Genomic DNA, 72,089 nt, shown 5'->3' on the forward strand with positions numbered 1-72,089 from the left:
GAAGTTGTTGGAAGAAATCATTAGGCCAGAGAACCTGTTGTTAAATTACTTGAATCCCACCACTGCTCCAAACACTTCCAAATCTGTTATTCTGAGGCAACTCTAACGTCCTGCCAGCCTATAGATTTTTTCCATGACCTCCTTCAACAAGCACTCTTCCTGATCTAGTGGAATTACCCAGAGATATGCCATCAGATCAGATTATGAGTGTTTGGGGTAGAGGTTTAGTGCCTTCAGGTTGTTTATAGTCTATTTTTTCCCCCACTGTAGTGACTGGAGCCCTGGTTTCCAGTTATTAAGAAAATTACTTGGTTTTGGAAAGAGCTATTTCACATTGCAGTTCACAGTGGGTTTCATATTCGGTGGCGTGATGGGCAGCTTCTCATCGTTCAGATTTTCAGCAGGCAACATGAGGAGAGGAAAGAAAAGGAAAGGGGTTCTCCCAATCGTCTTCATTTTCTTTTTATACTGAGTACGGGTATTCCTCAAGTTACGACCACAACTGAGCCCAAACAGTTGTTAAGCAAATTTTGCCCTGTTTTATTTATTTATTTATTTATTTATTTATTTATTTATTTATTTATTTATTTTTCATATTTGTATACCGCCCTACTCCCGAAGGACTCAGGGCGGTGAACAGCCATAATAAATACAAATACATATAGAAGTTAAAAACTATTAAGAAACAGATTAAGTAATTTAGGCTCAAAGATTAAAAACATCCAAATTTATCTAAAGAGGTTTAAAACCCAATTTAAAAGCCAGTTTAAAAGCCAATTAAAAAGGGAGAGTTAGGCCAGACCAGCTTGTTGGAATAGAAATGTTTTCAGGGCACGGCGGAATATGCGTAAGTCTTGGATGTTTCGTAATGACCTTTCTTCCCACAGTTCTTAAGTGAATCACTGCAGTTGTTAAGTAAGAGCCTTGATAGTACAGGGGTTTAGTGCACCCTGTTATTAACACAGCTGCTTGCAATTACTGCTGGTTCGAATCTCTCCAAGGCTCAAGGTTGACTCAGCCTTCCATCCTTTCTAAGGTAGGTGAAATGAGGACCCAGTTTGTGGGGGCAATAAGCTGACTTTGTATAAAATATACAAAAGAATGAAGGCTATTGCTTAAAGCATTGTAAGCCGCCCTGAGTCTCCGGAGAAGGGCGGCATATAAATCAAATTAAAAAAAAAAAAAGTACTAAATTGTTATCGTAAGTGAACGTGGCTTCCCCATTGACTTTGTCAGAAGGTGGCAAAAGGGTATCACATGATCCGGGGATACTTCAACCATCATAAATAAGAACCAGTTGTCAAGCATCTGAATTTTGATCACGTGGCCATGGTGAAAAATGGTCATAAGTCAGTTTTTTCAATGTTGTCATGATTTTGAAGCATCACTAAACAAATGGTTTTACGCCAAGATCTGCCTGTAGAGGATAGGGGTGTTTATGAATGGGTCAATGTTACAACTTATACCCATCTGTTGGTTTGCTAGAGGAAGTATTAACTGACTTAGAAGTCTCAGTATTCTGGATTCAGCAGAAGATAGAACAGATAGAAGATACATTTACAAGATACTTCAAACTCTTGTGAAGGGGGCTGTCAACTTGCAAAGCATCCCTGGCCTGCTCTGGAGTTGCCATAGGCAAGGGGAATGGGAAACCAGTGAAGCAGCCAAAAAACAAAAGCACATTCCAGACATATCTCTCTCAAGGCTGTCACCCAGGGTTACCCACAGCGGCCAGAGGGGAGTGATCTCTACAACCCGCAAAATTGCTCCGTTGGTGAATGTGACTGATGACACACTCTAGGGCAGTGATGGCTAACCTTTTTGCCATCGCGTGCCAGGATGTGGGGGGAGCGGGGGAGGTTCGTGTGTGTGTGTGCCCACACCCATAATTCTATGCACCCTACCCCGCGCATGCGACCCCCTTCCTCCCCCGCTCCTAGCACACAATGGCTCAGTAGGCCCGTTTTTCTTTCTCACCTGGCTCCAGATCCTCTCTATGCATCTGGGGAGGGTGAAAACAGCCTTCCCCACCCCTCTGAGGCCGAAACGGCCCATTTCCCAACTTCTGGTTGGACAGGAAGTGACTTTTTTGCTGTCCCCAGCCTCCAGAGACTCCGACACATATGCACCGGAGCTGAGCTGGCGTGCCAGGCGACATGGCTCTGCGTGCCGCCTGTGGCACACGTGCCATAGGTTCGCCATCATGGCTCTAGGGGGAGGGGGGAAACAGGGTCAAGATTGGGCTGTAAATTACGTGGGGTCAGAGTTGGCTTCACTTGGAACATGCTGACATGAAGCCCCTAATAAATAACTGGATTTCTTTTGAAGCTTGGCTCGAGGCTCATGATTTAATTAGGGCATCCGCTGGAACCCTGACAGGGGCAACAACAGTGCCACATGGAAATGCCTTTATCAAGACTTCCCTTTTTGAAGACAAAAAAATCCTTTGATTTCCTCAGAATTGTCCTTTTTTTCAGGTACTTGTCTAGCTTAGATGATGTGCACCTATGAAGGACAGCCCCACCAAGCCTTTTCTGGAGCTCCAGAAAAAGGTCCATTGTTCCCAAGAAGCCACTGTTCAGCATTTCAGCTTTAGAAACATCCCATTCAATTGGAGACAGCCTGACAAAACTCTGTAGCCATTTGCTATTTAAGTTCAAGGGTGGGGTCGTATTCCATTTTAAAGAAAACTGGTCTGGAAATGTTGCTATTTATTACTTGTTTTCTAGTCAAGTTTGTCACTTGGGGTACAAGTGGACAATGGCCTTTCCTTCGCCTTTCTTTTTCAATCTCTACTTTCTCTTTTTTTCTGGGTTTTTTTTTCCTTGCCTTACCCACTGTGAACTTGCAAATCCTTTGATGCAAGAGCACATATTTTAGACATTCTTTGAAGCTTGACGCACAGCACTGCTGCCAGTGAAATATTGAACAAACAGAGCCTTCATTCAATATTGCTTAATGGGGTATAGTGTCCTGGAAGGTTAACTCTGCATTATTTCTGAAAGCTCAAATGGACTCACTGTATTTCTGGATATTTCAATACCTTTAGGCTCCTAGGCCTATATATAACTTTCAATATATGTGTTCTGCCCCAGCTACGGACCCCAAAGAACGCAGCACGCACAAAGTCCGTTCAAACTTTAATTTACTGAATAAACCAGTCTTTTACAACAACGGCTGTTAATTAATTGCATTAACAGCCACCAGGAATTCAAAGAATAATAACTGAAAGCTTACTATGGTTGGCAGAATGCCCAGAAGCAATTTGCAGGAAGCTGAAAAGATAAGCAAGACAAGACACGAAGGTATGTGAACTAAGTTGTTCCCTGCAAATTGCTTCAGTTGGCGTTCCTCCTTAAATAGGCTAAGGGAGTGGCCAATTAGCCCCAAGCCTTACTCTCAAGGAGACCTCCTCCTGAGGAGCCACTCCTGCCTTTTGGTAGCTCTGCGCATCCGTGCATCGAGAAGAGGCTCCTCCTCTTCATCCTCTTCACTTAAGGGAGCTTCTGGAGGTTCTGAAGGCCCTGGCTGAATCCCTGACTCTGGCACCACATCTTCTCCAGCCTTCTCATTGTCTGACTCGAGTGCCAGCTGCACAGGCTGCTGGTGCAGCACCATACCAGCCTCCTCGCTGTCTGAATCAGCTACTAGCTGCACAGGCCGCATACGGGCCACAACAGTATGTATCTATCAGATATATACATAAAATAAGTAATAAATAAATAAATAAAATAAAGCCACAAGTGTTAGACTCTTAAAATGGGTCCTAGTTATATCTTCTTTGGGTTCAGGTTCAAAGAACCAAGAACATGAAAATACTTCTGACCAATTCCAAGTTTCTTTGTTGTTGTTCGCCTATAGACAGAATCTTGCCAGACTAAAGCAATAATTATAGTTATAAACTGTGAATTTTTGGGGAGGGTTTGACCTTACCCTCTTCCTGCTCACTGGATATTCCAAGCTCCACTATCTCTTTGCCAGTGGTGAAATCCAAATTTTTTTACTACCGGTTCTGTGGGCATGGCTTGGTGGGCGTGGTGTGGCTTGGTGGGCGTGGCAGGGGAAGGATATTGCAAAATCTCCATTCCCACCCCACTCTGGGGCCAGCCAGAGGTGGTATTTGAGTAGTTCTCTGAACTACTCAGAATTTCCGCTACTGGTTTTCCAGAACCTGTCAGAACCTGCTGAATTTCACCCATGCTCTTTGCCCTTTGAGAAAGAGCCCCTCCCTTCTGCAACTCCAGACTAAAAACTAAGAAGATTCTAGAACTAAAGGAGAAATTTCTTGGCAGTGAGAACAATTAACCAGTGGAGTGGTTTGCCTTCATGAAGTGCCAACACATGCCCACAGAAAGGGTAACCAATTCCCTACATAGGCGCTGATTCCAAATCGATGTTTTTTTCCAATTCATGATATGCGAGAGCTGTGCTTTGTGCTTCCTGTTGATGCAGAACAAATTAACTCTCCAAAGATAGCAATGTTCGGATCACCTACCTTCAGGAAACCCATGCCAAACATTTCCAATTTTTAGATGCAGGTGCAGCATGAAGGTAACATAATAGAAGTGGGAAGACCCAAATGTTAGCCTCCTCTTAGGACTAGCAACCAGCTGAGTCATAATTCCACCTCAGCTCTAATTAGTGTCTCTGACATGCCAATTGACTAACATTCACAGATGCACACAGGTGTCCCATCATGTTTTGCTAAGCTTTGCTTTGTTAAAAGGTAAAGGTAAAAAGGTAAAGGTTCCCCTCACACATATGTACTAGTCGTTCCCGACTCTAGGGGGCAGTGCTCATCTCCGTTTCAAAGCCGAAGAGCCAGCACTGTCCGAAGACGTCTCCGTGGTCATGTGGCCGGCATGACTAAATGCCAAAGGCACACGGAACGCTGTTACCTTCCCACCAAAGGTGGTCCCTGTTTTTCTATTTGCATTTTTACCTGCTTTCGAACTGCTAGGTTGGCAGAAGCTGGGGCAAATAACAGGAGCTCACTCCGTTACGCGGTGCTAGGGATTTGAACCGCCAAACTGCCAACCTTTCTGATTGACAGGCTCAGGGTCTTAGCCACTGAGCCACTGCGTCCCCATAATAGAAGTGGGAAGACCCAAATTTTAGTCTCCTCTTAGAACTGGCAACCAGCTGGGCAGTTATTCCACCTCAGCTCTAATCAGTGTCATGCTCTCTGACATGCCAATTGACTAAAATTCATAGACGCACACACATATGTCCCATCATGTTTTGGTAAGCTTTGCTTTGTTAAGAGGTAAGCATAGAGCAAAACCGCTTTCCACAGAAGGAGCAGGGAACCACCGATAGGTCAAGCATGGAGGATCTTCTGCTGTTTGGAACAGCAAAGCAGTTGAATCAAAAAAGATGATCGATTCTTTTTTAAAAGAATGGCTGTTTCTGCTTTCCTGCCATCCCTCTCTAGTTGCTTTTTTGGCACGGAATTTCTTACCTACTTGTATTTTATTTATTTTCTCTATTGTGTTTGAATTGTTTTTATGTCTATGGAGATTCTAAGTCATCCTGGTCATGGTTGTCTCAAAAGGCAACTGGACTTTCTTTTTCCTTGAAGACGTTTTGCTTCTCATCCAAGAAGCTTCTTCAGTTCTGGCTGAATGGTGGAAGAAGGAAGGATGTATATTTTCTGCAGTCATCTGGTCATTAGCACTCTTCCTGAGAGTTGCTGAGGCCACTTGGAGGTTTATCTCTGTCCTCAGGGTCACCCGAATAGTGCAAATGGATGTGGAACTTTCATGGAACTGCACAGATAAATACAATTTACAATTTATCTCTCTATATGGTACCGATATAATATCTATAATATAGATATTACATTATTCTATGCAGTTTCTCACTGTGTATAATACAAGTAATACATACATACATACATAATACATACATACATACATACATACACACACACACACACACACATATATATATTTCAAATAATATATATTATATATAATACCCTGTTTCCCTGAAAATAAGACATCCCCTGATAATAAGCCCAATCGGGCTTTCGAGCACATGTGCTGAAATAAGCCCCCCCTGAAAATAAGCCCTCCCCAAAAATATTTAAACACATGCACAGCTGGTCCCCGCCATTTCCACTGGTTAGGATTAGGGAAACAGAGCTGGAAATCAGGTAAGATGGCAAGAGGAGCCCCATCTTTCTCCACGTGCCCCAAAATAATAAGACCTTCCCGAAAATAAGGCCAAGTGCTTATTTCAGGGTTCAAAAAAATATAAGACAGGGTCTTATTTTTGGGGAAACATGGTATGCATTATTTATTTGTAATATAGATTATATGCTTTTTTATATGTATGACATACTTTTATTTTTATTATTTGGGAAATGGTCTCAGTTTTAAACAAAAACAATAACAGAGGAGTTGTCTACCAGTTATAATTTATAAGTAATTAAAATGCTTTCTACCACTTAAGCTTCTAGCAATCCTATAATCAGACATAAAACTTTTTCAAATTCTTGTAGCCCATCTCCAGTTTTACTAATTAAAGGAATACTGCAATTTTCTTTGTTTCTCTGTCTTATAAAAGACTTTTGTGTTTTAATTAACTGTCAAGGCCAAGCTAATAAGCACTGGCATGCATATTTTAAAACGTGGACAAGCCATTGTTTATTTTTTTGGGTCTAATTTAGCTTCATAAAAATCTTTGGTGATGGGTATAGTCTCATCTAATTAATCCTCCAAAAATAAAGAAAAGCAAAGAAAACTTTCAATTTTCCAGTTCAGAGTCAAAAGGAACTTCTGTTTTGCCATTCACCATTTTTCTGTGTCTACCCTCTGTCCTCACCAAGATGCCAACAATTTTTTGAGAAACACATTGTTAGATGTATTCTGTAGCCAAAATATGTTAAATTATTAACCATTGTTTGCAAAATACGCCTGGGTTCAGAAAACCCCGTAACAGAAACATTCACATTATTGTTTTATGTTCTTCGGCCGAAGAGGTTGCAGAAAAAAATGCTTTCAGAAGCCTCTGACGATCCCAGCTGAGCCACGCGATCATCAGAGGCTTTCTTTTTTACTTTTAAAAGATTTTTTTCTGCTGAAGAGGTTGTAGAAAAAATGCTTTTAAAAGTAAAAAAAAAAATCCTCTGATGATCGTGCGGCTCAGCTGGGCATGGGGGAGGGGGGGCGCAGGGATTTTTGCTACCGGTTCTCTGAACCACCTGCCACCATCGCTACCGGATCGGGCAATCCAGTCCGAACCGGGAGCATTTCACCCCTGGCACAAAGTCATCAGCATCAGCTGTCAGATGCAAGAAGTCAGGAGCTAGGATAGAGTTCAAAAGTGTTACAGGTAGTCCTCAATTTATAACAGTTTATTTACTGACTGTTTTGAAGATACAACAACACTGGGGAAAAATATGACTTGTGACTATTTTTCACACTTACGTTTTAGCATCCTGATGGTCACATGAAATTTGGGCGCTTGGCAACTGGCATGTATTTATTTTGGTTGCAGTATCCTGGGGTCATGTGATCACCCAAACAAAGTCAATGGGGAAGTCAGATTCATTTAACAACTGTGTGACTAACAACTGCAGTGGTTCACTGAACAGCTGCGGCAAGAAGTTGTCCTACAATGGGGCAAAATTCACTTAACAACGGTCTCACTTAGCCATAGAAATTTGGGGCTCAGTTGTGGTCTTAAGTCAAGTTCTACTTGTACAAGTTTATTTCATGCAACCTATACACAAGAATAAGGGACGTGGTGGTTCAGTGGCTAAGGCGCTGAGCTTGTCGATCAAAAGGTCGGCAGTTCAACGGTTCGAATCCCTAGTGTCCCGTAATGGGGTGAGTTCCCGTTACTTGTCCCAGCTTCTGCCAACCTAGCAGTTCGAAAGCACGTAAAAAATCCAAGTAGAAAACTAGGGACCACCTTTGGTGGGAAGGTAACAGCACTCTGTGCGCCTTTGGCTTTTAGTCATGCCTGCCACATGACCATGGAGACGTCTTCGGACAGCGCTGGCTCTTCGGCTTTGAAACGGAGATGAGCACCACCCCCTAGAGTCGGGAACGACTAACACATATGTGTGAGGGAAATCTTTACCTTTACCTATATACAAGAATCTGATCTATTAACAGTCAAGGCAAATTGGTGCCAGATAAAAGTCAATGGACTTCAATGGGGGGTCAGGGGGTGGACTTAGATCTTTATGGGGGCATAAAGACTCCAAACTGATTATGCATTTGACCCTGCCCTTGAGCTTAGCTTGGCCATCTCCTACATCAACCCTGCTGTTGTGGCCCCGCTCTCCGAGCCTATCTCCTCGGAGGAAGAAGGCTCCGAACATGAAGAAGAGGAGTCGGCCAGGCCTCCCTCTCCAGGCCCCTCCCCTCTGGCACTGCCTCAAGTGCCGGCCGAGGAAGAGGAGATTAGCCAGGAGCCAGGTGTCTCCGATGAGAGTGAGGGAGGTGATCTGTCGTTCCTGGATCCACGCCAATGAAGGCGTGATAAACGGTTGCAGCAGTTAAGGAGGCGTGCCAGGGATTATAACTGAGTCACTGGACCACACCCCAGAGACTATATAAGAGAGTGTGGTGGCCATTTAAGACTCTGTGACGGACAAAAACTAACTCTGGCTAGTCACTTGAACAACGCTTAAAGCTGCCGAAAGGTTTCTTGTTGGAACTGGACTATTTATAAAATGTGTGTATTTCTGTTTATCTGGTGAAGGGATATTAAGTAAAAAACACTTGGCAGTTGGTGCTCGTATTGCTGCCAAGTTTTTGATAACAAACTGTGCGTGCCAAGTGCTTCCTTTAACCCTTGGCTGGCTGTGTGTGTGTGTGTGTGTGTGTGTGTGGAGACGGGGACAGAACACCTGCATTCATAATTCCGCAACTCCTTTGACCCCTTGTAGAAGATGCAGCTAATCAGTGACTGTTTCCAAAACGATTTGCCAGCGAAAGTAGTGTCAAATGTGGAGCGCCTTGGAGGAAACTTATGTCTCCTATTCCTCCTTGACCTATTTCTGTCTCTACACAGTGTTTTGGCTGCTGTTATCAGAGAAGAACTCTTCTGGCAGCCCTGCATAAGAAATCTCATGCTCTTTGGCAGCATAAGTGCCTTTTGTCCTTGTGCTGGGTTACGCTGTACAACACAACAACAGTATGAAGTAGAGCCTGTTGGTCTTCCAGCCAATTAGGAAAAGGTGCATTTTCAGAAACAACTAGTGACCACTGGCCTGATGATCCTGATGTACCGTTGGAGAAGAAAAGCCAAATTGATCTTCCCTGCTTGAGGTCAGCCTTTCAACCCTTTGAGACAAACGAGGTCTAGAAACAGGATTGTAGGAATGTACTTCAGTGCAGTTAGGGAACTCTCACAGAAACTGGGTAGTTTGTAAAACCTCTCTCTCGTACAACCGATATCTAATTGGGATTCTAGGTGGAGTTGTTTTGAGCTTCTTTCTCATGCTTTTGACTTTCCCAGCTCTGAGATACTGTATGTTTTTTATAATTGCTTCACAGTGTGTTCCCACACCTTCTCCCTCCTTCTTCCCTTCTCCCTCTCCCCTTCTCTCTCTCTCCCTTCTCCCTTTTCCTCTCCTTCTCCCCTTCTCCCTCTCCCTCCCTCTCCCTTTCCCTCTCTCCCCTTCTCTCCCTCTTCCCTTCTCCTTTGCCCTCATGCCCTCTTGCCCTCTCTCTTTCTCTCTCTCCTTTTCCCCTTCTCCCCTCTCCCTCTCCCTTTCCCTCTCCCTCTCCCTTTCTCTCTCTCTCCCTCCCCCTTCTCTCCCTCTCCTTCTCCCTGTCTCCCCTTCTCCCTTGCCCTCTCCCTTTCTCCCCCTCTCCCTCTCCCCTTCTCCCTCTCCCTCCCTCTCCCTCTCCCTCTCCTTCTTCCCTTCTTCATCTTCCTCTCCCTTTCCTTCTCCTTCTCCCATTCTCCTTCTCCTCTCTCTCCCTCTCCCTCTCCCATTCTCCCTCTCCCTCTCCCCTTCTCCCTCCTACATACACCCACATCATTGAACCTGGGCCATTTCTCCACTGGGTGTCCTGATTACCGTAACCAGCCATGTCAGGAACAACTCCAGGTGCTGAGTTTCAGTCTGCCCGCCAACCTTACACTACATTCAACCAGGCGAGTGCTTCTTTCAGCCTTTAGAAGGAAAGACTCAAGAATGGCAGCCGGATTCTGTCTTCCCATCTCTCCTCCTGCCCAGAGACTATAAATGGGGAGAGGCCACCCCACAGTCGCCAATGCTCCTGTTCCCCTTTTTGGATTCTGGCACGGAAAGTCAGCTGGGCTGGAGAGCTGATCTGGAGGCTGGGCAAGAAGTGAGTCCTAGGGGGCCTCTTTGATGGTCCCTGATCTAAATGGGCTGCAGGTCTTGTCCAACCTGAGAAAGTCCAGCTCTCCCTGGCATTACCTCCTTGTGAATTTGTGGACTGAGAATTATCTCAGTGATTGATTGTTGAGTGAAGTGATATTTGTAAGATTTTATATACCTGGTCTTGCCTGGCCCTATCTATTTGTTTGTGTGTGTGTTTGTTTGTTTGTTTGTAAAATTTATTAGCTGCCCATCTTGCCACATGGTAACTCTGAGTGATATATAACATTAAGTATTGACTTTCCCTTAAGTTAAACAGCCCTGGATGCTACCATTTCCACTCATAGGGAAACTGGCCAGATCCCCCCATTCTGTCCCTTTAAAACAGGGATGTTTTAAAGATCTGGCTCGCGGGGGAGTCCTCGAAATAGCAAAGGACCGCTCCGCCATGCCTCTGCCAGCCAAAACATGGCCCTCCTGAGCTCTGTTTTTGCTGGCAGAGAGTTGCAGGAGGCCGTCGCGGCTGAAAACGGAGCTCGGAAGCCCGTTTTCTCTTGCAGAGAGCTTGGGCCATCACAGGCACCCCTGAGACAAGTGATTTCAAGCTGGCCACATCCACCCTGGCGACGCCCACCCCGGCCCCCGAGGTCAAACACAACCCTGATGCGGCCCTCAATGAAATCAAGTTTGACACCCCTGCTTTAAAAGGAATCTTTTCCATTGCTCATATGAAAAGGTAACCTCATCAACAGATGAATTGGAAATGACCAGACATTCTTTCTATCCTTCCTTCCTTCCTTCCTTCCTTCCTTCCTTCCTTCCTTCCTTCCTTCCTTCCTTCCTTCTTCCCTTCCCTTCCCTTCCCTTCCCTTCTTTTTCTTATTTTCTTTTCTTTTTTCTTTCCTCCCTCAATGCCAAGCTGAAACCACAGTAAATCCGAAAGTCTCATTTTCATTCCATTGACTTGCCAAAGCACCAACTGCCTACCAGTTCCCCTGGCATCTGTAGCAGTGATCATTCATGCTTTGAAAAAGAAAACAGCACCATGATGTTCCAGAAAGAAAGAAAAAAAACCCTCCTTGCATGGTGGATGAGAGGGAAGCTACTTGTTGCTGCAGATGGCTTTAATGCCCTCTGAAAATAGCTCTTATAGGCAACAGAAGAAAGAAAGATGATTACTCTGGAAAGAAATAATCATCAAAAGGCTTATTGTGCCAGCTTCACACTTGGCAAGTGTCAAGTGTGAGAGCTTCAACTTGGAAAGCAATACAGTTAAATGTTTGATTGAACCAGCCAAAAACATCAACCCTTCTGTTGATTTCCCTAAGCAGAGCTTTGGAATCTTTGTTTTAAAAACTTTAATTATTAGATTAATTTAAAATTTGCTTTAAAAAAAAGATTTTAAAGATCAGCAATTTAAAAAAAAAGTAGAATGTTAAACTACAGTTAGCACTTGACTACAACCACAACTGAGCCCAACATTCCTGTTGGTAAGTGAAACATGTGTTAAGTGAATTTTTTCCCCGTTTTACGACCTTTCTTGCCACAGTTGCTCAGTGAATCACTGTACTTGTTAAATTAGTAACACGGTTGTTAAGTGAACCTGGCTTCCCCATTGACTTTGCTTGTCAGAAGGTCACAAAAGGGAATGACGTGACCCCCAACTGCAATGGGGTCACTAGTATGAACCAGTTGCCAAGCGTCTGAATATTAATCACGTCAGCATGGGAATGCTGCAAAGGTCGTAACTGTGGAAAACGGTCATCAGTCACTTTTTTCAGTGCCGTTGTAATTTTCAACAGTCACTAAACTGAACTGTTGTAAGTCGAGGGCTACCTGTGTGTTGATTCTCGAAGATCAGCAGATACAAAACTCAAATTGCATACTATAGGGAGAATCTCTAATTTCAGTCAAAGGTTGAAATGACTCAGCCTTCCATCCTTTCGGTAAAATGAGGACCAGTAAAATGTTGGGGGCAATATGCTGACTCTGTAAACCGCTTAGAGCAGGGTGTGTCAATCTCAATTTAATTGAGGGCCGCATCAGGGTTGTGTTTGACCTCGGAGGCCAGGGGGGGGGGGGTGCGTGGCCAACTTGATGTCACTTGTGTCGGGGGTGCCTGTGGTGGCCGGAGTGTTCTGCCAGAGAAAATGGGCTCCCAAGCTCTGTTTTTGCTGGTGGAGGTACTACGGGCTGGTCCTTTGCAACTATCTGTAGGTATCTACCAATGTTAACTTTACTTTACTTTACTTTTATTTGATTTATATACCGCCCTACTCCCGAAGGACTCAGGGCGGTGAACAGCCAACAATAAAATACATATATACAACATTTAAAAAGCAGAAATAAAATCAAATTAAATAGTTTGGCCCAGACAGATTAAAACCCCAATCAATTTAAAACAAATTTAAACTTTGAGTATTAAATATATTAAAATTATTAAAATTGTTTAAAAAGAGGGAGAAAGTTAGGCCAGGCCTGCCTGGTGAAATAAAAAGGTCTTTAGAGCGCGGCGGAAGGTGCGCAGATCCGGGATCCTCCATATCTCCGGGGGGAGCTCGTTCCAGATAGTAGGTGCCCCCACAGAGAAGGCTCTCCCCCTGGGGGCCGCCAGAGTAAATGATGCTTATTATTGCCTTGGTTTGAGCAAAAATGACTCTAGATCAGGGGTGTCTGTTTTTGCTGGTGGAGGCACCGCGGGCTGGTCCTTTGCAACTATCTGTAGGCATCTACCAACGTTAAGAGTAGATGATGCTCATTATTGCCATGGTTTGAGCAAAAATGATCAGGGGTGTCAAACTCGATTTCATTGAGGGCCACATCAGGGTTGTGTTTGACCTTGGGGGCCCGGGGTGGGTGTGGCCAGGGCAGGTGTGGCCAGCTCGACGTCACTCATGTGGAGGGGTGCCTGTGGTGGCCCGAGCGCTCTGCCAATGTATATGGGCTCCCAAGCTCTGTTTTTGGCTGCCACAGCCTCCTGCAACCCTCTGCCAGAGCTTTGTTTTTGCTGGCAGAGGTACCGTGGGCCGGTCCTTCACTGTTTCCAGGGCGGCTCTGCGGACCAGATATAAGCACCCCGTAGGCCGGATCCAACCCCCAGGCCTTGAGTTTGACACCCCTGCTCTAGATTGTTCCTGCCAACTTCCGGAAACTTGAAAAATAATCTCAAGATGTTCGAATGTTGAAACTTGCTCTGTTTTGTTAATTCCTATTTTAATTCATGTTTATGGCTAGGTCTTCCGGAGAAAACCTTAACTTTACTCCTGGAGTAATTACTTCTAAGCCCTTCTTCCTGCATAATTCTGCTTGCAAGCACCTCCTAAAGGCCACCTATTAAGCAATAACTTGCTGCATACAGCAGTGTTGCCAAATATCTGTCCCTCAACTTACAGCAACCATTAAATTAAATATAGAGAGAGATGTTAAACAGGAGGGGAGCTAACATGGATTTCTCTTTCACCTCTTGGCAGATTGGAACCTCTGCAAGAAGATAACCAGCTTTATTATAGTTAACTTGAGCGACCGTGTTTTCATGCTGCCTCCTCATTAGCAAAAGTAGCCATCAGCTGATAAATCTAAGCGTCAGGGCCCGTCAGAGTTTATTTCTTGGATTGGAATCGATGTCAATTTTACATGCAATATATATAAAAGCAATATATAAGGGTACCGCTGTCCAATTTTTTTTAAATTAACAATTGCTAGATGGCCCACTAGTGTCTTGTAGATCTGCTTTATCTAAATCCAGCTTGCTCATCTTCTTATCTTACTCTACTCCCAGCAGAGGTGTATTCAGCCGGTTCGGACTGGTTCGCTCGAACCAGTAGCAGAAATTGCAGGTGGGCCCACCCCCGCCCCAGCTCTATGCCATCCTATTTAAGCACGTTTTTGAGGCCAGGCGCACACGTGCGCGAAGCAAATGCACGTGGGCAGGGCGAACAGGTAGTAACATAATGTGAAACTCACTGCTGACTTCCAGCCAAAACATCATGGAGCTTGTTGGGTTCATTGAATAGGCTGGCTGGTCGCTGGGGGTGATGTACAGTGTCCCAGGGGTGAAATTCAGCCGGTTCTAACAGGTTCTGGAGAACCGGTAGCAGAAATTTTGAGTAGTTTGGAGAACCGGTAAATACCACTTCTGGCTGGCCCCAGAGTGGGGTGGGAATGGAGATTTTGCAATATCCTTCCCCCAGGAGTGGGGAGGGAATGGAGATTTTGCAGCGTCCTTCCCCTGGAGTAGGGTGGGAATGGAGATTTTGCAATATCCTTCCCTGGCCACGCCCATCAAGCCACGCCCACAGAACCGATAGGGAAAAATTTTTGGATTTCATCCCTGGGATGTCCACTATTGCCTATTTTGGGGTTAAGAGCAGTTATAAATTCATTGTCCCAAAGGTGCTATTTCCAAAAAATAGCACCTGGATTTCCTTGGTTTTTTTTTTCTTTGAAAACATTTCTTTTCTCATCCAAAAGCTTCTTCAGTTCTTCAGAATGAAGATGGATGAAAAGTGAAACGTTTTCAAAGGGAAAAAAACCCCAAGAAAGTCCAATTGCCTTTTAGAAAAAGCAGCTTTGAGACAACCATGTCCTGGATGATTGAGAATCTCCGTAGACACTTATAGACTCGTTCTGCTCACCTGCCATTTGGAATGTGTTCTTGACGTGGGTAAAAAGGAAAGCAAGGGCAGAAGTCACAGCTCTAAGATCTTAGCATTCATGGAAGGAAAACGAAGGGAAGGAAGAATAGAATAGAATAGAATAACAGAGTTGGAAGGGACCTTGGAGGTCTTCTAGTCCAACCCCCTGCCCAGGCAGGAAACCCTACACCACTTCAGACAATCCAATCCAATATCTTCTTAAAAACTTCTAGTGTTGGAGCATTCACAACTTCTGCAGGCAAGTTGTTCCACTGATTAATTGTTCTAACGGTCAAAAAATTTCTCTGTAGTTCTAAGTTGCTTCTCTCCTTGATTAGTTTTCACCCATTGCTTCTTGTCCTTCCCTCAGGTGCTTTGGAGAATGGCTTGACTCCCTCTTTTTGTGGCAGCCCCTGAGATATTGGAACACAAGAAAATACAATAAAGCACAATTTTATTTTAGAAACCTAGCCACTTTTATTTTTTTATAAACCATGGTTCATGCAAAGTATGACTTGGCTACAGTGGTGAAATTCAATTTTTTTTTACTACCGATTCTGTGGGCGTGGCTTGGCTGGCATGGTGTGGCTTGGTGGGCGTGGTTTGGTAGATGTGGCAGGGGAAGGATACTGCAAAATCTCCATTCCCGCCCCACTTGGGGGCCAGCCAGAGGTGGTATTTCCCGGTTCTCCGAACTACTCAAAATTTCCGCTACCGGTTCTCCAGAACCTGTCAGAACCTGCTGAATTTTACCCCTGCTTGGCTAGTGTGACTTGGTTAAAATCATAGTTACAATAAACTTGAAGTCAAGACTGTCCCTGATTCTTAAATAATGCAAAATGGTGGACAACAACCTTTTAAAAAAATTGCTTTCCACAATAGAATAAACTCAAATGAAACTAACTCATTGTAGTTTCATTATGGATTCATGACTTCAGCCACAGGGACAAAGTCATGCATGCATGCAAGATAACCTGGTAGCAGATGTCAGAGCATTTCACCCCTGATGTAGTCACAGGTAGGACGTGATTATTGTGAATTTGAATAATGTGATGTTCGATTTAGCCCGATTTGCAAATTGATACCAGGTCATGTTTAATGCGACTTGAAATTCACTTAATGTGAGTAGCTAATGATGTGCAATTGAGGCTAGTCCATGCGCAGTTGCAGTTGGGATTTTAGACCCTGCTAATCTTTGTGTTAGGGACATAGTGGCTCTGTGGCTAAGGCGCTGAGCTTGTCGAAGAGAAGGTCGGCAGTTCAGCGGTTCAAATCCCTGGTCCCACATAACGGGGTGAGCTCCCATTACTTGTCCCAGCTTCTGCCAACCTAGCAGTTCGAAAGCACATAAAAACTGCAAGTAGAAAAATAGGGACCACCTTTGCTGGGAAGGTAACAGCATTCTGTGCGCCTTTGGTGTTTATTCATGCCGGTCACATGACCACATAGACGTCTTCGGACAGCACTGGCTCTTCGGCTTTGAAACGGAGATGAGCACCGCCCCCTAGAGTCAATAATGAGTAGCGCGCATGTGTGAGGGAACCTTTACCTTAATCTTTGCGTGTGCAAAATGAAAAAAATAAAGATTCTGCCAAAGGAAAGAATAGTATAAGTTCTTTAAAAAGAAGAGGCTTGTTATTGGAGCAAAAGTTTAATGTAATTGAATAACATGAGTGTTTAGCATAATATCACTAGAATAGGACAGGATTGAATGTACAGTAGTTGGGGTTTTTTTGTTTTGCTTTAATTTTCCTTTCTATAACTACTCTGGCTTTTTGTTAAGCATACATCTACATTATAAGTGAATTCTTTTTATCCTTGACTGTAATGTTTCATTACTATGCAGATAAAAATGAATATCTCTACTGTTTTTTGTCTGACAAGATATAACCAATGACTCTGTTTTCCATAGAAATATCATTTCCAGTAGTGCAAATCTGAATAATGCAATCACTTCGTGGGAGTCATTAACTGCCCTTGAAGAAATAAATATAACACAGCTCTTGGTTTTCATCACAGGCCATGATAGCTACTGAAGTCCACCCCAACATCAGAATGATGAAATATTGCTCACTTCTGATGCAGGGTAGTCAATTCGATTAAATCGTATTCCTCACCAGCATCAGTCCTTCGGGAGAGATCAGATTAAGAAAGTCATGAATATTAATATGCTAATACTACTTTTATTATAGATTTATGTAACAGAACCTTGCAAGTCTGGATGAGCCTCCCCACTCCTTGTCTTTATCCTAAACAGAACTAGGTAGAGTCAAGTCTGGGACACTTTCTCAAGTAGCTTTGGCTTTTGGACTCAGATTTCTCTTATCTGTCCACTGTCTTAGCTGTGGCTCTTCTTATACATTTTACACAGTGGTGGGTTCCTACCAGTTCGCCCGGATCAGGCGAACCGGTAGCAGCGATGGCAGGAGGCTCCGCCCACCCGCCTGGACGCTTCTGCGCATGCGCAGAAGCAGTGAGTGCGAGCGTGCAAGCGCCCACAAGCGAACCGGTAGCAATCGGTTTTGAAACCCATCTCTGATTTTACATCTTCTTATATATCTTCTTCATATGCTAAAATATACAAAGAACGGTTGCAGGAATTGGTTATGTCTAGTTTAAGGAAAACATGGAGTAGGGGTGACGTAATAGCAGTCTTCCAATATCTAAGGGGCTACCGCAAAGAAGAGGAGCTCAATCTATTCTCCAAACCACCTGGAGGCACCTGGAGGCAGGATAATGGATGGAAATTAAACAAGAAGAGAACTAACGAAGGACTAAGGAGAAATTTCTTAATGGTGAGAACAATCAGTGGATTTGAGGGGCTGCCACGAAGAAGAGGGGAGTCAACCAGAGGTGGGTTTCAAAAAATTTTTACTACTGGTTCTGCGGGTGTGGCTTGGTGGGCGTGGCATGGCTTGGTGGGCGTGGCTTGGTGGGCGTGGCAGGGGAAGGATAATGAAAAATCTCCATTCCCACCCCACTCCAGGGAAAGGATACTGTAAAAGGAGCCTGGATAGCTCTGCGGACAAGGCACTGTAATTTAACACCAGCTGTCTGCAATTAAAGTAAGTTCGAATCTCTCCAAGGCTCAAGGTTGACTCAGCCTTCCATCCTTTCTAAGGTAGGTGAAATGAGGACCCAGTTTGTGGGGGCAATAAGCTGACTTTGTAAAAAATATACAAAAGTATGAAGGCTATTGCTTAACGCGCTGTATGCTGCCCTGAGTCTCCGGAGAAGGGAGGCATATAAATCAAATTTTTTTAAAAAAAATCTCCATTCCCTCCCCTCTCCAGGGGAAGGTTACTGCAAAATCCCCATTTCCTCCCGATCAGCTGGGATTTGGGAGGCACAGAATAGATGATGGCAGGGCCAGTCAGAATTTTTGCTACTGGTTCTCCAAACTACTTAAAATTTCCACTACTGGTTCTCCAGAACTGGTCAGAACCTGCTGAAACCCATCTCTGGAGTCAACCTATTTTCCAAAGCACCCGAAGGCAGAACAAGAAGCAATGGATGGAAACTAATCAAGGAGAGAACCAACCTAGAACTAAGGAGAAATTTCCTGACAGTCAAAACAATAAATCAGTGGAACAGCTTGCCTCCAGAAGTTATGGGTGCTCCAACAGTAGAAGATTTTTAAGAAGTGACTGGACAACCATTTGTTTGAAATATTATAAGGTATAGGGTTTCCTGCCTGAGCAGGGGGTTGGACTAGAAATCCTCCGAGTCAGTTGTTCTGTTATTCTTCCTGATCCTTAAGGTTACTAAGGAGCCATTACATCCAGTTACAGGTATCCTTGACTTATAACCATTGTTTGATGGTTCAAAGTTGCAACAGGCTTGGAAACAGTGACATGACTCACCCTCGCATTTGTGACCGTTGTACATCTACGCAGTCGGGTGATCATACTTTGTGTACTTCCGACAATTGCAGCATCTTGCAGTCACGTGACTGTCATTTGTGATAGTCTGACAAGCAAAGTCATTTGGGGAAGTCACATTTGCTTTACAAGCAGGGGTGAAATGCTCCTGGTTCAGACCGGATCAGTCGATCCGGTAGCAATGGCAATGGGTGGTTCGGAGAACTGGTAGCAAAAATCCCTGCCCCCCCCCACTCATGCCCCCCCCAATTGCCCAGTCGCCTGCTTGGCCGCTTGCTGCTTCTTTCCGGTTCGCTTGCTTTTCCCGCCACTTGGCGCTTCCGGCCTACCCACCCCACCCCCGGCCTATATAAGTTCCCCTTTCTACGTGGCCCAGCTACTTCACCCAGAAGTTCGCCAATGCCTGCCCGCTCGGACCTCACCTCACCTCGCTCAGACCTTGCCTCGCCTCACTTGGACCTCGCCTTACCTCACCTCACTCGAACTTTGCCTCACCTCGCCTCGCTCAGACCTTGCCTCACCTCACCTCGCTCAGACCTCACCTCGCCTCGCTCGGACACCTTACCGACTGCTGCTCACTTAAAAAGGTAAGCATTGCTGGTTGCAGCTTAGCGTGCTGCCCCCCCCCTCAATCCCTGGGCTTGCATAGTTCACGCACCCGCTGGGGATTGTTTGCAGGCCTTGTGCTGCCCCCCTGGTCCCCAAGTCCCTGTGCTTGCCTGCCTGGCCTGGCTAAGCTGCCTAGCTAACCACCCACCTTCACCCTAGCCTCCATCTTGCTTACTTTTGCTCTTCAGACTGAATCACAAGCCGCTGGTCGCAACGCTTATCTTGTTTCGCTTGCTGCAATCCCTGCAATCAATTGCATCAGTTAGCAACTGAATCTGCCTGCCTGCAATCTATCTCATTAGCAAACAACTGAATCTGCCTGCCTTGTGCCTTCAATTGGGTAAGTAACTGGGGGTTATTGTTTTTTTTGGAGCTTTAAAAAAATAGTTAATTGGAGGTCTTTTTAGGAGGTGTTTTTTTTTTTAGACATAGCCATTTAAAGTTTAGGAAGTTTTAAATTTAGCTGCTTTTATCTAAAAGTATAAATAAAATAAAATAAAATAAAATATTTGTGCAGCTTTCTGAGATTTGGTGTGTTTCTGTAGTGTTTCACTCTAACTATACAAACACACACAATCTCACAAATCTGTATGTGGCATTTTGTGTGTGTAAAGTGTGAAGTTGTTTTTTGAGCTTTTTGTGGCTGTGTGAGGTTGCTGCTTGTTGCAGGGGCCATTTTGGGACAAGCGCAGCTGCTTTTACATTGTGTGTTGTGTTGTGTTGTGTTATGTGTGTGTTATGTGTGTGTAAAGTGTGAAAGTTGGGTTTTGAGCTTTTTGTGGCTGTGTGAGGTTTCTGCTTGTTGCAGGGGCCATTTTGGGACAAGCGCAGCTGCTTTTGCATTGTGTGTGATGTCAGATATATATTGATGGTCGTGCTCATTTGGTTCTATGAGGAAGTTATTTGGTCAATACAGCTTCAGGTTCAAAAAGTTGTTTTATTATTTACAAAATATATACATGCATACAATAATGAACAAGGTGCCCTGTTGCACCTTTTACCCTAACTGTATGACTCAGATGTTGAGAGGAGAGATAAGTTCACGTGTTGTCTCACTGAGAGATAGATGAGAGAGAGAGAAAAAACAGGGAAGGTGTCCAAGTGGTTTCTGGGTAAGAGTCCAATAAGAGAGTTCACATAGTCACATGTGATGTCTGTAAAGACTTAACCCCTTCTAGTCTCTGGTACATCATATGCAGGCAATATTCTGACATGTGAGTCAGTTGTGTTGTGTTGTGTTGTGTTGTGTGTGTGTAAGTGTGAAAGTTGGTTTTTGAGCTTTTTGTGGCTGTGTGAAGTAATAGCTAGATGTAAAGATTAGATGTTGAAAGATGGTGACACTATGCATGTTTTTGTTATTGTCATTAGAAGGGTGGACTAAAATGCTGAACAACTAAATAATGAAGGCCTATCTTTTAACACAAATTTATTTATTTATTTATTTATTGGTTTGATTTATATGCCACCCTTTTCTGGAAACTCAGGGCGGCTTACAATGCATTAAGCAAGAGCCTTCATACTTTTGTATATACCTGCTTAGTAGGGCTTTCGGCCCCCCCAAGCGGTGTTCTTTTTTATACAAAGTCAGCTTATTGCCCCTACAATCCGGGTCCTCATTTTACCTACCTCAAAAGGATGGAATGTTGAGTCACCCTTGAGCCAGTGAGATTTGATCTGCTGATCTGCTGAACTAGCAGTCAGCTGAAGTAGCTGCAGTAAAAAGAGCCACCTCGGCTCTTTTTTTATATTATACAAATATGTATAATAACATTACAATTACATAAGCATGATTTAAGTAACAAATATAATTATTAATACTACCATTACTACTTGTATCCAAATGAATGATACCCAGATGCCTCACTGTTCATGTATTGATATTGATATTGATGTATATTCAAAAATTAAAAAAAATCTTTACATTAAAAAAGAGAAGAAAAGCTAGTAAACACAGCTGTCAGGAAGTGTTTTTCCCTTGCTGTTTTCTATAGCAAAGATCTTTATGAATACAAGTAGCAAGAAAATTTCATGTTCCAGTTTCTGTTGATTCCTTATTTCTATCCAGTTGGATCGGCAAGCGCTCAAACTGATTGGCTCATTAACTTTAATCCTACCATTTCTTTTGTCAGGTGCCTCCTATTTCAGTGAACTCAGAAGAATGGATTCATAGGAAGCTTCTGCAAATCAGATAAGTAGGTTAACGCCAGTCGGGCTTGAGGAACATAAATCCAGAAGTGTGGAGTTGCACAGCTGGAAATCACAGGGATCATCTAATTCAATCCCTTGAAATGGTGGTCTTTATCAGTGGTGGGATTCAGCCAGTTCGGGCGAACCGGTAGTTAAATTGCTGGCTGGCCCCTCCACGCCCCTTCCAGGAGTCCCCACGCACCCCATTTTGGCTCCCAGGTAAGTGCAGGGAGGCCTCCTAGGCCCAAAATGAAGCATTGGGATGTGTGCGGCCCTCCTGCAGCCCATTTTTGCTCCCAGGAGGCTGCAGAGAGGCCTAATAGGCCCAAAACAGGGAGCAGTGTGTTCCTCCCGCGGCCCATTTTAGCTCCCAGGGGAATGCAGGAGGCTGAGTCCTGCCTGTCACACCCCCTGGCCATGCCCACCATGACCACACCCACCATGACCACACCCACCCAGCCGGGATGGTAGAGAACCGGGTGTTAAATTATTTGAATCCTACCACTGGTCTTTATGACATGTAACCCAGTGTGTCTGGAAATTCAAAAATGTATTAGTGCAGCCCTGTTACTTCCCTGGTAGCCTGGATTACAAAACCTATAATGCTGATTGTGATTATTAATATTGTAGTCTAACCCAATTTGCTGGGGTAGGTTGTGGTAACTTAAAAATAAAAACCGTTTTTAACATGCTCCCTTGAATCTTTCATACAGCAGATTTTGTTCAATTAATTTCACTTACTCAAAGTAAAATGACTTATACTGTGCCTCAAAGTGCCCCCTCAAATAATTCTAATTTCCCATTCACTTTTATCATTATTTAATTTTAATCTTAAATTATACGGCCAAATTATGATGAATATCTACAGGAAGAATGCAATTAATTAACAGGGTTCTTTCTCCAATTTTCATGTACAAATTGGGACTGGTAAAGATTGAGAGAAAAAAAATCTGATTTAAAGTCTACAATGACTTGCACATTTACCCAGGGGTAAAACACACTGAACTTTTAATGCCTTAATAAATGTCTTATTAAGTTTCCATCTAAGATAAAAATATAGAAGAAACGAAAGTTAGAAAAATAAAAAAGAAGAGAGAAAAGGGCAAAAAGAGAGAGAAAAAAGTAATAACTTCGAATTTTCTTCAGTGCAGTAGATTGCAAAATTAATACATCATCCTTTTACTTTACATTTCACACCATGTCAAGCCACTTCTACAATTACCAAATCATTCTAATCATCAAAATCTTAAAAATGTCATTTTTTCCAGTTTCAATAAAAAAGAAATCCAGAAGCAATTTCCAAGTAGAAATAAAACGAGATATATCGTTTTCTTTAATTAGCAATAGCATTTTAGGCTTATATAAGTGCCCCATCACACTTTACAGCATTCTCTGGGTGGTTTACAATGTCAGCTTTATTTGCATATTGCTCCCAACAATCTCGGTCGACATTTTATCAATCTTGGAAAGATGGAAGGCTGAATCAACCTTGAGCCCCATCAGGATCGAATTCCAGGCTGTAGGCAGAGTTTGCCTGCAATACTGCACTTTTCCCACTGCGTCGCATGGGCTAATTAAAGCAGTCAATTTTGCCATCTCCACTAATGGTGAACAGACGTTTCCTTTCCTGAATAGAATTGCAAAATCATTTGTGACTTTTCTAGAAGGACCTGTTGAGTCAATAAGATGCTATCATATATACTGGCTTCAGGTAATGGAGTTAGTTTAGTTTATGTATGATTCAGAGGTGGGTTTCAGCAGGTTCTGACCAGTTCTGGAGAACCGGTAGAGGAAATTTTGAATAGTTTGGAGAACCGGTAGTAAAAATTCTGACTGACCCTGCCCCCCATCTATTCTCTGCCTCCCAAGTCCCAGCTGATCGGGAGGAAATGGGGATTTTGCAGTATCCTTCCCCTGGATTTTTTTTTTTTTTAATTTGATTTATATGCCGCCCTTCTCCGGAGACTCAGGGCAGCTTACAATGTGTTAAGCAATAGCCTTCATACTTTTGTATATTTATACAAAGTCAGCTTATTGCCCCCACAAACTGGGTCCTCATTTCACCTACCTTAGAAAGGATGGAAGGCTGAGTCAACCTTGAGCCTTGGAGAGATTCAAACCAGCAGTAAATTGCAGGCAGCTGTGTTAATAACAGGGTGCGTAGACCACTGTACTATCAAGGCTCTTATAGTATAGGATTGGGGAGGGAATGGAGATTTTACAGTATCCTTCCCCTGGAGTGGGGTGGGAATGGACATTTTATAGTATCCTTCCCCTGCCATGCCCACCAAGCCATGCCACGCCCACCAAGCCACACCCACAGAACTGTTAGTAAAAAAATTTGAAACCCACCCCTGGTATGATTGGCAGCATGGAAAGCCATGGGAGAGAGACGTGTCAAAATGATAAGAGTACAAATTAAGCCCCACTCCTTTTCTACATGAGTTGTATTTGCAACTTATTTTTATAAGGGTAGGCTTTGAGCTCTCTATCTTAATTCTTTGACACCCACCCTTATGGAGATCCCCGATGGGCAGTCTGTTTTCCCCAAGATTTCACAACTACAGACTGAACAAGATGTGCTTCTATAGATTTGAATCTGAATGCTTTGTGCTTTTTGCTCATGCAAAAAGCACTCATGTCTCCAGTACAAAAAAATAAATTGAATGAAGACTAAAAAGAAAATAATGGAGCTTTGGCATAATAGGTTTTCATATCTTTAGAATAGAATAGAATAACAGAGTTGGAAGGGACCTTGGAGGCAGAGGTGGGATTCAAATAATTTAACAATCTGTCCTAATGATTTCTTCCAACAACCAGTTCACCAAACTGCTCAGAAAGTTAACAACCGGTTCTCCCGAAGTGGTGCGAACTGGCTGAATCCCACCACTGCTTGGAGATCTTCTAGTCCGATCCCCTGCCCAGACAGGAAACCTTATACCACTTCAGACAAATGGTCCCCTTGTCAGAGAGAGACAGTTCACATCTCTATCTCACACAAAGTCCCTCTTGGTCCAAGGACTTTTGTGTGTGAGCCCTTAATTAATATTGGTGGTTGCAGTCAGTAGAACGATCACTTAAGTTGGCTTCTGTATATCAACTGTGTGTGTAAAAAAATACTTTGAGTTCTGTTTTATTCTCCATGTAGGTCAAAAATTTTATAAACAAACAAACCAAACTTGTGCCTCATTAAAAAACTGTTCTGAAGCAGGCTTTAATCAATGATATGAGACCTTTCCCCCACTCCCAAGTGTCAACTCGCAAAGCATCCCCGGCCTGCTCTCAAGTTGCCATAGGCAAAGGGGATGGGAAAACGGCGAAGCAGCAAGGCAGCCAAAAACAAAAGCACATTCCAGACATATCTCTCTCAAGGCTGTCTCCCAGGGTTACCCACAGTGGCCACAGGAGAGTGATCTCTACAACCCGCGAAATTGCTCCATTGGCGAATGTGACTGATGACAGACCCTGGGTGGAGGGGGGAAATAGGGTCAAGTCTGGGCCGTAAATTACATGGGGTCAGAATTGGCTTCACTTGGAACGTGCTGACATGAAGCTCCTAATAAATAACTGGATTTCTTTTGAAGCTTGGTTCGAGGCTCGTGATTTAATTAGGGCATCCGTCGGAACCCTGATACCAAGATTGTACAAATAGGCAAATATGTAACTAGAATGTGGAAGGAGAAATTTTGGTATGTATTTATGCATGCATAGTTTGGAAATAAATGAGACAGCAATCACAAACTTTGAATTCTAATATGGAAACCAGATTATTCTGTTTCTTTTATGATTCAGGCTAAGTCAAGATTCTACCTCATTTATTGTTATATCCAACTGGGCCTGGAGGAGCACAATCATTTCTTAAATTTAATTGCAGATTCCATTTTAAACAGCGTGGAAGTTGAAAGAAGAAGGTGTTTTCTTTTTTCATTGGAACTTTATTCACTAAGTAAAATACTGAAAGAATGGAGGAAAAGCCTATTGTTGTGTCCGTTGTTGCAATAAATTCATGTCTTTTCAGCATCTCTAGTAGCTCAAAAGATGGTTTGCTGGTAAATTCCCAGTAATTCACTTCATTTCAGGATGAGGTAGAGGCAAAACTATGAGATAGTGAAGGGTATTTGCAGGATGGGCCAAATGATACATCTGTGAAGATGATCACCATGCAAATATTGTGAGTGATGTACTTGCATCAGATGTGAGCCAAGGATGCAACTGCGGATTTGTATAATTACATTATCACTCCCATTTTGTCATTTGGAAGACTTTTCAGGTTTTTATGGATGCCACTGGAAATAATGGATGGAAGGATTTGTTTATTTGCTCCTAATTCTGCTTTTCTTTCTTTCTGAAGGAAAGGAGCTGAAGGATCACAGAAGGAAATTGGAAGCCCTCCATATGCTTTGGATTACAGTTTCAAAGAATATCTTATCGTTGGTTATGCTGGCTATGACTTAGAAGATAAATTCCAAAACATCCAAAAAGCCCTGAATTTCTTTCTCTTGGGATCAGTAGTAAATAAAAAGATTTAAAGTGCACATCAAAAAAGACATCCAGGGCATCAGATGTGACATTGATAGTCAGGTTCCAGAAGATAAATCCAGGGGTAATCACTACAACTTCTTAATACACATTAAGGAACTGTTATACATTACATATGTGTATGATGGAATGTAGTTTGAGTGGCACGGTGGCCTAGGGATGAAGACACTCACCTCCCACTCGGAAGGTTGAGAGTTCAATCCTAGGCAGCGGCAGATGTTTCTCTATCAGGGTGCAAAGCAGGGGTGGGTTCTACTTACCTTTACAACGGGGCCATGCGCGCGCTCTTCTGCGCATGCGCAGAAGCATTTTGATGACGTTGGGGTCGGTGGGCGGAGCCTCCCGCTGGTTTTACTACCAGTTCTATAGAACCGGTGCGAACCGGAGCAACCACCACTGGTGCAAAGAGAAAATATCTGCTGTGAACTCCACATAGGTGTCAGGAAGGGCACCCAGCCAGTAAATGCTCCATTCAGTTGCCTTGACTCCACTCTGATAAAAGGGATTGAAGGGTTGTAAAAAGAAAAAAAAATGGTGGCATATAATCAGAGTCACAGGAGGGAGGGGGTCTTTCCCAAAGAGCAGCGGGACAATTCAGCTTGGAATCTTTGGTATGCAGAAAGAGGGCAAAGATGGACCCTTCCCAAGTGTTCATAGGGTATATCTCATAGTTTTGCAGATTAGTGCTTTAGTCTGGCAAGATTCCTGTCTGTAGATGAACAACAATAAAGAAACTACAGGTAGTCTTCGACTTACAACAGTTCATTTAGTGACCATTTGAAGTTACCACGGGACTGAACGAAATGACTTCCTTGTGTTGTTGATGGTTTCTTGGGCCTGATATGTATGAGTAATGCTTCTATAGTTTCTCAGGAAAGAATCTTACAGACTGAGCTCTTCCTGGCCCTATAGCACTGGCCCCATATACTATTCTCTTTTATTTTAATGGGAAAGCAAAGCCACAGTAAATGTTATTATTGCCATCTTTTGTACCCAAGCCTATTTAATTATCGAAGGTCACAAATTCCATGAGATCATTAAAATAATTCATAGAGGCACTCAATTCATACCACATTATTTCTCTGTACCAAACATTGTTCCGACTGAAAACATGTCAAAATGTCCTTGCATTCAATACCTTCTATGCTAACTACAGCTCCGATGCTCCCAAAGAAACATGACCACTGTTAAAAAAAAATACTTTTTGACATGAGACTTATTTTATCAATGGCTAGCTGACAAAAACAGAAGCTAGAAACAGGGAAATATATGGATCAGTGATATAAGGAAGACATGTTAACTTGGTTAAACAAACATTAAGATTATTATTAATATTAATATCATTGATATTAAGAGGGACGCAGTGGCTCAGTGGCTAAGACACTGAGCGTGTTGATCACAAGAGCCTTGGTACTACAGTGGTTTAAAGCACCCTGTTATTAACACAGCTGCCTGCAATTTACTGCTGGTTCGAATCTCTCCAAGGCTCAAGGTTGACTCAGCCTTCCATCCTTTCTAAGGTAGGTTAAATGAGGACCCAGTTTGTGGGGGCAATAAGCTGACTTTGTATAAATATACAAAAGTATGAAGGCTATTGCTTAACGCACTGTAAGCCGCCCTGAGTCTCCGGAGAAGGGCGGCATATAAATCAAATTAAAAAAAAAAAAAAAAAGGTCGGCAGTTCAGTGGATCGAATCCCTAGTGCCGCGTAACAGGGTGAGCTCCCGTTACTTGTCCCAGCTTCTGCCAACCTAGCAGTTCAAAAGCACGTAAAAAATGCAAGTAGAAAAATAGTCACCACTTCGGTGGGAAGGTAACAGCGCTCCATGTGCCTTCGGCGTTTAGTCATGCCGGCCACAAAACCATGGAGACGTCTTCGGACAGCGCTGGCTCTTCTGCTTAGAAATGGAGGTGAGCATCGCCCCCTAGAGCCGGGAACGACTAGCACGCATGTGCGGGGAAACCTTTCCCTTTCCCTTTAATTGATATTAATGCAAGGGATATTGTTGTGAACCATGATTATTATTTCCTAGAATGTTTTCTACCCAGACAACACACTGTTCAATTGAAATGGGAATTTTTGTATGTAATAAAATAAAATAAAAAAACTAATAAGAATAAGAATAAGAATTACCAGGAGATGCCAGTCGAAGAAAAAGAACTGGAAAAAATCAAAACTACATGGCCATCGAAACTACATGGCTATGGATGAAACATGTAACAGTAATACCCATTGTTATCGGGGCACTTGGTACCATGTCCAAGAATTTTATAAGGTACATCAGCAAATTGCATCTTCCTGCAATAACACCAGTGGAACTGCAAAAAACTGCGCTACTTGGAACATCGTACATCTTAAGAAGGTACTTGGTTGATAGCTAGGACGCTGGCAGCTACCCGTATCAACCATTAACACCAGTCAATAGTATTTGTGACACATTTTTAAATGTCCAGTTGACTGAGTTTCATTTTTAATGAATAAAAGATAATAATAATAATAATAATAATAATAATAATAATAATAATAATCGTGACCTGGCCATCGAAACTACACGGCTATGGATGAAACATGTCACAGTGTGTTCTGCCCCAGCTACGGACCCCAAAGAACGCAGCACACACAAATTCTATACAAAGCTTATTTTACTCAAATAACTTAGTCTTTATCATTCAAAGGCTGTTAATGAACTGTCTTAACAGCCTACCAGAATTCTAAGATAAGGTAATCATAGTCTTACTAGAGTTGGCAGAAAGCCCAGAAGCAATTTTGCAGACGTGAAGGAGAGTGAACTAAAGTTGTTCTCTACAGCTTGTTGCAAGCAGCATTCCTTCTGAAATAGGCAAAGGGAGTGGCCAATTAGCCCCAAGCTTTACTCTCGAGGGGACCTCCTCCTGAGGAGCCACTCCTGCCTTTTGGAAGCTCTGTGTGCCCGTGCATTGAGAAGAGGCTCCTCCTCTTCATTCTCTTCACTTAAAGGAGCTTCTGGAAGTTCTGAAGGCCCTGGCTGAATCCCTGCCTCTGGCACCACATCTTCTCCAGCCTCCTCACTGTCCGACTCGAGCGCCAGCTGCACAGGCTGCTGACGCAGCACCACACCAGCCTCCTCGTTGCTGGAATCAGCTACAATCTGCACAGGCCGCTGACGGGCCACAACACAGTGATACCCATTGTCATCGGGGCACTTGGTACCATGTCCAAGAATTTTACAAAACACTTCAAGAAATTGCAGTTTCCTACAATAACACCAGTGGAACTGCAAAAAACTGCACTACTAGGAACTTCATATATTTTAAGAAAGTACTTGGTTGATACCTAGGACGCTGGCAGCAACTCGTATCAACCATTAGCATCAGTCAATGGTATTTGTGACACATTTTTAAATGTCCAGTTGACTGAGTTTCATTTTTAATGAATAAAAGATAATAATAATAATAATAATAATAATAATAATATGACCACTGTTCCCTCAATGGCCCAAATATCACACAGAACACATTGCAACTTCCCACATTTGAATAATTTGCTCTAAAGGGCACCATGACTTAATGACACTGTGAAACCCTGCTGTTCAGTCCACCATTGTTGAGGAAAGCTCTGAAAGTCATCTGCATTAGGATGAAACGAATAGATTTCCTTTGCAGCAATTTCCATTTTCCTCCCATTTATCCCTGACCTCCCACTTCATTTCTTATTTAAGGATCAGCTGGAGAACAAACTAAAGGAATATCTATACGACCGCAGCACATCTTTTCCTTCAGGTCTACTTACAGCTAATAGTATACTTATCTGAGGATGTCAGTCTTGAACAAAAGGAGACTGATACTTCGAAGGTATCTCGTTGGAGGAAGTGGGAGGCAAATTAAAATTATATTTAATCACCACTAGTCATTTAAATTCTCTGGAAATTGCTTGTTTCACCTGGGGAAAAGTAGGTATTTACACTGACATGTAAAGAAAATAAAAGAATTCTCCTCATGCCCTTACCTGATGCAAAAGCTCAACACTGGTAGAACCTGACTGCAGATTTTGATAAATTAAGATTCCTATGTAAGAGCAGAGCAATAGCTGCCCCTTAATTAGCATTTCTGACAAAATACACCTCATCTACTAGTTTCCTTTGTGCTTTGTTCTTGCTTCCCTGGAGGGAAAAGGTGAAGGGCAGCCTTGCCAGCTCTCTCTTCAGGTCAAAAAATATCTGTTTCTGTCAATTTAGCCTCTAGGGATTTTTTTTTTTTTTTTTACAATTCCATTATCTGGAGGTTTGGGCAAGCCTAATTGCTGAACAGGGGGAAAAGATACTGCTTGAAATTAGATGCAGCTGCTGCTAAGAGGAATAGCTCTAATGAACAGTAACACCTCCATGTGGTGGGAATCTAAGGGGGAATTGTCACTTGGTAGTCAGAGAGGCAGAAGGGCAGGCGAGGCTCAGCACAGGAGAAAAATTAAAATCTGTATGCAAAGATATAGGCAGAGATAGACATATACAATACATGCACAAACGCACACACACGTGTTGGAAGAAATGTCCATCTGGGTTTAGTTCCAAGTGGGAAAAAAGACACTGGATTCATGGATGTTGCTTGGAAAGAAGGTTTATTGATGAACAGGATCACATGGCTTGAGATCCTGGGCAAAAAGGGCAGAGATGCTGAGAGTGCCTGGGTTTTATGCCTTCTGTTGGGCTTTGAATTTGAGCTTTTGTTCTGATTGGTTGTCAGACTTCCATGGGGCCATGCAGGGGTAACTTTGTGGGTTATCTCCCAGGCTTGGTTGACTCTTGCTGGGTGATGATGTAATGAAGGAGCTTTGGGCAATTCCTACTATGGCTCTGCCTGAAGGAGGTACATCTTTGTTATGTAGAATAGACTGGCCCAGGCCTTAATGGCCCAATGACAAAGGTGGGGAGGCTGAGTTTCTGCCTCCCTTTTAGGGGAAATATTCTGCCCTTTTAATATTTCCTAATATATCTCATTTTCCTAGGAGAGGGGGCTAACTTTCTACACATGCATTCTGAATTCTCTCTCCCTCCCTCTCTCTCTCTCTCTCTCTCTCTCTCTCTCTCTCTCTCTCTCTCTCTCTCTCTCAGTGTGTATAAAATTCTCCCTCTGTGTGTTTATGGGTATTGTTGGAACAGAGGTGGGTTTCAGCAGGTTCTGATCAATTCTGGAGAACCACTAGTGGAAATTTTGAATAGTTTGGAGAACCGGTAAATACCACCTCTGACTGGCCCCACCCCCATCTATTCTCTGTCTCCCGAGTCCCAGCTGATCGGGAGGAAATAGGGATTTTACGGTATCTTTCCCCTGGAGTGGGGTGGAAATGGAGATTTTACAGTATCCTTCCCCTGCCACGCCCACCAAGCTACACCCACAGAACTGGTAGTAAAAAAATTTGAAACTCACCGTTGTGTTGGAAGAAATATCCAGGTCCAGATCTGATTGGAAAGAAAGTTGGTTTATTGATGAGCAGAACTACCAATAGCATGTGATTCTGGGACAGCTCATCAAATGGTTGAATGAGTGGATGGATCTTTATAGTTTTCTGTGACTTTGAAGTTTGAATTGTTCTGGGGGTTGTGCAAAGAAGGGGCTTGTGTCTTTTGCTAAACGGTGGCGGGTTAATCCTATTATTATATCCTAAAAGGTCATATCCTGATATTTAGAATTTGGATGGAGGAGAATGTAAATTTTAATCCCCATCCCTGGAGGTGAAGGTCTTTTGTTTTGTAGATAGGCTGGCTCAATCTTTCTTAATGGGCACAAAATATCTGCTGGAGGCTATTAACGAAGACCGAGTCTGCTTTCTGCCTTTAAGACCATGTTTCTCCATTTCTCCCTTTGGGAAATATAGTATTCTGTTTCTTTTAATATCTCCCAAAATATTTCATTCTTCTAGGAAGGGGGGGGGGGCTCCCACAGTAATTATCTATATGTATGTGTATGTGAGTGTATCTGTATATCTGTGTATCTACACACACACACACACACACACACACACACACACGTGTCATCGATGAAACGAATATGAATTTGGGCAAACTCCGGGAGACAGTGGAAGACAGGAGGGGTCTGATGTGCTACGGTCCATGGGATCAGGAAGAGTACAATTTAGTGACTCTTTAGTCTTTATTCACACTTTAGAATAACAAATTCCCCCCCCTCTCTCTCCATCCATATCTATCTTTATCTGCCTGCCTGCCTGCCTATCTATCATCTATCTATCTATCTATCTATCTATCTATCTATCTATCTATCTATCCACCACCACACACATATGCATCAGAGGTGGGTTTCAGCAGGTTCTGACCAGTTTTGGAGAACCGGTAGTGGAAATTTTGAGTAGTTCAGAGAACCAATAGTAAAAATGCTAACTGGCCCTGCCCCCATCTATTCTCTGCCTCCCAAGACCCAGCTGACCAGGAGGAAATGGGGATTTTGCAGTAATCTTCCCCTGGATTGGGGGGGGGGAATGGAGATTTTACAGTATCCTTCCCCTGCCATGCCCATCAAGCCACGCTCACCAAGCCATGACAACCCCACCAAGCCACACCCACAGAACTGGTAGTAAAAAAATTTGAAACCCACCACTGATGTACATGTACATATACATGTATATCAGTGGTGGTATTCAGTCGGTATTCTATCTGGATTGGGTGAACCGGTAGCGTTGCCTGCGGGAGGCTCCGCCCACCCACCCGGACGTAATAATGTCCTGTTTTTGACACTCTGCGCATGCGCAGAAGTGGCACGTGCCAGCAAAGTGAGCGCGGCGTGCTCACCGGTAATGAAGGTAAGTGAATACCACCCCTGATGTATACATGTATACATTACACACCAGAGGAGGGTTTCAGCAGGTTCTGACCAGCTCTGGAGAACCGGTAGTGGAAATTTTCAGTAGTTCGGTGAACCGGTAGTAAAAATTCTGACTGGCCCCGCCCCCATCTATTCTCTGCCTCCCAAGTCCCAGCTGATCGGAAGGAAATGGGGATTTTGCAATGACCTTCCCCTGGAGTTGGGAGGGAATGAAGATCTTACAGGTTCCTTCCCATGCAACACCCACCAAGCCACACATTCAGAACCGGTAGTAAAAAATTTTGAAACCCACCACTGTTACACACACACACACACACACACACACACACACACACACACACACACACAGATACACACATACACATGCACAGAACATGAATGGCCAGATAGCAGTTCTCCAGTACCGACTCAACGTATAGATGACCCCAATGGAAAAGTATTATGGTCACTTTTGCTAAATGAAAGGTCTGATAGCAAAGCGAAAGGTCTGATAGCAAAGAAAACTGTCTGCAAATAATAAAGAAGAAAAAGGAGGCGAAAATAAGAAAGCTCGAGGCGAAAACAGGAACGGATGAAATTTCAATCTGCCAACACATTGATCACAAAACCTTTCCCCACCTCTGGTGCTGAAATAATGCTTGGGGGGGGGGCGGCATTGTCGATTCAAAGCAAATAGAAAAATGTCAACAGAAGGCTGTACTGATAGAGTCAGTGTGGTGAAGAGATGATAGGCAATAAACTTGGACTTGTTTTCTTGCAAATGTTTCATGAAATCTCTGCAAGAAAACAACCAAGCTCAGAGAGCACCTCATTTCAACCCTGGCCTATAAATATTCTCCTTTATTGAAAGTGGGAGAGAGAAGAATAACATTTAAATTCCGACTTTGCAAGGAAAGTAGCTGAGTGTCTTTGGGCCATAAATGCAGCCACGCGAGTAATTATGGGAGCAACATGGCGCTCACATGTAACACCTCTTCTACGCGAGCTGCACTGGCTTCCGGTGGCCTTCCGAGTGCGCTTCAAGGTGTTGGTTCTTTCCTTTAAAGTGCTCCATGGCTTAGGACCTGAGTACTTACGAGACCACCTGCTGCAACCGATAACCTCCCACCAACCAATACGCTCTCATAGAGTAGGCCTACCCATAGTACCATCATTAAAACAATGTCGTCTAGTAGTTCCAAGGGAGAGAGCCTTCTCTGTGGGGGCACCTACTCTTTGGAACAAAATACCCCCTGGAATACGAATAATCCCAGATCTTCGCACTTTTCGACGTGCCCTGAAGACCTTTCTGTTTCAACAAGCAGGGCTAGCATAAACATCTAAATTCTATGCAAGGTCTTAGCAGATACACCAAGTTGACTCAATTTATTATTTACTGTTTATAAATATATATATATATATATTATTATATGCATATGAAATCTTAATCTGTTCACCGCCCTGAGTCCTTCGGGAGAAGGGCGGTATAGAAATTCAATAAATAAATAAATAAATGAATAAATTAAATAAATAAATAAATAAATAAATAAATAAATAAATAAATAAAATGCTTTTTAATCCAGCCAGACTGGTTTACTTTAAGAGGCTAATTAAAAAGAAAGATTTTCACCCATGCTGGCTGGGGAAATCTGGGAGTTGAAGTCCACAAGTCTGAAAGTTGCCAAGTTTGGAGACCCCAATCTTTTCCCTGACACATTCTGCGATTTCCTGTCCTCCTTCTTCTCCTCCCTCCCTTTTCTCCGTACTTCATCTATCATTCTTGCCACCTGCAATAAATCAGAACAGGTTGGCCATCTGATTCTTGCTTCTGTATCTAGGCGTATTCGTCTCCCTGCAGTTTTCCTTGTTATTGCCCGTTTCGTAGAAATCAATTTCTTGCAAAGTAATTTAAGGCAAGAACAGCGCAGGTGTGTTTTTTTGCTTGTGTCTCACCCTGTGCACTGCCCCATGATACTTTCAAAGAAAGAACACACTTGATTGTTTCTGTATCCTTGTATGGGTGAGCCAGATGGGGAGACTCACACAACCCATTGAGTGGTTAGAGTGCAGTACTGTAGGCTACTTCTGCTGATTACCGGCTGCCAGCAGTCTGGCAGATCGAATCTCACCAGGTTCAAGGTTGACTCAGCCTTCCATCCTTCCGAGGTGGGTAAAATGAGGACCCAGATTGTTGGGGGCAGGAGGCTGACTCTGTAAACTGCTTAGAGAGGGCTGTAAAGAGCTGTACTTATAAGTCTAAGTGCTATTGCTATTGCTATTATCAGCCAAAGATTCAGTGGGAAATGTAGCTTTAGAAAAGTTGGTTCTTAGGGCACCTTCTGGGGGAGGTTAAAAAAGCCAAAACTGCAGTCACAATGGTGTGATCAACTTTAATGGTTCTTGGAAGGGAGGCGGAAGGAGCCACAGACTAGGCAATGATCAGATAAGAGACAGCCTGGCGCGGTCACAGAAGGAATGTGGGCATGACAAATATCTTAAAAGGGACCCTTTCTATAGTTTCTTAGACCAGGGATGTCAAACTGAAGGCCCTTGGGCCAGATGCAGCCCAGTGGTGGGTTCCTTCCGGTTCAGCCCGATTCAGCCGAGCTGGTAGCGGTGACGATATGACGTCACCGAACCGGTTCTCTTTGTTCGGGAGCTGGGCCCTCCCACCCCCACCCCCCACGTTATTCTTACCTTTTATTTGGCCCCGCCCCCAATCTATTTGCTGCCTCCCAAGTCCCAGCTGATCGGCTAGAAGGAAAAATACTGTTTTAACTCTTGCCGCAGGGCTTCAAAGGGCCACCCTACAGCTGATCAGTGTTAAAAGGCAGTGTGGTGGGAGACCGGTGCCTCCAAAAACGAATGAGTAGACCGGTGCCTCCAAAAACAAATGGGTAGACCGGTGCCTCCAAAAACGAATGAGTAGACTGGTGCCTCCAAAAACAAATGAGTAGACCGGAGCCTCCAAAAACAAATGGGTAGACCGGAGCCTCCAAAAACAAATGAGTAGACCGGAGCCTCCAAAAACAAATGGGTAGACCGGTGCCTCCCAAAACGAATGAGTAGACCGGTGGCTCCAAAGACAAATGAGTAGACCGGTGCCTCCAAAAACGAATGAGTAGACCGGTGCCTCCAAAAACAAATGGGTAGACCGATGCCTCCAAAAACAAATGAGTAGACCGGTGCCTCCAAAAACAAATGAGTAGACCGGTGCCTCCAAAAACAAATGAGTAGACCGGAGCCTCCAAAAACAAATGGGTAGACCGGTGCCTCCCAAAACGAATGAGTAGACCGGTGGCTCCAAAGACAAATGAGTAGACCGGTGCCTCCAAAAACGAATGAGTAGACCGGTGCCTCCAAAAACAAATGGGTAGACCGGTGCCTCCAAAAACAAATGAGTAGACCGGTGCCTCCAAAAACAAATGAGTAGACCGGTGCCTCCAAAAACAAATGAGTAGACCGGTGCCTCCCAAAACGAATGAGTAGACCGGTGGCTCCAAAAACAAATGGGTAGACTGGTGCTTCCAAAAACAAATGAGTAGACCGGTGCCTCCAAAAACAAATGAGTAGACCGGTGCCTCCAAAAATAAATGAGTAGACTGGTACAGCTCTGCAAGCAGTTAAAAGCCTGGTAGACCAATACCTCTGCTAAATCCTAAAGAATTGTCACATGACCATCAAGCCACGCCCACAAAATAAGCCATGCCCACAGAACTGGTAGTAAAAAAATTTAGAACCCACCCCTGATGCAGCCCATGGGGTGCTTAGATCTGGCCTGCAGGGCTGCCATGGAAACAGCAAAGGACCAGCCTGCAGTGCCTCTACCAGCAAAAATTAAGCTTGGGAGGGCTATGTGCGGCCCTCCTGAGCTCCGTTGTCACTGGCAGGGGGTCGCAGGAAGCCATCGCAGCCAAAAATGGAGCTCAGGAGCCCATTTTCGCTGCCAATACATTTGGGCCACCACAGGTATCCCTGACACGAGTGACGTCGAGCTGGCCACGCCCACCCCAGCCCCCAATGAAATCGAGTTTGACATCCCTGTCTTAGACAGTAGAGTTTGTGGACTTCAATTCCCAGAATTCCTCAGCCAGCCATGTTGCTGCAGAGGCAAGCAGGAGAGAAGTACCTTCAGATATTGCAAGGTTCTATTAATGTAACCTTACAATCAAGTTAGAGCTAAGACTTCTGGGTATAATTCTTATCTGGGTTACTTTGCAAGGCGGACATCACCATTTTTTGCATGCAGATTTATTGGATATCTCCATCCACCAAGATGTTTGTTTATGATGTAGAATAGGGGAAGGTCAACTTGGGTCCTACTTTCCATCTCTATCCTGTTACTTGTTATTTACCTAAAAGAATGAAAGCTGGAATTATGTGGCACTTTGGGGGGATTATCCATGATAATTATTGTGATAATTACTCACAATTTTACTTCTGGTGGGTCTGAAAAGTTCTGTATCTTTTGCTACATCTATATAAATGTGTGCCTCATTTTCCCCTAATTTTCAATATTTACTGATGCTTGATATATTAATGTGGGAAACCCCTCCCCCCCCGAAGAATGAAATATTTTGGGAAATATTAAAAAGGCAGAATATTATATTTCCCTGAAGGAGAAATGGGGAAACATGTTTTTAGAGGCAGGAAGCAGCCCCCAAGTCTTTCTTAATAGCCCAGAGCAGATGCCAGCACTTAAGAGATAAAGAGCTTATTGGAAGAGGAAGACAACTATCTAGATAGCTCTATTCATAAGCAAAGCAAATACTGCAGGCAGAAATCCATTCAAGACAGGATATTTTGAAACTCCAACTAACAAAGGCAGAATGGTCGCATTAGAAACCAGCCCCTTACCCAAGATCCAACACAGGATGAAACCCATTAGCCACAGTAGGAATTTCAGAACACAAGCTCCTTCATCGCACCACCCTGAACAGTTTAAACTTCAAAGTCACAGAAATCTATAAAGATCCATTCACTCATTCAACCATTTGTTCAGCTGACCCAGAACTGTCTTTGTGGTTCTGTTCAATAAACCCTCTTTCCAATCAGCCTCCATGTTGTTTCCAGTGTTTTTCTCCCAGCTTGGAACTGAACCAGATGGATTTTTCTCCCAACATTAACATCAGGGGTGGGTTCTACTTACCTTTACTATCGGTTCACAATGGGGCCGCTCTTCTGTGCATGCGGAGAAACATTCTGATGACATCGGGGTCGGTGGGCGGAGCCTCCCGCCGGTTTTACTACCGATTCTATAGAACCGGTGCGAACCAGGGGCAACCCACCACTGATTAACATCCTATCCTTTTCCTAGCTGAACCGATCGGTGTGTTTATGCTTCCTTGGATCTGGACATAGAAATTGGCTGTGCAAAGGATGCCAAACTACCCATGGTAATTTTCCAAAACAGATTACTTCATTTTTATCTGTATGACTAAGAAGTCGACTGTGAAAACTTCTCCAGAAGTAAAAGTTAAGTCAGCTTCCAAGAATCACTTTTTGAGATCTTTCTTTCAGGGTAATTTTTATTCTTGGGGAGCGGCGTTACACACAACCGATGTAGTTCCCAAGGAATTAATCATTGAACAGCAAGATTTCTTATCTCTTCGGGTTAGCGCTGGGCATCTTGGGAAGGGCAACAATCTAAGATATACTTAGATTTTATTAGATTTTTCTGAGAAGTGACTGTGGGGAAATGCACGGAATAAACTGGAGACAATGTCTGTTTTTTTCCATTATAGCTCGGACAAAACAGTATGTGTTAAATATTTAATAATAAGAGTTTGATATGTACAGAGATGGAGTTTTTTCTCTTTATTGTCTTCACCCTCTGGGGATTCATATCTGAATGTCATAAAGCTTCCTAATTTGGATGCCTTTTAAAAAAAATGTTTCCTAAATTTTCCAGGATGCTTTGAAGCTCTTATTTTAATTGAGTAGAGTGTAAATATTATTTTGTGTTTATAGTGATAAAGGTGGGGGAGAATTGCTGGGCCACCTTTTAAACCAATCTTGAACATAAAACAGAAGATCCATATTTTATTGAATATCATTACATGCACATATATTTTTGGTTTAATTTCTTTTCAGAAGACAACAAATCAGTCTTGCCATTTTTCCAGATGCACTGGACTATCATTGCCACAATTCCCAGCCAATTATACTGCAATACATTTGCAACTCACTAAATTGGGGAAAAAATGTTTTAACAATAGAAGAGTCATATCCCGTCCATTCTTCAACAGAAAACAATGAGCTACAACTAAAACTTGCAGCTTTAATATTTGTTAGAACTAAGCTTTGTTTTCCCTCCAATTTTTTGCTCCTGTTTTACCAAATTCTTTCTTTTAGAAATGTTCTCCATTTTAATGTTTTTCCCTTCTGTGTGTGAAGATTTTTGAAATGATTAAAATTTGTATTGCTTTAGCACAGGGGTGTCAAACTCATTTTCATTGAGGGCCGCATCAGAGTTGTATTTGACCTTGGGGGGGCGTGGCCAGTGTGAGTGTGGCCAGCTCGATGTCACTCGTGTCTGGGTTGCCTGTGATGGCCCGGGAGCCCCCCCCCGAGCTCCATTTTCAGCTGGGACGGCCTCCTGCAGTGCTCTGCCAGTGAAAATGGCGGTACTCTTAGGCTCCATTTTCGCTGGCGTGCGCAGGCCGGTCCTTTGCTGTTCGCGGCTTTGCAGACAGCTAGATCTAAGCATCCCACGGACCGTATTCAGCCCGCAGACCTTGAGTTTGACATCCCTGCTTTAGCATATAGGCCAGGGGTGGGGAACTATGGCTGTTTTATGACTTGTGGGCTAGCTCGGGAATTTTGGGAGTTGAAGTCCACAAGTTACAAAAGGGCCATATTTCCCCATCTCTGATATGGATGGTAGAGGAAAGAAGCTGTCAATCCTGTAGGATTCTCAGTAATTAACAATGATTTTAAATAGAACAGTGGCCACAGAGAATAACATTGGTCAATGATTCCATGTCAGGGATACAAGTCAGCTCATTACAGAGGAAACAAATGTAAGTCCAAGATTGCAATTCTAAGGTAGTGTAATTTTTCTGTGGTAAAATAATAATCTTTTTTCACTAATCATGCTTAGTGAATTCATAATTTTTAATATAATGATAAATTCCAAATTCATATTCAGATCGTTAAATCATAAATTAAATTTAATTTAATAGTAGTAAGTAAATTAATGGATGGAAGTTCTCTTCTATTATTTTACAATTCCAGCATACTAAAATCAACAACTAATTCTTTTTAGCATTCATTCTGTGCGGTGTCTAGTAAACATGAAAGTAGATCTTTCCTTAAATTAAAATCATCTTAAATTAACTGGAGACATACCGGCACATAATCTATAAAACCCTTAACAAGTAAATTGTACTAATCCAACTTTTTATTCCAAAATTCTTAGATAATGTGAATATCTAGTTTAGCAATACACTTTTTTAATTTATTTTTTTCATTTTTTTATTTGATTTATATGCCGTCCTTCTCCGGAGACTCAGGGCGGCTTACAATGCATTAAGCAATAGCCTTCATACTTTTGTATATTTATACAAAGTCAGCTTATTGCCCCCACAATCTGGGTCCTTTTTCTATGCACCGTCCTTTAACTGTGCATAGAAAAATATGATAGATTTAAAATGGTCCAAAACATCTCTATGGCAATAAAAGGTCAGGAGTTTTAGATGGTGCTAATATATCTGGAGCAAATTGCAAAGATTAAAAGTGTTTTGAGGATTTAGGCAATTCAGGATTTCAAAGACTGATGTGTTTTAATAGTAAGAATGCTGTCTTCCTTATACTGTACATTTTCTAAAATATGTCATTGCAGCTGACAATTATAGCATTCTGTTTCTTTCAAGGGCCATTTATAAGAGGGAGAAACTGTGCTATGAGTAAAACAAATCAGATTAGAACTTTTGTGCACTTACCTAAAATGCAGATTAAGGCGATTGAAAGGCAAAAATATTTTTCCATCAAATATTTCTTAGCGAGCAAAGAGGCCAGTGAAAGGAGCACGCTAAAAGGCAGCAAAAAGTTAAATTCAATGCTACCAACCAGCTGATATACCGCAATGCAGATTTCCTTTGAGTTGGAACTGGTTCAGAAAGCAGGGATTATTATGAGTGATAATGGAGGCACTTCAGTATGTGATGTAATTTTATTACTACATTGCTTTTCAATGGACTTCTGGGTGCCATTCAAGATGTTGGTGGTTATCTATAAAACCATTCATGGCCCAAGGTCAGGATATTTGTCACACCATCTCCAATTGCTTCTGCTTGCCCTGTAATATCTGCCTGGCCAGCATCCTCCAGGTCCCATCACTGAAGTAACATCATCTGATGAGATAAATAGTACAGCAGGGGTGGGGTCCACTTACCTTTACTACCAGTTCGCAATGGGAGCATGCGCAGATTGTCAGTGATAACGTTGGGGCAGGTAGGTGGAGCCTCCTGCCACCATTACTACCGGTTGGCAAGAACTGGACAGAACCGGGAGCAACCCACCCCTGGAGTACAGGGCTTGCATAGTTAGGATGCTGGGATGGAGTTTAGCAAGCCCGCATTTGAGAACCGAGAGCTCCCATGGACAAGGCACGAAGGCAACATAGCCAGCTCATAGTTCAAAACTTCCCTTTATTGCTCCAACTTTGCCCCAAATGCTCCCACATTTATGGCAAGTCCTGGAACAAAGCGCTCTCTCTCACACACACACACACATATAGCAGCCTCTGGCTGTGAGGAGTCCAGCAAAACACTGTTAGTGTAACGGCTTCAAAGCAAGAAGTCCTGCGAGGCAAAGGAACAAGGCTGGCATCATAGACTGGGAAAAAAAACACTAATAGGAAGCAGAGTAGTGTAGGATGAAGGGATACCTGAGTTTTGAACTCAGGTTCTAGGGCAGTGATGGCTAACCTTTTGGCTGTTGTGTGCTGAAAGTGCACGTGCACACAATAGCCGCATCCATAATGCAATGCACACCCAACATCCCCCCATGCCCCGACACCCCGTGCATGCATGTGCAACTCCCCACTCCCCCTGACCCCACGCATGTGTGCACACGCTCCCCCCATATGTGCATGCTCCCCCTTCCCCCTGCCCCCCGCACATGCATACGCATCTCCCACATGTGCCCCCCCCATGCATGTGCGGCAGAGACCAGAAAATCAGCTGGCCAGTGGAAGGTGCATGTGCGATGCTGAGCTGGGGCGACGGCTCACGTGCCTGCAGAGAGGGCTCTGCGTCAGTGGTGGGTTCCTCCTGGTTTGGCCCGGTTCGGCCGAGCTGGTAGCGGTGATGCTATTACATCATCGAACCGGTTCTCTTTCTTCGGGAGCTGGGCCCTCCCGCCTGCCCCTGCGTTATTCCGACCTTATATTTCTTCTTTTTTCGCCCAGCTGAGAGGTGCGGCAGAGCGGATTGCCGCACCTCAGCTGGGTAGATTCGCAATGCTCTTGCGCGAAGCGGCAAAGCGCGCGCACAAAGAGAAGCCAGTTAGAACCCACCACTGCTCTGCGTGCCACCCGTGGCACGCGTGTCATAGGTTCGCCATCACGCTTCTCGGGAGATGGCACAGGAGCATCTTGGGTAAGCTGGCAAAGAGAAGAAGGACCAGACCTGGCAAAACTGTATTACTGTTGCTGTGAAGAAGCTCCCCTTCTCAACAAGCAATCCTTCTGTTGAGACTCTAGAAAGGGTGCACAGAAGAGCAACTAAGATGACATTATAGCAGTCTTCCAATATTTGAGAGGCTGTCACAAAGAAGGAGAGGTCAATTTATTCTTCAAAGCACTTGAAAGCAGGACAAAAAGCAATGGAGGGAAACATATGAAGGAGAGATCCAAGCTAGAAATAAGGAGAGATTTCGTGATAGTGAGAACAATTAATCAGTGGAATGGCTTGCCTTCAGAAGTCGTGGGTGCTCTGTCGCTAGAGGCTTTTAAGAAGAGATTGGACAGCCAGTCCCTGCTTGAGCAGGGAGTTGGACTAGAACAAGGGTCAGCAACCTGCGGCTCTGGAGCCGCATGTGGCTCTTTCATCCCTCTGCTGCGGCTCCCTGTTGCTGGTCGGCTCCACAATTGATAGGGCTTTTGATTAGGACAGGTAGAGGAAAAAGGATGCTGAGCTAGGAGGAGACTCTATGGTGGGGGAACTGGACTTCTGGTCAGCAGAGGAAAAAGGATGCCGCGCTAGGAGGAGACTATGATGTCGGAACCAGACTTCCGGTCGGCTCCAGAATTGAACAGGGGCTTCCTAGAAGATCTCCAAGGTCTATTCTATTCTATTCTATTCTATTCTATTCTATTCTATTCTATTCTATTCTATTCTATTCTATTCTATTCTATTCTAATTCTATTTCTATTTCTATTTCTATTTCTATTTCTATTTCTATTCCTATTTCTATTTCTATTTCTATTTCTATTTCTTTACTCTACTCAATACTAATTCTAATTCTAGTTCTACTCTATAATTCTCCTCATTTGTGAACATAACTGGTGGGAAGAATTGCTTAGAAAGAAATAATTTAAGTCGAGGGAGGAATTCCAGAACTGCAGTTCAAATGAGAAGTTTTCACTTCCAACCTGAGAAACTCTCCATCAACTTTTCCACGTTTATGTGAAGCAAATGAACTATATCCTGCACGTGTGATCTGATTTTGCTAGTAAATTTTCTTATTACCATAAATTTTTATTGTGCCTTTTAAATTTGGTTCCGGTGTCACTGCTACTACACATCTAGTAATATATCCCTCAGGGCTAAGAAGAGTAAATTTAGACTTCTTTGTCCTGTGGCTATGTTTTAACAGGAAAAGCTGCAGAGATAGTGGAGAAGTGACAGTGCTGGTATAGGTATCCATCCTAGGAGCTTCCATACTATTCCTGGCTTCTCTGAAAGAAAGCCAATAATAGGCAATACTTGCTTAATCATTCCCCTGTTTATCCCAACTTTGGGACAACCATGATCTGGATGACTGAGAATCTCCATAGACTGCCCTGTTTAGTGACTGTTTGGAGTTATGATAGTTATTTAATGACCAAACGTATGGCTATTGCAGTGTCCCTGCAAGTCATGCGATCATCATTTGGGTGCTTCGCAACCAGGGTGCATTTACAACATAATTTACAATATTTTACAATAATGTAATAAAACGTAGTTGGACCATAAGGAAGGCTGAGCGCCAAAGAATTGAAGCCTTTGAACTATGGTGCTGGAGAAGACTCCTGCGAGTCCCTTGGACTGCAAGGCGATCAATCTGGTCAGTCCTAGAGGAGATCAACCCTGACTGCTCTTTAGAAGGCCAGATCCTGAAGATGAAACTCAAATACTTTGGCCATCTAATGAGAAGGAAGGACTCACTGGAGAAGAGCCTAATGCTGGGAAAGACTGAGGGCAAAAGAAGAAGGGGATGACAGAGAATGAGGTGGCTGGATGGAGTCATTGAAGCAGTAGGCGTGAGCTTAAATGGACTCCAGAGGATGGTAGAGGACAGGAAGGCCTGGAGGAACGTTGTCCATGGGGTCGCGATGGGTCGGACACGACTTCACAACTAACAACAACAATATAACGTAACGTAACATAATTTACAATCGTGTCCCGCAACCCAGTGACTGCCATTTGTGAGCTTCGCAGCTGACTTCTGACAAGCAAAGTCAATGGAGAAGCCAGCAGTAAAATCACAAATTGCAGTCATGCGATGTCTCACTTAATGACATCAACACTTAGCGACAGAGTTGCTGGACCCAATTGTGGTCCTTAAGGGAGGACTACCTGTAATTTCTGTCCCATGATTTTTACCTTTCAGAAGTTTGTGTGAACTCAACGTTGCAAAAACATCTGCACCTGCTTTGATTGCAGCTGGCTGTATTTTTTCCCCTGAGCAATAATAGGGTAGCAACCACATCCTCCAACAGCAGCAGACGTAACAGTTTACTCCAGGGTAAATTTGACATTTAATTAATTTACTTCTGAAATGTCAGTGTTCTGAGCAGCTCTTGACCCTGCATTTGCTGTACAACTTTTCAGAAAGCCAAGAAGAAAGATTTCTTAGGAAGTGTGAACATTGCTGGGCAACTAAAAATTGTCATTGTTGTTGCTTTCTGGATATTGCAGTGGACGAATTTATTTTATTTTATTTATTTTATTTTATTTATATACCGCCCTTCTCCCAAAGGACTCAGGGCGGTGAACAGCCATAATAAAAACAATGTACAAAATAGAATTTAAAAGCAGATTAAAATAATTAAATCATAGGCCGAATTTAAAACTCTCATTTTAAAACCAATTTTAAAACCCCATTAAAACCAAATTAAAATCATTTATCCCATCAGAGCAGTTTGCTGGAATAACAGGGTCTTCACTGCACGACGGAAGGCGCGGAGGTCGGGGATCCTTTGTATGTCCGGGGTAATTCATTCCAGAGGGCAGGGGCCCCCACAGAGAAGGCTCTCCCCCTGGGGGTCACCAGTCTACATTGTTTGGCTGACGGCACCCTGAGGAGGCCCTCTCTGTGTGAGCGTACCGGTCGGTGGGAGGCAATCGGTGGCAGAATGCGGTCTTGTAGATAGCCAGGTCCTAAGCCATGGAGCGCTTTATGAAGATACGAAAGGTATCTTATTGCCTTATCTTATTTAATTTACTGGGCTGATTGATTTACCATCAAGAATTGGCATCCTGAATATTTCCCTAGTCTTTCACCAGCAAATACCTTCTCTATTTTAGCAACACTTGTGTGGAAAAGGGCTTCACACCTGGAAAAATTCCTCAACAGGACAATCTGTCAAGGACCTTGGAGTACTCATATCAAATGATCTAAATGCCAAAGCCCACTGTAACAACATCGCCAAAAAGGCATTAAGGGTTGTAAACCTTTACACAAATTCTACTTCTAAATATCTCTATCTTAAACTTACATCCTTGTTTAAATTATCTTAACTTCTATTCACAATTCGATCTCATAACAAAAGTATCCCTTAAGTTTTATATTTACTCTCCAGCCAGGAATACCATTTATTCCATATTAAATAGTACTCGGTGTCCTCCCTCTCCTTCATTTCCATAGATAATCTGTCCATTTCTGCACATTCATATTTTTTTTATTATGCACATTTTTTTTATTATAATTTAGTCCGGAGGGATATCTGGTTGTTGTCAATTTTGTGCTATCACAATTCTACTTGCTGTTAGTATGTGTAATATGATATATTGTATATTTTTATCCATTTTCCGTTCCAGAATACCCAGGAGAAATAGTTCCGGTTTTCTTTCTATCTTCTGCCCTGTTATTTCATCCAGCCATTTTTTTTATCTTACCCCAGAATTTCCTAATCTTAGGGCAGGTCCACCACATGTGGTAGAATGTCCCTTGTTTGTGACCCCACCTCCAACAATTCAGAGACCTGTTCAAGAACATCCTGGCCAATCTCGCTCGTGGCAGGTGCCATCGGTAAAACATTTTGTAAAGGTTGTCTTTATAAGCAGCTGACATCGTTAGCTTGTAGTTTCTCTCCCATAATCTGTCCCATCTATCCCAGTTCTTGGAACTGCTGAAATGACTGTGTTGTAAACAGGAGATAGGTAGTGTTGTATCCTTCCATCCTCCAACATTCAGTTGGAACTGAAGCTTCTTCTTGGATGAGAAGCGAAATGTCTTCAAGGAAAAACAAAGCCCAGGTGCCTTTTGAAAAAGTACCTTTGGGACTATCAAGGAGAAAACCATATCCTCATTAACCCTTACATTGCAAGCTACTGAATATAAATAGAAGGCAAATCCCTTCAGTGTAGCACTGAAGACATTAGCTAGTTGGGAAATGTGAAACATCTGCAAGAAAACAAACAAGGCCAGAGACCACCAAGGACTTCATAGGATGAGAGAAAGTTGGAAGGAAAGAAGACAGAAGAGAGAAAAATGGGAGTAGGATGGAAGAAAAGAAGGTGTTGGTGTATGAGGCACATCAGTTTAAAAAAGGAGGCTTATGATAGAGAACCTTGAAAGAAGGCCATAGAAGAACATTTAATTCTCGATGAAAAATATTCTCCACCTGGGACAGAGTTGATAAGAATTCAGTGCAGGGGTGGTATTCACTTACTGCTGTGGTCCGCCAGCAGTCTGCAGAGCTGGCAGCGGAGTCGGACAGTGAAGAGGCTGGGGAGGAACATGGGCCAGTCCTGGAGTCTGGGGAAGGCCTGGACGAGGGCTCTGCGTCGAAGGCAGAGATGGGGCCAGGGCCATCTGGGAGTGATGCGCGGACTCAGGAGCCTCCAGAGTCAGACAGCAGAGAGGCAGAGGAACAGGAGGAGCCTGTTCCTAGTGCACGCATGCGCAGAGCTGCCAGAAGGCATGAACAGTTAAAACAAAAGGGACGACTTGGGAGTAAGGCCTGGAGATGATTGGCCCCTCCCATAAGGCTTAAAAGAGGAGCAAAGGCACGTGGGCACTTTGCAGGAAAGCAATGTTGTTAATTCTGTTCCCAGTTGGCATCTCTGTTTGATTCTGGAATCTATGTGGCTTTGCTAAATAGGTCTTTGGCAGCATGTCAAGGGAGATAAAGGTTGGTGATTATCGCAAAGGACTTCTCCTGAAGGACTTTTTGCAACTAATTGGGACTCAGCTGTGAATGAATGTAATTCACAGCTGTTGCAATAAAAGAGGGACTACTTGTGTGTTTTAATGACTCAGGAAGCCGAGGTCACATTTATCTTCGCTACCGGTTCACAAATGTGAGCACGTGAGGATCTTCCGTGCATGTGTAGAGTGTCAAAAATGGGACGTGATTACGTCTGGGAGGGAGGGCAGAGCCTCCCACCGTCGCTACAGGTTCGTCTGAACCAGATAAAACCGGCTGAATACCACCACTGATTCAGTGGGTGTTTTTTAGGATGTGTCAAATTTTTCAACTTTCAATTTCCAAATATTAGGGGTGCTTGAAAGTTGTGACATGCCTTGGGGATTGTAAATATATTTCGGTTACTTTATAAATAAAATTTATAAATAAAATTTAGACATGCTTGGTAAGTAACTACATAAATATCATAACTTTTTAACATTTTGTTTTGTTTCATTTGTTTTATTGAAATATTAGAGACAGTGAAGCTCGTGGGGAAACAAACAAAGTATGCTTCCATGTTCTTAAATGGCTTTAAGGGGCAGACAGGTTTCCTTGATCCAGGTTCAGCTCTTTGTAGCTTCATAGAGACATCTGGGTAGCTTTCTTGGCAGCAGTACAGAAATGTTTGCTAGCAGTTTTAAAACTTCCAAGCTCAGCTTACTCCTCTGGCACTTCTGATCCCAGATATTAGTTAGATCTGATGCAGCTCGGCTTTTTGAAGATGACTCAACAAGAGAAGGTGCTGGCAACTTCCTAAAACTTCTGGTGAGAGGAGGCTCAGCGTATAGCCTTTCCATCAAAAAGCAATTTAACAAATTAAGAACCTCTACTCCTGCTGAGTAGAGTATATTTCTTTTATAACCGTTTGATTATAATAATAATGCTTCCTTTATCAAGGAAGGTAATAAAATCAGAGCAATCTTAAGATCAGCTCTGGAAAGCAGACAATTGTATCGATTCCTCCCTCACTACAAAACAACCAGCCAACCCAAATAAATAGTTGGTGCCAAATGTATTGCATTTTCCATAAGCGATAATAACATTTATTTCATTTGATAAGGATTGGATGAGTTTTCTCTCTCCTGAGTAATTGTACATATCTTAACATTTCCTCGTAATATTGTCACAGGAATTAACTTTTCAAATCTTTTTTTTAAATAAATATTTTATTGATTTTCAATAATTAAAATACAAAAAGAAGAAAGTTTGTGCATAACTGTGACCATTTACATGACATATTACTATATTTCACTTATACTCTATACATTCTAACTAAATTCAATCCTACTTTATCTAATTTTTTTTTCTATTCTCAATCCATTTATACCATTTCTCCCCTATTTTTACAGACAGATAAGATTTGAAAAGTTATATGGATTTGGAATCTTATATAACTTTTCAATTCTTATCTTTCTGTCTATCCATCTGTTGGAGTAAAAATGGACTTGTTCTTTTAAAAAAGAAACTTACTTGCTATTCAAGTCAAATGCAAACAATTATAACCGAGCAGCAGTGTAATATTTGATCGTTAAATCAGTTGGCATTTTACAGAAAACTGAATCCAACGCCTATTAATTTATCATCCTTCCATGGATTTGGTCACAATATTGTCAACTGAGGTGCAAATGAAACCTTCTTGAAGGGTTCTTGGTGGTCTCTGAGCTTGGTTGTTTTCTTGGCAGACCTTTTATTACCCAATTACGTGACATCATCAGTGCTTGTAAGGAGTGGGATTTGCTCTCAAGTTATATTCTACTGACTTGCCCTGTCAGTGTTGGTGGGTCTTGGAGGTTCTTTGATTGGGCTGTTAACATCAAGATTAATATCAGACCAGCTATCAAGAAGTAAACCATACCCCACTCAAAGAACCATCAAACAAGCTAACAATAAACAGCCCTACCAAAGAACCTCCAAAACCACACCCACCAACATTGACAGGACAAGTCACTAGAATATAAAATGAGAGCAAACCCCACTCCCTACCAGCACTGATGATGTTACCTAGTTTGGGTAATAAAAGGTCTGCCAAGAAAACAACCAAGCTCAGAGATCACCAAGCACCCTTCATTTCAGTCTTGTGTTACAAATACTCCCCTTTATGAAACCACCTTGGATGTGGTAAAATTCTTCTAGCAAGACTAAAATTTAAGCCTTCTGTGCATTTGGTATTAGGAAGGGAAATAGATAGGGCAAGGCATTAAGCGATTAGACATGGATGAGCAGATGGGCTTTAAAAAGAGATTAATTAAATGTAAATGCATAAAATAATTGTGTGAAAACAAGATTTAACTTTCCTCACATGTAATAACTTGGAAAGAGGAAATTATATGGCTGCTGAAATCTGGCTGGCATCAAGAGAAGCTGATAGATCATGAACAAAAAAACCTATAAGGCATAGAAGGCTGTTGTAAAAAGTTTAGATTAATGCTGGTTTTTTAAGCCAATTTTGATTTTAAAAAAGACACACCTAAGTGCTAATTATTTATAATTTGGGGTGGCTGAATGTTGCACTGTTGCACTGGGCAATCTTTCTGGCATTAGCATCGTCTTTAGCAGCAGTAAGTTACACAGAATGGTTTGTAAGCCACTCAGAAGGTTGGATTCAAAGTGTGATACCATGAAAGCTGGACTGATTATTTACTGAGGAAGAAAAAGAATCCAGGGATCATTTAATTTCCTCAAAAGCCTGGCCTTTGTTCAAGGAAGATAATGCCAATTAATGGCAAACTCTGGAGGATAAAAGCAGCTGACTGGGACTGGCTATCTCGATGTTTGGTACAATAAAATCTTCTCATGTAAGGATTCTGTTTTCAATCATGAAGTCTCGGGATTGTGAAAGATTTCCATTTCTGCATAAGATATTCCTAGAGCAGGTGTGTCAAACTCGATTTCATTGAGGGCTGCATCAGGGTTGTGTTTGACCTTGGGGGGAGGGGCAGGGGGGCATGGCTAGCTTGACGTCCCTCATGTCGGGGGGCACCTGTGGTGGCCGAGCGCTTTGCCGGTGAAAACGGGCTCCTGATCTCCGGAGTATAAGAATCATCTTAGTTTTTGGGGAGGAAAATTAGAAAAAAGCTGATTGGCAGATGGATCAGCCTCCCGGAATACCCCCAATCAGCTGTTCCCAGAGGTGAATCTTAGCAACAGGTTCCTTGGTTGTGAGCTCTGTGCCTTGCTTTTTTCCCTGCCTCTGAAAGCCTCTGAAACAGAGCTTCAGAAAAAAAGCCTCTGAAGCTCTGTTTGGGGGCTTTTTTTCTGAAGCTTTTTTTCTGTTGTTTTCAACCTCTGAAACCTCCATTTGAGAAGCTGGGTGGGGCTACATTCAGAGTACCCAGATTTTCACCCTCTTTTTTGAGGGAAAAAGGTACATCTTATACTCCAAAAAATACGGTATATAGAATGATTCTGCTGGACCTCTTAGCAGCTCTTGTATTACTGACCAAGGATGGACAACTATGGCCCCTTTATGACCGAGAACTTCAACTCCCAGAATTCCTGAGCCAGTTGAAATCCACAGGCCGTAAAGTGGCCATAGTTGCTCACCTGTTATTGTATACTTCTGAACAACCTTGCTGGATTGAGGCAAGATCTCGGGGGAGGTTTATTTTATCTTATTTTTATTTATTTTGTCAAACAAGTATAAACATGGATATTAATACAGGAAATGGGTACGAATAAATGGGGACAGTAGGACAGGGACGGAAGGCACGCTGGTGCGCTTATGCACGTCCCCTTACAGACCTCTTAGGAATGGGGTAAGGTCAACAGTAGACAGTTTAAGGTTAACGTTTTGGGGGGTTGAGGATGTAACAACAGAGTCAGGTAATGCATTCTAGGCGTTGACCATTCTGTTGCTGAAGTCGTATTTTCTGCAATAGAGTTTGGAGCAATTTACCTCGAGTGTGTATCTATTGCGGTTGAAGCTGAAGTAGTCATTGACAAGTTGTTGTGTGGTGATTTATGTTTCTCCTTGTGGATAGATTTTAGACAGTATGTTTGGGGAATCTTCCTTGACTTTCATCTATGAATCTGGTATTTCAGTATCTACACAAAATCACTCGGAGAAGCCACTTGATTTCACAAACTCAGGTTCTTTATTGTCAAAACACAAAATCTTGTCAATTACACCCTGAGAAAGGGGGGGAAAATGGGAAAAGCAGGCAGGGAAGGGACATTTCTCAAGAATCTCTTCCCCACCTCCCAATAAACTACAACTAGCTTTACTATGCTGTAGCTACTCAAAATAAGAATTTCATGCAGGTTTTTTTTTTTTTTTAGATTTTTAAAAAATAAGGCAGCAAATAAACCCACGTTTTACTTTTACTAAGTACTCCTAAGGGCGCCAGGTTGGTTCCATGGGCAAAGATTAAATATAGGTTTACATTTAAATACACAACACAGTTACACTTCGTTCACAGATCTAGAAGGGATGAGTAAATTATAAAAATGATTGTATCACCTGCAAAGTTCCGGTCCTTTTATTTTCTCAAATGGGAATAAACTCATTTCTGGTGAAGAATATATAATGGCGATTTGACATTACTGTTTGGATCTACCGTATAATCTTCTGAATTTTGTTAAATTCAAAAGTTGAAATTATATTCCACCAGTCATTTTGTGTCTTTTTAAATCTCCCTGCTAAATTTAGCAAGATTCCATTCAGGGTGCAAATCTTTAACCCGCTGGGAAAAAGAACAGTCAAGGAAAGAAGACTCCATTAGTAGCCACTATCTCAAAGCACAAGGAGTCTTTCAAAAGGCTCAACTGATTAAAATGTAGGTAAGGAAGGAGCCATGGAGACGTAGAACTTTATCAAAAGAAGCCTCACTTTTTTTTCTATGCCAGTTGCTCTGTCACATTTGCTTAAATGTCTTCTGGTTTGGAAGTGTGGATAGTCGGCTTGTTCCCAAGTCACATACTCATACATTCAAGCTAAGGGCTGAACAGGACAGCACAGAAGATAACTGACCAGTGAAAGGCAAATGTGTTTATGTGGGAGACAGAGAATAAATGTCACCCAACAGCATAGAAGTTGGATCAAAATCCCTTCCCAACTTAGAGTAATTAAGCAGCCCAGTTGCAGCTATGTAGATAAAGGGGTGAGGAGTCCTTGGTACTCTCTGAACCTAGTTGTCGATGGAGATTTTCAATCATCCAGACCAATTGACTTTTCAACAGGCAACTGGATTTCCTTTGTTTTTGCTTGAAGACATTTCGCTTCTCACCCAAGAAGCTTCTTCAGTTCTGAGCCTGGTTGTTTTCTTGCAGACGTCTCATTACCCTAACTGGGTAACATCATCAGTGCTAGTGACTAGCATTGATGATGTCATGTAATTTGGGTAATGAAACCTCTTGCAAGAAAACAACCAGGCTCAGAGAGCACCAAGGGCTCCTCATTTCAACCCTGAGCTACAAATATTTTCCTTTGTAGGCTTGCTTGGTTTTTGAAGACTGGGATTAACTAGTCCAAACTCTGGATGTATCTCCTTTAGTTTTCTTCACAGGAATATCCAGCAACCATTCTTTGGGTGAGAAAAATATATTTCATACAGTCCTCAGCTAAAGGCAGAATGTGCATGATCTGATCCTGGCACTCTACCTATGTATCTGTGTACAGAAATACCTGGCAATTCCCAAAAATCTTTTATTGTTTAGAAATTTCCACTAGTTTTATTTTGATTGGTGAGTGTGTCCTCCGGGACTGTGTTTCTAAAGATGTTCCTGCAAAAATGGCACTACATGCAGCTGTCAATTTCAAGTTGTACTGTAACAAGGAATGAAATAGAAAACTCAGTAATTGAGGACAACAAAAGTAATCCCGGCTGAAGCTTCTTCCTTCAGGGTGAGATTAAGAAACAACAGAGCATTTCATTTCAAGAAAGATACAGCGAAAGATGCTTTATAAATAAAGGGGACAGAATCCATATATGCACCTGTTTGATGTCACAGGCTACTGGAAACACAAACCACTGTAAATCAAATCACTGCCCCAGATTTAAATATTGGTTCATACAGCACAAAAATTATCAGAAGAATTTACTTCCAGGCAGATGATAATAGTTTTGTACTAGGATTAGATTTACATCCACATCTTTACAGAATCTCTTAGTTTATGTAGGTGAAGAGCAGGCAGAACTGGTGAGTGGAGTTAAATGTGTCATCAGCTTAGAGTTGTTATGTTCCCAGAAGCGGTCCAAGTCTAAATTCTGTTGACACTTCTCGCCAATTAAGTACTGAACTTTAGTTGACTATGTTCTTCTGTGTAGGCTTGAACAAATTTTCTGTGTTGCAACTTAACTTATGGTCCTGATCTTTTGTACCTGACAGCTAATAGGTTATATTTTATACTCCTGGGACCACATTAATCTTTTAGAGTGTCTCTGAATCTAGATGTATATTTATCCTCGATATATTTGTCCTTTGCGAGCACTGTAAGTAAAGAAACAAGTGCTCCTTGCTTTTCCTTGCATACAAGTGGAGAAGATAAAACACCAAAGAATTGAATCTAAATTCAGCCAAGTTAAAAACTGTTCTTTTTTCATGAACTTGCAAGCAATTTTCCAACCACAGATTGATTTCCTCTTTTCTCAGCCATACAAGGTGCCCATCCACACCATCTAATCATCTCCTTGGCACACAGTTGGTCACTTTTGCCCTTCCTTTTTCTCTGTGGTTACAGCCTAGAAAGGCAGTGTCCTCCCTTCTCTCCTTTTCATCATTCAATGAAAAGCGCCCTCTCTAGTCACATATTTTCTATGGATCCGCGGTTTAGTTCTGGCTGCAACCTCCATCACTTTGCAAAAGAAAAAAAAAAACTCACACTTTTTGCATAAACCTAACACACATGCAGAGCGATGCAGCTTAGGAGTGGTTTAGCTCAGCCATCATGGCATATCCTTTCCCTTTTTCACTGCAACCTCCTACGGCCGCAAATCCAGGTCAGACATGGCTTCCAACTTGGGAAACAGGTGGAGATGTCAGAAGGTCAAACTTGATCAGTGGCTTGGCAATCACCCGAACCTCCTCATTTAATGGGTTGGATTTTAAGTTCACACACTGCAGAGACTCCATGGAAGCAAGTTTCTCAACAGGAACATCTGTAGGAAGAAGAAACAGTAACGTCAAACGCAATTCATCTACCAATGTTTCTTTTAAAAGTGAGAAATCGGTTAATGTTGCTAACAATCAAGATATATATTCAATATATTCAAAACATTAATTTGAAATGCATCTGAGGAATGTAATGCAGAGACAAAGCTAGTGATATTTTTATATGCCTTCCCTGCAGAAGGCCCCAGGTTCAGCCTTGGACACCTTTAGTTGGGCTCCGAAAGACATTACACCAGGGTATATCACTGCCAGTCAGCTATTCAGATCAGTGGTGGGTTCCTCCCGGTTCGGTTTGTTTCGACCAAGCCGGTAGCGGTGACGATATGACGTCACCGAACCGGTTCTCGCCCCCCACCCTCCCCCCCACGTTATTCTTACCTTTTATTTGGTCCCACCCCCAATCTATTGCTGCCTCCTGAGTCCCAGCTGATGACTAGAGGGGAAAAAAACTGTTTAAATTCTTGCCGCGGGGCTTCAAAGGGCCGTCCTACAGCTGATCAGTGTTAAAAGCAAACAAATGAGTCGGGTTGTAAGTGCGAGGACTGGTCGTAAGTGTGAGGACCTTCCAGAAATGACTCTGACCAGCTAGCCACGCCCACCTAGTCACATGACCTCCAAGCCACACCCACAAAATAAGCCACACCCACAGAACCGGTAGTAAAAAAATTTAGGTGGGACCAAATAAAAGGTAAGAATAACGTGGGTGGGGGTGGGAGGAAGGGGGGGGAGAACCGGTTTGGTGACATCATATTGTCACCGCTACCGGCTTGGCCGAACCGGACTGAACCAGGAGGAACCCACCACTGCCCCAGATAAAGGAGAGGAGCTGGGATCACCCATAAATTCTCTACACAGTTGCTCCCTGCAAAGAAACCATAAAATAGCAGTCTCCTACAGGTTTGTATTATTACCTGATGTTGAGAACGATTGAAGGCAAAAGCAAAAGGAAATTACAGAGGATGAGATGAGATTTGGGCAAACCTTGGAAGATAGTGAAGGATCAGGGGGCCTGGAGTGCTACGGTCCATGGAATTGCAAACAGTGGAACATGACTTGTGACTTAAAAACAACAACACAGGTTTGAAGCATTGGGAGCTGAAGGACAGTCAACTTTGTTCAAGCTGCAGCTCGGAGCTTTCAAATGAAATTAATTTGTGGGAAACTCTTTCAAGAGATTAAAGATGAAGATTTTTTTATATGTTGTTGTTTCCGGTAGCTCTAAATGAATCTGTATTGAATAAATTCAAATGATGAGGCTTTAAATATTTGTTTATACATAAGAGATAAGATACGGGGTATAGAAATTTTTTGTTGTTGTGTTTTTAAAGAAAATAAGCTATTGTGTTAAAAGTAAAGAAGTATGAACCTGATTTACTTCATTAAAGTTAATATATACATGTTGTTATTTCTGGTAACTCTTAATGGAGTTTTGCTGATTAAGATTGAATGACAAGGCTTTATCATTTGTGTACAGATAAGAGGTAAGATATGCAATGAAGAGATCTTTGCTTGAACTAAAGGTGCCTTTTCAAGTGGCAACTGGACGTACTTTGTTTTTCCTTGAAGATATTTTGCTTCTCATCCAGAAGCTTCTTCGGTTCAGTTGCCTTTTGAAAAAGCACTTTTGGGACCAAGAATCTCCACAGACATTTAGCTATATTTGGTTGAAATGTTAGAGATGGTGATAAGTTATTGAAATTGTCTTGATGAAAAGGGAAGTCATTTATCTTTTTTTCTTTTTTCTTATTTCTTTGTTGTTCTCTTCACTTTTTTTTTTACTTTTTATATTTTTCTTTGTCTTAGCTTTAGCTGTGTATTTTTCAACTTTGATAAAAATTATTATATATAAAAAGGCTGTAAGCTAATTCATGCATCTTGAAGCCTGAAGTGAATGCTAATAATGTAAATTAAACTAAGCCAGATTGACTTTTGGTTTAATTTAATAAAAAGCAGCTTTCTATTTTTCTATTAAACTCACATACAGATGGAAAAAGCACCTCTATTTAAACAGAATCCCTCAAACCTCAGATCATTCTTTGAAACAAAAACTTTAAGTTTGAAATAAGTATTTAAATGTTTTTATAGCCATGCTATGGACCTAAATATTTGTAAGTAATTTTTAGTAGTCTGAAAAATACTTGGTTTTGCCCTGTGATGTGAAAACAAATTTGTTCCTACTGATGAGTTTTTACTCTTATACTCTGTAATAGATTGATCCCCTTTCAGAATGCCAAGGTCTCCAGCATATCCACATTGTCTCAAGTGAAAAACCTACTTAATGGAAAAGCTAATTTTCTCCCATCTTTATGTAAATTCAGTGCTTTTGTCTGGCTTTATCAGTGTGGTACAATCTGTTCTAAAAATCCTAGTTGTTATTACCCTTTCTGAGGATTTTTTTACACCAAAGAAATGATCTAAATTGAGCTAGTATGCATTAAGCAAAATGAACTTGGTAAGTACCTTGGATGGGTGACTAGATAATAATCCCAGAATTGTAAACTAGACTAAAGGAAAGAAATAATTGTAGAAAAAAAGCTTATACATTTAAATTATTTATTTTTTAGGATTAACAATTCTTTCCCATCAATTTGCAAGCAATAGACATAATTTGAAATAAAGATACAATACATATTGCTAAAGAAATAAACAAGCATATATCTCAGGCTTAATCCCCAAATGGCACTTGGTAGTAATAATTTTTTGGGATAAGGGAAAAAAATCAGTGCCAATTTCCTATTATTGCCTTTTCATTAGTGAGCTAGAGCAATTTGTAGATAAAACACAGGTTTCTAATTATATAATTATGGAAACATTTCGCCATCTCGCTATTTTAGACTGTATTGCGATAAAGACAGTTAATTATGTTTCAATCTGGTTGTTAATATATATAACAGACTCAAATAATATAAAGCAGACTCAAACCCACACTGATAATGAGCCACGACCAAGGACCAGAAGCCAGACCGCAGCTGCATCATTAGCCACTTTAAACCCCTCCAATCCATACATGAAGCAGACTGACACCCACCATGAAGAGCTCGCACGGCCACAAACACGAAGCCAAACAACAACAACGCAGCTCACCAGCTCAAATCCCCCTGCAACTCAGACTAAGCTGAGCACAACCAAGCCCCCACCCAAACAGAACACAACCCCAGCCAATCAGAGCACAGCCAAGCCCCTAACCAATCAGAACACACCTCCACCCAATCAGAACACAGCCAAGTTCCCACCCAATCAGCTCACACCTCCACTAGCAGTTAAAAGGAAGAGACAGCTGCGATCTCACATTGCTCCTGGAAGCACGGAGCCAAAGACACCAGCCTGAAGATGACGAATGAGACTTCGTCGAAACGTTGCCAAGAAACCTCCAATTTTACGCGGGAGAAAACCCGAATAACCAAAGACCTACATACAAACACCCGCGAAAACCTCAGAAAACATATATATATATATATATATATATATATATATATATATATATATATATATATATATATATATATATATATATATATGATTTGTGGCTTGCTTTTACGACAAACTGCCTTTATTTCAGAAAGTGACTTAAAACTATAAACTATTGCTGGGTTTCTCTTTCAACATGAAAGAGCAGGAGGGTAGGAACAAAGATTAAAAAGTAAAATTAATAAAATTACTGTTTTGAAGCAAGACAGTCCTACCCAAGGTCAGCCAAAGGGTTCTTTGTATCTTTTATGGGGTTACTTGCATATACATTATGCATACTTGCACATTTATGAGTTTTTTTCCCTCGGGGATATCACATAGGAATCCTACAGTGAGATATGCATCTTTTTTTTCCCCACTGAATATCAACATTTTTCAAAAATAGGAACGCTTTTGCTAGGAAATGAGGAATGGGTGAGAATTCTTTATTTTTTAGGGCAGCCATCACTACCCAATTAGAGAAAACCTCCATGGAAAAGCGGGGGGGGGGGGGAGTAAATAAAGTTGTGAATTAAAATGAAACATTCTAGCATTTATACGAAGCTAAAAATACATGGCTTTTGCTTTGCTCACTTTTGAAGACTGGCCTTTCTTTACTTCAATTGCAGTAAATATTGCCTGCCCCACTTTGGACTTAGCAGTTTTATCAGGTCAGAGGACAAATTCTGAAAGAAGCTTTCTTTATTCCCTCAAGTTGGAAAATCATTTAAGGGCAGGAGTTATCCAAAGCTTTTTGTTGACCACTGCAGATTTTTTTTTTTTAAGTTAAAGGAATCAAGGGAAGTGACAGGTTATGGATGGCCTTTCAGTGCTCTTTCAAAAAACACATATTAAAACAGAGGACTCTGGGGCAAAGTATCCTTCAAAAGCTGAAATAGGAAATCAGAAAGCTCAAGCTGGAAACAGGTTAGAGTTGTTTAGCAGATGAGAAAATGTATGCCTCCCAAATTAAGGAAGGTCGTAGTAGAGCATAAATAGTAGAACATTTTTTTTAATTTATATGCCGCCCTTGTCTGGAGACTCAAAGAGGCTTACAAGGCGTTAACCAATAGCCTTCATACTTTTGTAATCAATAAATATTTCCTATGTCCATTGGAATTTTGTCAAGAATGTAGTTGACTCAAGACTCTGATAAATCCCCCTTTGCTAAAAAATGAGACTGAAAAAGAAAGATGCAAGATATGGGCTTTGCATTTCACAAAGCGTTTTATACTGATAGTAGTAAATTGCTCAGCCTCAATTATTCCTACTCTACTGTCACTCCTAGCTTTTTTTTTTTTAAAAAAGATCAGCTGTGCTAGAGATGCTCTTGGTCCCAGAATTTCAGGCAAATTTCAGGCAAATTTGATTCCCCATTCAGGTGGCCCTCGCCTTACAACCAGAATTAGGACCAGAATTTCCATTCCAACAACAAGGCGGTTGTTACAGGGGTGGGTTCTACTTACCTTTACTACCAGTTCGCAACAGGATCACGGGCACCCGCTTGCTTTGCTTGTGCGCCCGCCTTGCTTCTGCACATGCCCAGAAGCTTCTGTGCATGCGCAGATCACCAATGACAACATCCGGGGTGGTGGGCAGGGCCTCCCGCCGGTTTTACTACCGGTTCTTGCAAATCGGTCTGAACCGGGAGCAACCCACCACTGGGTTGTTAAGTGAGTTACTACCGGTTCTATAGAACCGGTAGTAAAATCGGCGGGAGAATCCACCCACCCGCCCGGGCATCATAAATGATTATCTGCGCATGTGCAGAAGCACGCGGGTGGCCCCATTGCAAACTGGTAGTAAAGGTAAGTAGAACCCACCCCTGCCTGTAACCATTGTAAATACATGCTGGTTGCCAAATGCCCAATTTTTGATCATTTGACCCTAGGGGTGCTTTGATGGTCATAGATGCAAGAGCTGGTCATAAGTCAATGTTTCAGTGTTGTTATAATTGTGAATGCTCACTAAATGAATGGTTGTAGGTCAAGATAACCTGTATATGGATAAAGATGAGAGCAGAATCTATTCTCCAAGACCTACTGCCTCCCTCTGAATATGTAATTGCCAACATCCTTGTCTACTAATGAGAAAAAATGTGTGTTAGAAAGCAATGGGTCCTCCAGGAGTTGCCATGCTAGAAAATGCTGCAGACAATCCGAAAGAAATAAATTTAACTATCACTCTGGAGAATTCACTAAGTTCTTGCGCTACTTGGAGCATGAGATCTTCCTTGTTATGACACAGCCCTATATTAATCCTAAAAAATAGATTTACAGTTTATGGGGGTGTTATATGAGAAGACAAGAAAACACAATGGATTATTTCTCATTAAAACACTAAAAAGCCTCAGATTTCTTGAGCTATATTCATTATTTCAAGAAAGAAGTTCTGAGACTATCTATTAATTCTATAGAAACATATGGAACAGATCAGATGCTTTAAACAAGCCCATGAACCAAAAAAGCTGTACCTTGCTTGTCCATCTTAATCCCTAATATGTTTATCTAACCCCAGACACTTTGTGGGGAGTGCGGTGGCTCAGTGGTTAAGACGCTGGGCTTGTCAACTGGAAAGCCATCGACCCGAACACCACGTGACGGGGTGAGTTCCCCTCCTTGTCCTAGCTTCTGCCAACTTAGCAATTTGAAAGCATGCAAATGTGAGTAGATAAATAGGTACCACTTTGGTGGGAAGATAACAACACTGCGTGATGTCATGCTGGCCACATGACTGCGGAAATGTTTTCGGAGAGCGCTGGCTCAATGGCCTTGATATGGAGATGAGCACTGCCCCCTATGTTGGCAACAACTAGCAGAGTAAAATCTGCAGGGACCTCTCTCTCTGTTTACCAAACACTTTGTATATACATTTTTTAAAAAAATCAGTCACACTGGATATGGTCTTAGATCAATTTAAAAAAAAACTTGGCCAATAGCACAGTTTGGTCTAGCGCTCAGGCACCAGGCTAGAAATCAGAGAACTGTGAATTGTAATCGTGCCTTAAGTAGGAAAGCCGAGTAGGTGACCTTGTGTTCTGCCCCAGCTACAGACCCCAAAGAATGCAGCACACATAAAGTCTGTACAAACCTTAGTTTACTAAATTAAATAAGTTTTTTTTTCAAACAAAGGCTGTTAATTAACTTTCTTAACAGCCTACAAGAATCCAAAGAATAAATAATCTTAATTTTACTATAGTTGGCAGAAGCCAACCATAAGCAATTTGCAGGGAACTAAGATCAAGGCACGAAGGAGAGTAAACAAAGTTGTTCCCTGCAAATTGCTTCAGTCGGTGTTCCTCCTTAAATAGGCTAAGGGAGTGGCCAATTAGCCCCAAGCCTTACTCTTGAGGAGATCTCTGTTCTGTCCCCGTCTCACACACGCACACACGCATGTCGACCAAGAGTTAAAATAAACCAGCAGACAAGAATTTCCTTTGATAACAGAATTGGCAGCAACCCAGTGGCTGCTTGCCAAAAGTTTTTACTTACAAAGGGAGGTTTATCTCCTCTAACCGAAAACATCAAAGTAAGTCCACAAAAGCCAAAGAATAGTCAAGTCCAGTCCAAGAATCAATCCAAGCAGAGCATATAACAAAGTTCCAGAAATGCAGAATGACTTGCTAGCTTTCAGTTTTGTCCGTCACAAAATCTGAATGGCCACCACACCCCCTTTTATCCCCTGTGGGGTGTGGTCCAGAAATTCAGCTTAATCTCTGGCACGCCTCCTTCTCTGCTGCGCGTGCTTGTCTTTCTGACGCTGTCGGGGATCCAGCCAAGACTTATCTCCGTTGCTGTCTAACTGCGGCTGCTCAGAAGTGCCTGGCTCCTGGCCTATCTCTTCTCCTTCAGAAGACACCTGAGGCATTGCCAGAGAGGAGGGTCCTGGAGAAGGAGGCCTTGCCAACTCCTCTCCTTCACTTTCGGAGTCTTCTCCCTCCGATAAGACGGGCTCGGGGGTCGGAGTCACAACAATCTCCTCCTGAGGAGCCACTCCTGCCTTTTGCTGGCTCTGCACGCCCGTGCATCGAGAAGAGGCTCCTCCTCTTTGTCCTCTTCACTTAAGGGAGCTTCTGGAGGTTCTGAAGGCCCTGGCTGAATCCCCGCCTCTGGCACCACATCTTCTCCAGCCTCATTGTCCAACTTGAGTGCCAACTGCACAGGCTGCTGGCGCAGCACCACACCAGCCTCCTTGCTGTCTGAATCAGCCACCAGCCGCACAGGCCACGTGCGGGCCACAACACTTTGGTCTGGTTACTCTCTATCAGCTCAACTTACTTACCAAGGTTGTTATTGTGGAGGAGGAAGAAGTACTGGTAGTCCTTGACTTACAAAAATTCATTTAGTGACTAAAGTTACAATGGCACTGAAAAAAGTGACTTACGACAATTTTTCACACTTACAGCTGTTACAACATCCCTGTGATCAAGTGATCAAAATTTGGATGCCTGGCAACTGGCTGATATTTATGACAGCTGCAGTACCCCAGGGTCCTGTGATCACCTTTTGCAACCATATGACAAGCAAAATCAATGGGGAAGCCAGATTCACTTAATCACCGTGTTACTAATTTAACAACTGCAGTGAATCACTTAAGAATAGTGGCAAGAAAGGTGGTAAAATAGGGCAAGATTCATGTAACAACTGTCTTGCTTCACAACAGAAATTCTGGGCTCTGTTTTGGAAGTAAGTCGAGGACTACCTGTATTATAAGTGTGCTTGCTATCTCGATCAAATATCTTATAAAAACAATAAAGGTGGGAAATAAATAAAAATATGAAGTAATGGAGGTTTTTGCTGCGTGAAAAAAAAGAGACTTTCTTTTACTGCCAATTTTTTCCCTCAAAACTGCCCACCCCAATGCTATTTTTCTTGTTGAATAATCTAGCAGTCTGAGGCCCCCTTACAAATATCTGCATGTCAGGTACGGCTGTGAAGAAACACTGAAGATACTCACTGAGTAGTGTTAATCAGTGTATCTAGCCCTGATTCATCTTTCACTAAAGGCACTTAAAAGAATAAAGCTTCACTTGGGGGAATGGAAACAAAAGAAAATCCCAATAGACTTATTTTGAGTAGATTATCACTACCAAAACAGATCTTTGCTTGGAATTTTACTCAGCCCTTTGCGAGATATTACATTCACACCCCTCCTTAATTGTAGAGTTAAAACGGACCCGGCTTGCCTGAGGCCAAAAATCACATGCTGGAAAGAGGAATTAAACGCCATGCAATAAAAACAAATTGAATTACACAGTTATTTAAACAATGCCTGAAGGCTATCATCCTCATGATGCTCTCTAGTAGGAAATCTGTGGCCATGTGGTGAGCTTGATTTTTTTTGCCAAGTCTTTCAAAACCGGCCAAAACTAAGAGAAATCAGGGATGGGTTGCACAAAAAAAACAACAACCCTTCCTCAATCAAATGGCTGAGGATGGCTTGGCCTAAAACTCTTCTTATTCTTCTGTAGAAAGTTAGCACCCACCCCTCTCTTAGAAGAATGAAAAATTTTGAGAAATATTTAAAAAAATTCAGGATAAAATATTTCCCCTAAAAGAGAAATAAAAATATTAAGGGAGACTGTTAGGGTGTGTGTAAAAAGTATTTGTTGCTTGTGCAACGAGCAGAGCAGAAACACACAGGGAAGGAGATAAACGTCCAGCTCGTGTGAGAATAATACTTTATCGATAACAAACAGTCTCGGTGTAAGTAAAACAGTCCAAGGTCATAAACAGTAATATCAGTCCAGTAAGTATCTTCCCTTACCAAAGCAAACAGACTTTAGTAACTCTTGGTATACAGTACCATATAATAGACGCAGTAAGCAACAGGATACAATCAGGTATCAATCCGGAAGAAGCAGGAAGAACCAGGAAGAAGGAACGCTTCTCTGTGCTGCTTATTTATGCACTGTAGCCTAATTACAGGGTTCAGCTAACCCTGATTACGTGGCTCAGTTGTTCCTTAAAGGAACAGATATATTGCCTGACCAACAAGTTAGGGGTAAGCTGCAAGCTGAACCTAACATTCTCCCCATTGGGCAGGACAATATACACAATAGATACAGAAACAGAAATACACATCCAAATCATACATTGTACAGTGGTATCAGTTACATTTCAGATTCTTAATCCAAATCTTTCACAACTGTTTATAATAAATCAGTTCAGTACATGTAAGTGATAGACAAGAAAACTCCGCTTCCATGGTAGACAAACTTATGTGTTTCTGGCGAATTGATCTCCATCCAATCAGGCAGTTATCCAACATGATTACTATTCCAGACGTAGATTTTCTGGCAAAACTGGCATCAGCATATGCCTTTAATACCATATAGGCTTTTTTGTAGCCTCCAACACTCAGTTCTATCCTGTGTATCATAACCAGGAGGTTTCTTCATATATATTGTATGCCTCAACGGAGCGTTCAAGTAAGCTGTCTCAACATCTAAATGAGTAATAGAGCATTTATTTCTAGCTGCCCAAACAAGCATCGTTCTCAAAGTGCTCGCTCGTAAACTGGGAGCAAAAACCTCATCATAGTCTCTATCTGTCTGTGAGAACCCTTGTGCAACAAGCCGAGCTTTATGGGTTACTACCCCATCTACACTTTTCTTTACCTTGTAGACCCACCTACAGCCTATAAGTTTCTCATTTGGTGGTATTCTTACAACTTCATAGACACCAAGCCTCTTCAAAGAATCAATTTCTCTATCCATTGCCTCTTGCCAGGCTTTTTGCTCCTTTTCAGGATATAATTTTATATCATGATAACTGGATGGTTCGATATCTACTTGGCAAACCACTGTGGCTTTATAGCGATCTGGTGGATGCCGGTCCCTGGACGATCGTCTAGGCATAACAGGACTAACATCAGGTATATTGGGTTCATCCTCCCCTAACCCTGATTCCTGTTCCTGTTCTTCAACCTTAATAGATGGTTTATCATCCATCTCAGATGAACTATCATCAGGAATATGGTCTATCCTAACATCTACATCTGTAAAACCATAGTCTGCTTTTTCTAACCTGTCCCAGCCTTCATGTTCTAGGAATTTAGCATTAGTGCTACACAAAACTTTTGTTGTTCCTGTTTCCCAGAACCTATAGGACCTATGGTTAGCCTCATAGCCAACAAAAATCATTTTCTTTGCTCTCTGTTGGTCCTTCCTTCTCTGACTAACTGGTATATGCACCCAGGCTGGTGCACCAAAAGTATGTATATAACTTAAATCAGGCTTCCTCCCGTGCCATAAAGTAAAAGGTATTTTTCCTGTAGAGGAGTGCACCACATTATTTAAAATATGATTGGCACATAGTATTGCTTCTCCCCATAATTTATCAGGTAAACAAGCATCAGCCAGCATAGTCCTAGTCATAGCTTGTAGGGTCTGGCCTCTTCGTTCTATAAATGCATTATGTTCCGGCCGAAAAGGAGCAGAACGTTTATGCTGTATCCCAGCATCCTTCAAAAACTTAGCCAACTGATGGTTAGTAAACTCAGTTCCATTGTCAGTAACAATACATTTCACCTTAAACCTCTGCTTCCTTTCTACAAAACGAAGCCAATTTGTGATACATTGGAACGTATCACTTTTGGACTTCATAAGGTAGCAAAAACCATATCTGGTAAAGTGATCAACTATACTCAAAATATAGCATGCTCCCCCTAAACTGGGTTTCTTTGGCCCTATTAAGTCTAAAAAGACTACCTCCAAAGGTTTAGTTGTTTTAAACCCATTGCAGCAGTCTGCAGGTGTAACTTTACTTTTATGCTGGTTACAAGTATTACAATTCAGGTATTTGCTGCAAGCCCTTAATTTTATGCCTTTAGACTGCTTAACAGTCAAATTCAACAACCTGAAATTCAGATGACCAAGCCTTCTATGTAGTAAATGTACGCATTCATCATGAGGCTTTACATTTCTAAATTTAGCTTTTGACTGAACTAACAGTAATGACTTATCCCTAATGACGAATAAGTCATTTTCTAATTCTGCAGTAACTACAGTGCCTTCACATTCAAGCAAACATTTGTTGTTTTTAAAAGTTACTGTAAACCCAGAATGTAGTAATGACTTTACAGATAAAAGGTTATATTTCAAACTAGGGATATAAAGCATGGGTAAAGGGTGCTTACTAATAGAACATTGAACAAGTCCCTCCCCAGCTACAGTCACATTCCAGCCATTAGCTAATTTGACCTTTTTAGTACTTTTCTTCATATTTAGAAACAGTTTTCTGTTTTTTGTTATTGATTGAGAGGCACCGCTATCAATCACCCACCAATCATCTTTTATATTATTAGATGAACTGGTTGCTAAATTACACCCTTTCCTGGGTTTAGCAGAGTTTCTAGCAGATACCTTCTTATTACAATATTTTGCAATGTGCCCCTTAGCCCCACATGCATAACAGCGTTTAACAATATTGACATTCTCATATACAGCTTCCGCTTTTGGTTGCTGTTGCATCCTTAACTGGTCTCGTTCTTGCCTACGTTTGGCCTCATCCAGTAACCTACCAGTTATACTGGCCAATGTTAGTTCATCTCTAGACAATACTTCTAATGATGAAACAAAAAAGTCATAACTGTCATCCAACGATGAAAGAATAATATAAACTTGCTGCAGTTCAGTAAACACAAGGTCTTTCTCATGTAGCTCCTGGAAAAGCCCTGTCATGGAGTCCAGGTGAGCCATCATGTCTCCTCCTTTCTGAAGATGTAAGCGAAATAATTTCCGTGTCAAGTAGATATGGACACCCACAGAGTCACGAACGTAGAGCTTCTTTAGCTTTGACCAACACCTCGCAGCAGACTCTTCGCCCCGGAAATGGACAAGTTGCTGGTCTCCCAGTGTCAGGCCAATGATGCATAAAGCACGCTCGTTGTCCCTGTGAAACTTCGCTATCTCCTTGGCATCTTCTTCGTCATCAGCATTCAATGCAGTTATGTCCGGTGGATTATTAACCATGTCCCACAGTCTTTCTTTTCGCAAAAGTAGACAGCACTTTGTGGACCAGGTAACATAGTTTGTTCCATCCAACCGGGTTATGGTAGAATAACTTGTACCTTGCTCAAAAGCCATCATCTTGACTACTACACCCACTGCCTGCACTTCTCACTTCCACAAAAACAAATTAAAGAGCCCTCGAATGTTCTGGGCCCATAACCAATGTTAGGGTGTGTGTAAAAAGTATTTGTTGCTTGTGCAACGAGCAGAGCAGAAACACACAGGGAAGGAGATAAACGTCCAGCTCGTGTGAGAATAATACTTTATCGATAACAAACAGTCTCGGTGTAAGTAAAACAGTCCAAGGTCATAAACAGTAATATCAGTCCAGTAAGTATCTTCCCTTACCAAAGCAAACAGACTTTAGTAACTCTTGGTATACAGTACCATATAATAGACGCAGTAAGCAACAGGATACAATCAGGTATCAATCCGGAAGAAGCAGGAAGAACCAGGAAGAAGGAACGCTTCTCTGTGCTGCTTATTTATGCACTGTAGCCTAATTACAGGGTTCAGCTAACCCTGATTACGTGGCTCAGTTGTTCCTTAAAGGAACAGATATATTGCCTGACCAACAAGTTAGGGGTAAGCTGCAAGCTGAACCTAACAGAGACAGAAACTCAGAACCCCTGCTCCCTGCCCCACCCAAACAGATTTGGGAATCCATTACTCCCTGCAGCAAGGTCTGAACAAAGATACAATAGGAATTGCCCAACAAGCCCCTTCATTGCATCAGCCAAACTTCAACCAAGCTTAGCTCAGACAAACTCCTAGGATTTGTACATGGTATCACAGGAGTCTGACAACAGCCAATAGAATACATGTTCTTGCCAACAGGAACAGAAAGTTCAAGTGCAAAGCCCAAGAAAAGGTATAAAAAACCCTCATTCTCAACTCCATGTGGTCAGCTGCCCAGAATCATGAGCTGCGGTGGCGCAGTGGTTAGAGTGCAGTATTGCAGGCTACTTCTGGTGATCACCGGCTGCCAGAAGTTTGGCAGATCGAATCTCACCAGGCTCAAGGTTGGCTCAGTCTTCCATCCTTCAGTTGTGGCCCGCCAGCGGCCTGCACAGATTGTGGCTGATCCCAGTGACGAGGAGGCTAGTGTGGTGTCGCGCCAGCAGCCTGTGCAGCCAGCGCTTGAGTCAGACAGCGAGGAGGCTGAAGAGAATGTGGTGCCAGAGGCAGAGACTCAGCCAGGGCCTTCAGAACCTCCAGAGGCTCCTTCAAGTGAAGAGAGTGAAGTGGAGGAGCCTCTTCTCAATGCTCGAGCATGCAGGGCTGCCAAAAGGCAGGAGTGGCTACTCAGGAGGAGGTCTCCTCGAGAGTAAGGCTTGGGGTTAAGTGGCCACTCCCTTAGCCTATTTAAGTTCGCACACAGATAGCAAACGTTGCTGGAAACAACGTTTGGTCCTACGCAGAGCATTTTGAGAGTGAGTTTTTTGTTACAACTTGGTTTCTGGGCTGATTGCCAACCCTTGTCGGAGTTTGTTTAATCTCTGTAATTCATAGCAGGCTAATAAGGACATCTGTGATTAAAGCCTGCATTTTGAAAGGGATCTGTTTGTATTAAACGGAGTTTTTGGAGCTGTGTGTGTGTGCTACACTTCTTGGGACCTGTAGCTGGGGCAGAACAACTTCCAGGGTGGGTAAAATGATGACCCAGGTTGTTGGGGGCAGTAGGCTGACTCTGTAAACCGCTTAGAGAGGGCTGTAAAAGCACTATGAAGCGGTATACAAGTCTAAGTGCTATTGCTATTGCTTGGTGGTTCTGCTTCATCATTAAACCATCTTTCCAATCAGCCTCCATGTTTCCAGTCTTTCTCCTGGCTTGGAACTGAAGCAGATGGATATTTCTCCCAACACTCCCAACCTAATCCATCTAGTCTTCCCACTATATGTTCTTTAACCTTCACATCTGACTGGCTTTATTGTTGTGGAAATAGGGAATTAAAAAAACATCCCTTTTAGGGCAGACAGAATCAGTTTATTTATTTATTGCAATAAAGGATCAAACCCTGGTATCGCTATCAAGAGTTTGAGCGACGTATGATTTTTAGCTCAGAACATTTATACAGTTTCAAACAAAGGATTCTGTGAAGTCAGCAATTCATATGGTCATATATATTTTTCTTTTTTAATTGACATTTCCTAATTACTGAGTTTGCAAAACAGTTATAATAATTCTTCTAAAAAGTTACTGAAGCATATTTTTCAAATTATCTCTTGTTGAAACAACAATATGGACATCTCTGTTACTCTGACCTTCAAAGTGTAAATCACCTAGACTGTCCTTATCTGTGACAACTGAGAGGCCTTGAAGTAGGAGTCCTCCTAGAAAGGAATGTGCCTGCCTTCATGCTGGATATAATTGCAAGCATTTTCTCTTTTACAATATTAAGAACAAAGAGGGCCCTTCAGTGATCATCTAGTTGGACCCGCTTTTACTTTATTTATTACTTTATTTGTTACCTTCCCACCTTATTATGGAGCCAGTCCAAGTTCTTTGGAAATATTTCACTTTTTCAGAAAAGAATAAAAATCCATATGGGTTCTGAAGTCCATGGAAATTCATGCCATACTAGATCTGCCAGTATTTAAGGTGCCAAAATCTATCTTTCTTGTGCACCTACAAATTAGTTCATTTACTTCTCAAGAAGTTGTGCTTTTAATGTTATTTATTCAATCATAAGTTTTAGAAACAATTTTAAACATGAATGATTGAATGCCTATCTTTTTATTATGATTTTGTAAGTTATGGAAAGTCTCTGTTGGTTTGTATTCTCTCCTCAATTCATAAAAGGATAGCACTAGAATAAAATTAGGTTGTTTTAGAGGTAAAAATCAATAACTCTTATAGCTTAATTGAATTTTTAGTCCCCTAATCCGCTTCAGTACTGTATGTTCAGTTAATATCTGATTTTATTACAATTTTCTGGAACTCAAGAGAACACTTTTCAAAGCAAATCAAAATGACCCCAAAATGTTGGGATTAATGTTCTGGGATTAAATGCATCAAAAATAAGCAATCCTTATTTGATTTTATAGTCCATAATAACTAATGATTCTTACTTGAATAAATAAAAGTATCTCTAGCTCTAAATTACTTGCTAAGAAAGGTCAATATAAATAGATTCTGTGATTGCTCTCTGCTACTGCCCCTATAACCTGACAGGGATTAAAGATTTTTTTTTTTCACTCAGGAGAGATTCATATCCAAACTAACAATGTTTAGATACAGCAAAAAAGAGAAAAGATTAAAAAAAAGATAACCTTCCTTTAAAAAAAAAAATCATCATGCAAACACTTATAATTTAGGGATCTACAAGCACAAATAAATACAATAAATCAGGGGAGTTAAATTTTCTGATACACCTCCCACTGTGCTCCTGCTCCATGGCACTGTAGTATTTTTTTTACATAAACATTAGCAGTACAGTAAAATACAGTTATAGCCATGTAAACAGGCCTAATAATAAGTGATGGCTATGCTGGAAATTTTATTTGTTTGTTTGTTTGTTTATTCAGTTATATGACTGTCCATTTTCTGTAGAGGTAGCCCTATACGTAATTCAAACCTGTTAAAAGAAGATCTTTGGTGACGCAGTGGACTAAACTACTGCTGTTAAAGTAGTACTTAGCTGCCAGCTGCCTGCAATTACTGCGAGTTCAATTCTCACCAGGCTCAAGTTTGACTCAGCCTTCCATCCTGTCGAGGTAGGTAAAATGAGGACCCAGTTTGTGGGGGCAATAAGCTGGATGTCAGCACGTCAAGATGCATTTATCCTAGTGCTGACCTAAGAAGGAGAACGCAAGTGTCTGCAACGGGACGGTTGCCTTTCACCTACTTATTTTAGCTGGAGATAATGTCCCCTAGGAGATGGATGGGAGGGGGGAAATTCTTTGAATTGGAGCAGTAGATTAGGGGTGAGTGATTGGGAAGATGGCCAATGAATGCAGAGGAGTGGGGGAAGGAAGAGGAGGGATTTTGGGTCAGCGCGTCAGTGCTGGCTGCATGGAGTCAGTGTAAAAGTTGCCGTGCTAAATAAAATGGAAGTTTGTTTCAAAAAAGACTTTGTTTGAGACGCAATTTATTTGAAGATGGCCTGAAAACCTGACACTGACTTTGTATACAATAGAACACCGCTCAGGGGCCCCCAAAAAGCCCTACTAAGCAGGTATATACAACAGTATGAAGGCTATTGCTTAATGCGGCATATATAAATCGAATAAATAAATAAATAAATAAATCTTTCCCCTCCCTCTCTATCTCTCCCCCCCTCATCTGCATCTGCCTGCCTGCCTGCCTGCCTGCCTGCCTGCCTACCTACCTACCTAATAACAGAACCGAATAACGGAAGAAGTTTCTTGGATGAGAAGTGAAATGTTTTCCAGGAAAAAACCAAGAATGTCCAGTTGCCTTATGGAAAAGCACCTTTGGGACAACCATGACCTGGATGATTGAGAATTTCCAGACTCTTGGACCTGTGTTTCTCAACTTGGCTTCTTGAAGATGTGTGGACTTTTGCTCCCAGAATTCTTCAGCCAGCAGAGGGAATTTTGGGAGTAAAAGTCCACACATTTTCATGTGTCATGTGCCAAGGTTGAGAATCACTGCCCTAGACATTTTGCAACTGCAAGATAACAGACTGTCAGAAAAAATCACAGGACAATAGATTACACTGAGAACCTGAATAAATACCACACAAAAAAGATAACGGCAAACCACCTCTATCCTGTGGTCAAGAAAATTTCATGGTTGTGTCCATGCAGTGACCATAACTCAAGTTCAGCTTGTGATTGACTTCAGATTACTGGCTTCTGAGTAAACACACATTCTGGATGTTCCTTATTTGTGTAGATGCTCAACCCTACAGTTTCAAGCTCACCATGGGAAGGTGACTTAGTGCAGAGAGTAATATTCTTACTTTGTGAACCCAGATAG

The 72,089-nt window shown here is 42.2% G+C and overlaps 1 protein-coding gene and 1 long non-coding RNA gene across 7 annotated transcripts in view; one reads left to right on the plus strand and one right to left on the minus strand.

The window, feature by feature from the left end:
- Positions 1-9,165: 9,165 nt before the first annotated feature.
- On the plus strand, positions 9,166-27,265 carry LOC139318291 (uncharacterized). Of its 3 annotated transcripts, XR_011600499.1 has the most exons (5): positions 9,166-9,287; positions 17,615-17,799; positions 19,625-19,776; positions 21,566-21,628; positions 25,975-27,265. It is a non-coding gene; the product is annotated as an uncharacterized lncRNA (long non-coding RNA). The 3 variants fall into 3 exon arrangements; XR_011600501.1 differs by lacking the exon at positions 19,625-19,776; XR_011600500.1 differs by lacking the exons at positions 17,615-17,799; positions 19,625-19,776.
- A 25,625-nt stretch (positions 27,266-52,890) lies between these two features.
- Positions 52,891-72,089, minus strand: part of LRRC20 (leucine rich repeat containing 20) — a 109,838-nt gene continuing 90,639 nt past the window's right edge. For all 4 annotated transcript variants that reach the window (XM_070945271.1, XM_070945270.1, XM_070945268.1 and 1 more), the window contains one exon: positions 52,891-54,671. In XM_070945271.1, coding sequence (XP_070801372.1) covers positions 54,514-54,671 — 158 coding nt within the window. In that variant the 3' untranslated portion in view covers positions 52,891-54,513. The remainder of the gene's footprint in view (positions 54,672-72,089) is intronic.

This window comes from Pituophis catenifer, unplaced genomic scaffold (assembly GCF_029215685.1).
Source record: "Pituophis catenifer annectens isolate HBS135680 unplaced genomic scaffold, rPitCat1.0.hap2 SCAF_6, whole genome shotgun sequence".
In the NCBI taxonomy this organism is placed as follows: Eukaryota; Metazoa; Chordata; class Lepidosauria; order Squamata; family Colubridae; genus Pituophis; species Pituophis catenifer.